Genomic DNA, 72,089 nt, shown 5'->3' on the forward strand with positions numbered 1-72,089 from the left:
GCAGATCAGAATGAATAGGCAAGTGCTCATACCTTCTGAACTACGCCATTGATGTCGAAGTTTTTAATTAGTATAAAAAGATAATGATTGCTGTAAATCAGCTTTAAGGTGTATCCTCTTCTAACAAATCGACTGATAAATTCCTTCATGATTTGTTGTTCATTATCTTATAATAAATGCATTATCTTATAATAAATGAAGCCCACAATGTTACATTTTTATCGCCAGTAAAAGGTGCTATCTAACAAAATCTGAATTTGTGCCAAGGTGAACTTCCACTTCCGATCCTGCTATAAATATAATTCAATCTGAACAGCAGTTTCGCATGTTGTTTCGGTTAATCCTTTCCGAAGAATTTTGCGCACAAGACGAGAAAATCGAATGAAAATTATAGGTGATATGGAAGCAGAAGTGAATCTGTGCACCACATTTAGATTTTGTTACATAGCACCTTTTGCTGGTGACTCCTTCAATTATTGCAATCGTTGTCTTTTTATCAGCATATAAATTTCAGGTCAAATTATACAGATTGTCTAATCAATTCTAGTTACAGATTTAATAGTGGAACAGTACGTTTTTCTTCTCCGTCGCTTACAATACGAATAAGAAACGTCCTCCACTTTGATAGGTTTGTAATTAGATTCCAAATTTGGGGGTTAAAATCCTGCCTCTAACAATGAATTCTTAAAGAAAGATAAAAATGCTTAACATGCTTTAACTTCTTTCGAAAAAAAAAAAAGTGAAGCGGGAAAAATTAAGTAGATTTACATAAAAGAATTAAAATAATAAAATCCATTCCTAATTGAGAGCAATACATACAAAATCGGCGATCATCTGTTTTTTGCTTGTTGTTGTCTGTTTTTTTTAGGGCTGTCCTTCCTTAAGGAGATTCAAGAATAACTTAAAAAGTTGTGTATGAAGTGTAAATTAAAATTAAGGTGACATTTAACATTTAATTTTTTAAGGTGACATGTACTGTATTTATTTAGCCTGACGAGTTACTCCCTTGGTTTGAATTGTAAATTATTTAAAAATAGCGTGTAAGAGGGTCTTAGACTAGAAATGTTTAGCTTAAATGTAGTTCTGTTTATAAGTATGCATAAGGGTGTAAGTATATGTCTTATTTTAGCTGGTTTTATAGTGCAGTGAATAGTTCCGATCAGTGATTTTTTTTTTAATTTTAGTTGGTTATTTTACGACGCTTTATCAACATCTTAGGTTATTTAGCGTCTGAATGAGATGAAGGTGATAATGCCGGTGAAATGAGTCCGGGGTCCAACACCGAAAGTTACCCAGCATTTATTCATATTGGGTATCAGTGATAATTTATAGTGTAAATGAAATGTGTTCTATAGTGTCATTGAAATGTGTTATAGAGTATCAGTGAAATATGTCCTAAAGTGTCAGTGAAATGCGTCATAGTGCCACTACAGTGAGTGAGATGAGAGTAAAGTGAAAGACTATTATCAGCACCAATGTGAAACTTATGTAGGGCCTTTACATATGTAGATTGTATTGTAAAATTAGGTTCACTTATTAATTAGATTATTTTATGTATTATTATTAATTGTAATTATTGTGTTAAATTGTATTGTCTATTCTTATCGTATTGTGTATATAATTGTATTGTGTATTGTAATTTTATTGTGTATTGTTTATATTGTGTATACCACTGCCACCGGGTGCTTGCCCACTTGCAGTGTAAATAATTACATACATACAACAGAGCATCATTTAGGAAGGGTAGGGAAGGGAAATCCCCCCAGAGTTTAATAGTAAATAAATAATAATTGAGTAGTACTGCAAAAGAAAAAATAAGAGAAAATTTCAATTTAGGCTATTTCAGGGGTAATTTCTTGTGATTTCTTTCAGTACCATTGTAACTAATTATAATTAATAAAAATTGAAATATTGGAAGAACTGATCCCCGGTCTGATCATTATGGAACTTGTGATGGCCAAAGCAGATGTAGCGCAGAGTTTTTTTCTCGGATATTCCCGTTTCTTTATTTCATTCCATCAACACACACTCCTTCCATCTACAATTGTTAAAAATTGGCTGAGATGCAGTCTTGAAGTAGTACGGGTCTCCGATGCTTGAAGTTTAAGGTCCTGGGGTTTGTTAGATGTTCATCTGTGGATAGCAGATGGCTCTGTCGTGGCTGAGGTGGGATAGTCCACCTGTCGGCATTGGATTCACAAATGCTACTCGAGAAACCTGTTGCACTAGAACAATCATCGTATATAGAGCTCACCATCGGCTACTGTGACCATCAGTGCAATTAACGCAATATTGAATCAGTCATTTCCATAAGCGCTCAGCAATCAGTTCTCCATAAAAAATACCTTATTTCAGGAATGGCGCCTTTTCAAAAGTGCTGTGAATATTGTGAAGCTTGTGTACATCTAATAAATGCCTGGAATAATGAATGTCCTTCCTCAGCAGAAAGATGCGTTCAAGTGAGACGAATACGATAGCGTCCTTAAGTGATTTAGAATAAAAAAAATGGAATAAAACCCTTTTAGAAATGACTGATTCAGATGTGGTAATTTTTTTCAGTGTCGATGTAAGACTATGAAAGATTGATTGAATCAGTATTAAAAACAAAATTTTGCGTTAAAATGTAATCCTGCGCCGTGCCGTTGTGGTCTTAAGGCACTAGGACTCGCTTACGAAATGCACACGGATTTTTCGCATGAAATTTCGGCCAGTGTATTAGACCGGTATCCATCCAGCATCGTGATGCACTTGGAGAGCTACGATAGGTAGCGAAATCCGGTTACGAAAGCCAGATATAACGGCTAAGGGGATCATTGTGCTAACCACACGATTCTGGTTAGATGATCGTCCACCTCTGCTTCGGCATGTGGACGTGAGGCCAGCAGCCGGCTGATCGGTCTGAGTCCTTAAAACGCCGTAGCTCCACGGATTATTATTATTATTATTATTATTATTATTATTATTATTATTATTATTATTATTATTATTATTATTATTATTATTATTATTATTATAGATTTTGAGCCACGTGCTGACCATGTATCATATGAATATCCTTAATCAAAGTAACGGAAATGAAATTTTTCAGGACAGCAGGATATACTCTTTTAGACCGAAAAAGGAATGAAGAAATTTTAGAACAATTAGAAGCAGAGTCAGTAGAAGAAAAAATCAACAGATACAAATTAAATTGGCTAGATCATGTAAGAAGAATTGAAAATTCAAGAATCCCAAAAATTATGATGCAGTATAAACCTAGAGGACATCGTCGACCAGGAAGACCTTTTAGAAGACTGCTAGATGGGGCCCAAACAGGTATACAGAGGCCTAATCCGTGAAGGATGATGATATTATTATTATTATTATTATTATTATTATTATTATTATTAGTATTATCATTATGGAGAATTAATTCAAGTAAGCGATGATATTGTCAAATGAAAACTATTTCGAAGGATTTCCATAATTTTCTATCCTGATAGTATACTAATGCAACATAAGGTAAATACTATTTAATTATTTACTTACTATATATTTACTTATATACTACTACTGCTATTGCTGCTGCTGCTGCTACTACTACTACTACTACTACTACTACTACTACTACTACTACTACTACTACTACTGCTGCTGCTGCTGCAGTGAAGAAATGTCTTTATTAAGAATCTTATAGAATTTAACTGTAATTATTTTAATGTCTAAGAAAATATATTTTGGGTGGTATGTATATTTATCTTTTAAATATTAATTTGTATGTAAATAAATCTTCACAGATGCACATTTCAACACTAATATTGTTATTATAATATTAACAACAGCATCGGTTTATCTTTTTCACATTCAGTTTTTAATAAGGACTTCCACGGGTGAGCAGATTTGAAGAATAATCCTAATTTGAAACGCTCGACACTGCACCACGGAGCTTAGTACGTGGGGAGGGGCACAAAGCGAGGGAAGTGGGGTGCAGTGCGTGGTATTGACCATTGCAATACTCCACCTCTCCCTCAATTTCCGCAGCGCATTGGCGGGTCAAGTCTAAATTATTAGCCGCATGTTTTCTTTCCGATCTCTCAAATCTAGGCAATCTGTTTATGACCAAATCTAGGCAATCTGTTTATGACTATTATTATTATTATTATTATTATTATTATTACTATTATTATTAAAGGTTTAAGATTTCATGAACATTTTTAAAATAGAAATTCTAAATCTCTCTCTCCGGTCTGCAGATGTATAAAATATGCTAATTTTCATGGATTGATCTTGGATCCATTTAATGTGTAGCATATACTTTTTGGAGTCTTATGTCAGTTGTATTAATATCTTAATAAAATTAATTTATTTTGTTTAGATATGTATTATAATATTATTCTCGTTATCATTTATACCATTTATATTATTTTCATTTATAAGATTCCAAGCTTTCATTTTCAATTGTCTTTATTGTTAATTGTCTGTATTTTAATAATAATAATAATAATAATAATAATAATTATTATTATTATTATTATTATTATTATCATGTACTTTTATTGTAATTTCTATCATTGTTACTGTTTTGAAATTATATTTTCATTGCTGAACTGTTATTGGCCTCTGGCTGTTGTACAGCACATTAAATATTAGTAATAAATAAAAAAAAATGTTATCATTATTATTATTATTATTATTATTATTATTATTATTATTATTATTATTATTACAATTCTTCACAACTATTTTTTGTCATATTTTGTCGTCCAACTTACATTTCATATTACATTCAACTGGTGGCATGTAGCAGCAAATGCCCATTTGTCTATTTTAGACAATTACTATAATAATAATAATAATAATAATAATAATAATAATAATAATAATAATAAAAGAATAAGAAGAAAGTAATGTCAATATACCCTGAATTTGTTGTTACATCATCCTGTAGATTCTGCGAGTCTTTCTTAGGAATAGAAGTTTTATACAGTGGAAAAACTGCAAGCATATCTAATTAATATTAATATTTCAGTATAAACAACATTTTAGTATAATATTCATCGTGATTGTGAAAGCCCTCCTAATTTGGTGTAAGAACAATTTTGATTTTAACATCCGTTGATGCTTTCACTCATCATGTATGATATTACGTTTTCATAATACGAGTATATAGTCCTGGAAACCATTCTCTACCTAGTATACAGAGTGAATTCATTTTAGGAGGGTATTCTTTGAGATAATTCAAACAAAAAAGTTTAATATAATTTTGCTCGTTTTTGCTTCCTTTTCGAGATAAAAAGTGTTTCATATGAAATATTTCATAGCGTGTTTTGGGAAAGTCGTTGATTCAATTCTGAATATGCTTAATCAATTTAAGAGAGCAGTTTATTATGACTATTACAATTTTACTACGTCATACTACTTTTGATCAATAAAACGGTACGAAATGATGTTTCAACCAATCATGGCTGTTTATCTCTTACAATTTAATCACTTCCCTAGCATTCGTTTATTTTTATTACTTCCCTAGCATGTGTTTGTTTTTATCACTTCCCTAGCATTTGTTTCTTCGTTTACCAACATTTCAAACTGCAAATTCTTTACGGTACTATAAAACATGCTTTGCGATCGTCATTTGTTTCCCGCATTGAAAGTCAACTGCAAATGGCGGCTCCGTTCAAACCAACGAGTTAGAAGAGAGATTAATCTCTCTTCGTTGGTTCAGAAGTTTCGGTGAAGCTATCATTAATGAAATATAATTTTGGTAAGTCAATTAATACCTATTTTATTGCATTAGAGTAGGCCTACTTTATTTCTTCTAATCATTATATACTTTCTTTTGTTTTTATCACCTCCATACCATTTGTTTCTTTGTTTGCCAATATTTCAAACTGCAAATTCTTCACGGTACTATAAAACATGCTTTGCGATCGTCATTTGTTTACCGCATAGATAGTAAACTGAAAATGGTGGCTCCGTTCAAACGTATTGGTAAAGCTAACATTAGTGAAATATAATTAATTTTATTAGAGTACTTTATTTCTTCTAATCTTTATATAGGCTACTTTCTTCTAATCGTGTAATAGTCAAATCAAACTCGAGTTTTGATTTTCTCTAGATAAATCAAAACCTCTAGTGAGATTCTGATGATAATAAATTATTGAACGAATTTTAGTTTTATCCTTTATATGTGCAGAAATTTTTTCCGAACAAATGTAACTTTTCGTTCTGACAAGAAATTTTTTAATGTTACGGTCTTTTCTTGCTATAGGCTTATATGCCCAGCTTAGACGTGCTTACAAAAACACATGTAGACCTATTCATTCGTGAAAAGTTAAATAGTTCTTATCATTTTCATAAATTCTAGACTTTTCATGTAAATTAACAAAATTTAATTAAACATTTAATATTAAACATTTTGATACATGAATTACCTATATGCATGGATTTTTTTTTTTAGGAATTAAGGGTGCTATTCATAGATATTTTGCTAGCCCGCGCTACGAGCGTGCTAAACTAGCCCCGGCTATCGACTGGTTACTTGTACAGGATTCATATCATATCTCATCGCTAACACTGGTTTATGAATACAAAAAACGTTAGTTCGTTAATCATCCACCGGAAGCCCGCTCTAAAAATGTCTATGAATACGGCCCTAAGCGACTTACTAGTGTAGGGACTGGATTATTATTGCTCAGAATATGGACCGATGGGGGGCTTATGTGAGTGCGGCAACGAACCTCCGGGTTCTCTAAAAACCATTTGCAAGTAAATAGGCCTACTACTGTTTTTATTTCTTCCAGAACAAGTCCGAAGAGTGTGAATATCTACTACGATGCATTCTGAAGAACATAAAAAGCTACAAAAATACTATCGTTATACTTTTCCAAATTGAACACTGTCCTGTTACTGTTTTCAACAGGCTTGTGCCAACATTAGTGGTTCTTTAGTCCGTTATTTAACGATGCTGTATCAGCTACTAGGTTAGTATCGATGGAATTGATGATAGTGAGAAGATATTTGGCGAGATAAGGCCGAGGATTCGCCATATCATCTTACAGTTGGAGAAAACCTCGGAAAGCCAACCAGGCAGTCAGCCCAAGCGGGAATCGAACCCACGCCCGAGAGAATCTCCGGATTAACAGCCAAACTTTTATTAATATTAGGGGTCTACTAATAATAATGATAATAATGACAACAATAGCAATAGTAGTCAACAAAATGAAATACTGCGAGTTATATGATTCAGTTAAATATTTTCAACTCCACAGAAAACAGAGCCTGAATTTGAAATCATTCCTTCTGCTTTAAGAGCTCCGAATGTGGAGCGGACATCTGCCCTGTTCCGGCGATACCACTTGTTTAGATTGCTACCTTTGTGGCTTTGTGCGATCTGAAATTCGCCCCACAAACGCAAAGCCATGCAGCTTGTCTGCATCCTTTATTGTTTTATAGAAATCCTGGTTAATACGGTACCGGTAGCTGGAATGCTGTAACACTCTATGTTCTGTGCAGTATAAATCACGAACCAATGTGATGCGCAATGAGGTAAAATAATTCGTATATTAAATAATTTAATAATGACTTTATTTACTGCACTGCTGTATAATATGTTTGTATAATCACTCATACTTACATCTAGCATTAAATCCTGGATTATTTTAATTCAAATATGGCTGTGAACAATAAGAATCCTTCGCTGGGCTTCCTTAAAAAATGAAGTAAAGAGAGTCTCACATAAGAGATTTGTGTCACATAACCAGGGAGCGAAACTTGTTGCCCGATAGGAGAGAGGCAAGTAGTTTCAGGTTAATTGTGTTCTATAGTCCCTCTACTGCATACATGGGCACAATTTTCGGTTACGTGAGGCACTCGATTTGAAATAGTTTGTTTACTAGGAGAGGAGACTGCAGGGTAGATGGGAAATATAAACTGCTGTGACCTGCGTCATCTTATCGTAATCGCTAAGGCGGTCAGTGGCGAATTAACGTGAGAGACTCGAAAACTTTTATTCAATGTGGCAAATTAATTCGGCAGCTTTAATCATAAACCTCTTTACTATTTCTCCATCATTGAATTGATTTAAATCACAGGCGAGAAATTGCGTAACTAGCCAATAATATTCCATCACGTTGTCTACGTTTATTTTCTTGAATATTCTGGCGTTTCTCAAGATTACTTAATAGATTTGCACGTTCTCGATCTAAAATAATTTCAGAAAATCATATTTCGTTTTCTACGCACATTTGATATTGTTTTTTTTTATTTCTTTTGGAAATAATATGTACAAACAACATTTAATTCCTTCTACCTTTTAATGCAGCGCGTTTAAGGTATAATGTCGTATTTAGTATACGTACTATGCAAATGTTAAGATCATAAATTTTCTTCGGAATAGTACGGAAAATAACATTTAATTTGTCTTACCTTCTAATTCAGCATGTTCTTTATGACATAAGGAGTATTGTTGTTGTATATTAAATTTATTAATGCCTAATAGGATTTTCGAGCATAACATACATCGTATGTTCTCCCCTTCTAAACAGCAAAAAAATTCTTCCTCTCATTTCTCATGAAATAATCGTTTTCTAACGCGTACACACTGCTTTGATAATGCCATTATGCCACCACTGATATTGCTTATGAAACTGATATAGAATCTGCCCACGCCTATGAGCTACGTGAGGGAGGAACGGGGACTGTGAAGATGATGTCACCCAGAGCGATAAGCTCTGTGAAGGTCAGTGAGGCACAAATTCTCAAGTGAGGCACGATGCCCATCTCTGCTCTACTGTATACAATAGAAGGCGGAGTGGGTCGTGCTCTGTTGAACTACTGTCACAGTCTAGTATATACAGTCACGAAGCTCAATACGTAGTAAATATTATCCATTGATAGTTGCTAACCACTAGGATCGCTATTATCGCCTCATTACAAACAATGCGAAATAGTACCGGCACAGTCTATTGTTCCTAGCAACTTCACAACTCATGCTTCGTGACTGTATATACTAGAATATGCTACTGTGCCTTAGTTGTTCGCAATTTATTTGTTTTGTGTTGCAGTCGACGAGTAATTTTTAATTGGTTATTTTACGACACATTATCAACTGCGACGAGTAACTTACATTATGGGCTAGAGACCACAGAATTCCTTATTAATTAAAAAAAAAAATCTTGTTTCATCGCTAATTAGTTGTAAGTTAATCTCAATAATTTCGTATAATTTGGAAAGAGAGTTTTAAGTGAAAAGACAACCCTATATTACGCATTAGGCGTCCAAATAATGATAAAGTTTTCATACATCAATTTATTCAACAGATTCACAAGGAACCCAGATACATTTCAACACAGTAGGTTTAAATTCAGTGTAATGCTTCAATCACGTCAACTTTAACATTGAAAGTGATGGATTATTGTTTCAAAACTATTTCTTTCAAAGTAAGAAATGCTACACTTTTTATATCGTTGAAGTAACCTATTGTTTTAACACTTTCTGTGAGTGCATTAACATTATTAGCCTAACATTTATCTGTACGATATTTACTGGATTTAGTAAGTCATTTAAATTTACAAACAATGAATATGAATCATGTAACTCGTATTTTTCAATTTTCTGAATCACTAGTTTACTGACATGCTTAAATAATTTTTATATTTCAATCTTTAAGTTCGAACTGAAATGGTTAATTAATTTGCCTACCGACTCCCCTACATTATTATTAGAAATTACTACATTCATTCTAGGCTTCAGGTAATTATGCGAAAATCTGTGGTCTCTACCTATGCGTCTCCATCGCTGACCATGACACTCATGCGCAAATAAACAAACCTGTACAGGTACACTATAGGTTTAATAGTTAAGGAACAACAAACCTGTTTCATCGGGCAACAAGTTTCGCTCGGAATACTCGTATCGGCTCTCGTAACTACACTAATGGTCGTATTGGCTCCCTGATTTGAAACATTGTTCTTACCTGAACGGTCGTATCGGCTCCCGGGTGTGAGAGGTATTTATTTCCCTGAACGCCTCTTGTGCTGTGTGTTATGAAGCTGACTTCCCCCCTGAAATATGGACTAATTTTGGTAATACAGGAGACCGGATTACAAACTGCTGCGAATCGTTTCATGCGAAATTCAACCAGGAATTTAGTGCTGTCCATTCTAATATATCCTATATTATTTCATGGAACTATTGAACGAAATTCAAGAAGACACATACATAAAGCTTCGAAGCAATAACGGTAGAAGAAAATCAAAGAAACGGAACACATTAATTTGTCAATTTGAGCATAGAAACTTAATCATAAACAGAAGCAAGAAAAATCTTTTGAATTTAATATTTTCTAATGTTAATAGAAAAAAAGAGTTGAAATAAGTTTGGAGGGGAGCAGTGCCCCCCCCCCATTGCAAGAATTGTAAACAATGTAGGCCTATCTGTAGCGATCATAGAGCTACAGTCTGTACAGAAAATTATCCTCGACTTCAAGAAAAAGAAGATTGCTTGAGTAATGACTGATAATGTAATGGAATATGGACAGCATAAAACCACAGTCTAGTATATACAGTCACGAAGCTTGAGTTTATGAGATTACTAGGAACAATAGATTGTGCAGGTACTATTTCGCATTGTCTGTAATGAGGCGATAGTAGCGATCCTAGTGGTTAGCAACTATCTATGGATGCATATTTACTACGTATTGAGCTTCGTGACTGTATATACTAGATTGTGATACAAATGAGATATTTAATGTTTCTCTCAGTAAGCTACACTTCATTTCTGTGTTTATTCTTTATTTAGTAGTTTGTATTCTTTTTATTATTTCTGAATATTTGCCTCAAGTTTTACAATAAAATTGGTACCAGTAATGAAAGTTATGTGGTGAATATCTATTGTGCAATTTATTTACAGTTATACTTGATATTTTGAAATAAAAAATCAATGATAAAAAGAACATTGCAATCACTAAAATATGTATATAGCACATTTTCTCAGAGTCCATGTATAATTTATTACTGCCATATAGAGTAACTAGGGGAAAAGGAACTGGCCACCCTACACCATTATCTCCAGGTCTAGTTGTCTCATATGACAAGTTTGTATAGGTAATGTCCATACTTCAGCAGAAATATTGTACATGCGCAAAGATTGTTATAATGTGTCGTAAAATATTTTATCAAATTGTTTCCCCACCCCTGAATTTTGTCAAATCGTATCTACCAACTGAATACAGCAAATCCAGTTCACTGTACTGAAGTTGGTAATAAAACAAGTGACGTCTGACAATTTTGGGCGACATGCGTGTCGCTGTCTGACAGGTGTGAAGTTTTGATAATATACTTTACGCTACATTTTATTACAGAATTCGTTTTACATCATGACTACTAACGATATTTTTCTTAGATTACGCTATTTGGATGCCTATCCGAAAACCTTGGAAGATTTTAGAATCAAAACTTTTGGAGGAGCAGCAGGTAAACAATAAGAAAGATTGCCAACACAACACCAAACTAACCGGCACCTGATACTAGGGCCGGCCAAACATTTTGTAAACATAAAGATACCTATTAAAATGTAGTCCTAATATTATTGAACTTCATTATATTGAATTGATAATATATTACAGTCTCCTAACCTATAATGTTGATTACTATTCGAAAAACAATATTTTTACGCAGTAAAATTTATGACAACAGCATTGCGTTAATGTGCATGGTTTATTATTTTATATAATATAGCAAATAATGATCTACTATTATAGAATTGAACATACGTACACTATAGTTACGGATTTTGTGATATTATCTTCATTAAATCGGTAGTAAAACATTTATTGTACTCAAATTCTACAACTAGGCCTACTGTTTGTTTCCAAATCTTGGTCACTACTTATGATTTATTGAACACTATTAAGAGAGAAGCAACGTTATTTGAAAGAGCATAAAAATTGATCTAGGCCTACCATTTTAGATATAGCTAGAGAAGCTTTTTTGACTGCTTGTTTTGTCGAGTTTATTACAATACATTACAATCCCTGTTATTAATACTGGAGAAACTACTGAAATTATTTGTTAATACTTAAGTCATAGCAAAATTAGACATTTTTAAGATATTTACTATACTAGTATCTAAACTTAACAAAATACCAATTCTCCAGAAAAGCTACACTGAAGAAGGCACAATTTTCTATTGTTTCACTGCCTTCTGTGAGATGTGAGGTATAGTGATAAACACGTGATTTTAATTTGCAGCCACAGATACTGTCAGTATAAAAATCGTTTGATACTTAGGCTATCTCTAGGCTATATTATAATGCACTGTTGTAGTCCCTCTCCCTCCCCCACACTTGTTACAAGTATAACACTTGAGACGTCCGGACGGAATACTAGGGAATTGAGCCATTTCCCAAGTAATTGTCCGGGACCTCCTGCATGTTATGTTGATAATTAGTAACAAATGGGGGAGGGAGAGCTACAACTATGCATTAGAATAGAAGGTAAGTATCAAACGATTTTTGTGTTGAAAGTATTTGTGGCTACAAACTAAAACCACATCTTTATCTCTATATACATCTCATAGAAGCCAGTGAAGCAAAAGAAAATTGTGGCATCTTTAGTGTAGCGCATTTCAGGAGAATTATCATTAAAATAACTTAATTTCTTTCTTTTACAGTTACAATAGTGAGCTGCTGTGTCATAGCATTACTCGTGTTTTTTGAAGTTCAAGACTACTGGACACCCACAATCTCGGAAGAAATATTTGTTGACACATCGAGAGGACCAAAGCTCAGAATAAATGTAGATTTTATAATACCTTCAATTTCTTGTGAATGTGAGTTTCTGTTGTATTCACAACACAGCCAACTTTTCCTTGCTGTTTAAAATATTATGGCTATAGGCTAGTTCCTTTTAGCATTGCTGCTTAAAATGTTATGGCTATAGTAGGCCTCAGTTTCTGTCTGATGCTTTTCCAATTCACTGCGGGCTAAAACAAGGCGATGCACTATCACCACAGTCTAGTATATACAGTCACGAAGCTCAATACGTAGTAAATATGCATCCATAGATAGTTGCTAACCACTAGGATCGCTACTATCGCCTCATTACAGACTGCGAAATAGTACCTGCACAGTCTATTGTTCCTAGTACCCTCACAACTCAAGCTTCGTGACTGTATATACTAGACTATGCTATCACCTTTACTTTTTAACTTTGTTCTAGAATATGTCATTAGGAAAGTCCAGGAAAACAGAGAGAGTTTGAAATTGAACGGGTTACATCAGCTGCTTGTTTGAATGCAGATGACGTGAATATGTTAGGAGAAAATTCACAAATGATTAGAAAAAATACAGGAATTTTAATTGAAACAAGTAAGGAGATAGGTTTGGAAGTGAACCCCGAAAAACAAAGTACGTATGTGATTATGTCTCGTGACCAGAACATAGCAAGGAATGGAAATATAAAAATTGGAAGGGCGAACAAATTCAAGTACCTTGGTGCAACAGTAACAAATATAAATAACACTCGAGAGGAAATTAAACGCAGAATAAAATATTGAAAATGTCTGTTATTATTCCGTTGGAAGCTTTTCTCATCTAGTCTGCTCTCGAAAAAGCTGAAAGTTGGAATTTATAAAACGGTTAAGCTTATATTACCATTTGTTCTGTATAGTTGTGAAACTTGGATTCTCACTTTGAGAGAAGAACAGAAGTTAAGAATGTTCGAGAATAAGGTGTTTAGGAAAATATTTGGAGCTAAGAGGAATGAAGTTACAGGAGAATGGAGAAAGTTACACAATGCAGAACTGCACGCATTGCATTCTTCACCTAACATAATTAGAAACATTAAATCCAGACGTTTGAGATGGGCATGGCATGTATCACATATAGGTGAATCCAGAAATGCATGAAGAGTGTTAGTTGGAAGACTTGAGGGGAAAAGACCTTTGAGAGGCCGAGACTTAGATGGGAGGATAATATTAAAATGGATTTGAGGAAGGTGGAATATGATGGTAGGCAGTGGATTAATCTTGCTCAGGATAGGGAAAGTCGTTTGTAAGTAAGTAAGTAAGAGTGTACATACTGAATGTGAACAAAATTCATGCAGTGGTTTAGGATAAATCATTGTACACAAACAGATGTCATGTCAAAAACCACTTTGTCGGTATGAGAGACACTAAAAACAATTTTTACTTTAAATATCTCGAAATTGATTTTTGCAACATCATGTCACTTTATATTTGTATTTCGTCTGTTGAGAAAGTAAAAATGTATTTCACATTGTTTTAAAACAATGGCAGAATCGTTATAAGTGCTCATATATTAATTACAAAACTACGAATCATATTCTTGTGTTACAGTTTTGGTGTTGGATGCAATGGACAGTTCAGGAGAACAACACTTACAAATAGAACATAATATTTATAAACGCAGACTAGATTTGGATGGAAAACCAATTGAAGATCCTCAGAAAGAAGGTAATTGTCATGATTAGCCAAGGCCCCACATTCATTATGTGGGGGAACTTTTAAGTCCTCAAAGTATTAAAATATATTAAAAAATGTAATTTATCTTAAATATACTATGCTACCATTTCGAAGTGGTATAAAATGCTGACAATGAAGAATACCACTTTGAAATGGCTGATGGTGAATTTGAAATATATTACTACGGTATATTTTTCATCATCATCATCATCATCAACATCCTTGCATGTATTGGGCCTAGTGGCCCATTACAATCTCTTGCCAATGCTTGAATAGTCTGGTCGAGGATCTCTTGCCCACAGGATGGTAATTTAAAATTTGGCGTTGAATTCTAGAACGAGGCATTCTGATGACATGTGATCTCCAGTTTTGTCTGTATTTCTGTAGGTATTCCGTAATCGGTTCAATCTGCAGTTCTTTCATAATGTCAAAATTTCTAATGTGATGCATTCTCGTGTATCCCACTGTATGATGCATAAATCTCATTTCTGCCGCTGTTCGGTATATTTTTAACATATATTAAACACTTTAAAATTTTAAAGTTGTATCACATTTTATATTGAAAGTGTTATAAACTTTGCTTACAGCTAATAGATATTAAATCTAATAATTTACACCATATATGTATTGTAGCTTTTTAAATTGTTTTTTGAATGAAAAGTTTTTTACCTGTTTTAATAAATTATAATTTCCCAATTTCAGATATTGGCGCTGGAGGAACAGAATTAACGAAAGTAAGTAGCTTATTTATTAGCATTTGAGAAACTTGTAGGATGGAGATTTTGTGACTTGAGAAATACGCACCCTTGCTAGGCTAGTGCACACTGAGTGCAAAACTGTTTTGTATCTGTTTTGCCCTTATCTTCTGCAATGCAAGACAGCACAAGGGCAAAATAGTTTTGTCCCAACATTTGCGCATACCGGCGATAGTATTAAGATATTTCTTTTGCAAAATAGTCTTTGTAGAAGTAGGTGCAGTTTGTATTCGGTCTCAAAGGAGAAAGAAAAAGGACAGTATTGAGTACATCCCATTTTCAGTTCAAAATTACTGAAAAGAAAATTCTACAAATTGTATGAAGATCTACAATTTCTTTCATACTTTGTATTGAATTTATGTATTAAGTTTCTATGGCTTGGTGTCACTTGTCTAACTATAACATACAAAAACATAAAGTTTAGCCTATTGTCAAGCCTATTTGTCAGGCTGAAAGATTATTAATATATTAATGATGTTGAGTTCACTTTCTTGGCCCTTGTATTCAAAGAAATATTCGAGTTGACATACACATTGTTTAATGTATTACAGAAAAAGTCATTGGACATTAGCTTTTGCGTAATTATGATTAAAATACGGGCAGGATACAAACTAACAAATGGAATGATGACATATTCAAAAGAATTATTGAAGCAAGTTTGTTAAAAGTAGGAACTCCTATCAATGAAGAAGAATACTATCAACACTTAAAACTACTGTTTTATGAAATACTAGATAATGTGATTCTGGATATTAAGTACTTTAATGATGATAAGAAACTCACGTTTTTAAAGCTTGCTGATACATCAAAATTTTCCTCATATTTAAATATATTTCCCAGTAATTGCTTTGGATAATTTAAAATTATGCTTTTCGAAGTATTTTCCTGAAACACTAAGACTAAACAGTGAACTTGATTTGATATTTAAAGACGAAACATATAGAAATATGAACATTGAAACTTTAGTGAAATCTCCCACAAAAAGCAGTACGGATGAGGTGTTTGCAGAATTTTACAAAGTACTAAGCTTAATTCTTATAATTCTATCTACTAGTTGTTCTGCAGAAGGAAGTTGTTCCTGTTTAAAGAAGATTAAAAATAAACTTAGGAATAGTTTATGCATTAGCAGGATGACATTGCTAACTTTAACTGCCATCCACAAGGAACTCCTTAGTGAATTAATGAAAACTCTTCCTTCTACAAAGACTCATAGATCCCTTTGCTAAAGTGGAAAACAGAAAAATTGGTATGATTCACAAACAATTTATTGCAATATGTTTCGAGAACCATGAGAGTTTTGTGGAACAAATTAACGACGATAATCGAAGCTTTTACCTCAGGATCCAAAAGAAAGTAAGTCTAAAATCTCCATTTTATGATATAATGAGATGAATGTTCCACTTTGCATACAGCTTTATGACTTACATTCTTTGAATATCGAAATATATAGCAACTACGTATCCATCCTGCAATTCGGGAGTACCAACATCGAAACAAGCATAACATACTATATATTAATCAACCATAACCTGAAAATCCTAATTTTGGTGTTTAGCCTCTACTTCCTTTTGTCCAAAAGCTCGACTATAATTACGTTATAGCAAGAGTAACATGTTAAGTAGATTTTATTGCGTTTATTTCTGTTGATGAAAAGTATTTCGAATTTTTTTTATGTAGTAAGAAAGTAATGTATATTATCGGTTGTTCTGTATTGTGAAACTTGGACTCTCACTTTGAGAGGGGAACAGAGGTTAAGGGTGTTTGAGAATAAGATGCTTTTTACTGTATTGTATTGCATTTATTTATTCCCCGTAAAATCTATTACAGATTATAGGTTCGTCATTAGGTACAAACACACACGCAAAATAAGATTTCTAGTATGAGTTTAATTTTAACACCCTTAAGTTTTTCAAAGAATAGTAAAACTACCAAAAGACACAATAAATAACAAGATACATAAGACATTAAAATAAATAGACTAACATAGATTAGGTAAAAACAAGATAGGCCTACATAATGAGATTACATTAAACAAGTTTATCATCTGAAGTGATTTTTTAGGAGAGCGATTGAATCTTTAAGAACCAAGAAACTTCATCTTAGTTATTCTGTACATTTATTATTAATATTGTTTGGAGAAAAAATTATGCGCAACAGTAATGAAGGTTGGTATTCTACTTTATAGCTTTAATGTAAGAAAACAGTCATTTTGAACGACATGGACTGAAACAAAATAGTTTTTACCCTGGTTTTGAAACCTTCATAATTTAAATGCTTAATATCTTCGGGTATCTTTTTATATAATAAGATACCTGTATGTAAGCACTGTTAAGACTTTTGGTAATAGTATGAGAATTTATATGCAAGTTGTTGGCAGCTTTAGTGTTATGGTTATGAATTTCAGAAAATATTTGGAGCTAAGAGTGATGAAGTTATAGAAGAATGCAGAAAGTTACACAACGCAGAACTGCACGCATTGTATTCTTCACCTGACATAATTAGGAACATTAAATCCAGACGTTTCAGATGAGCAGGGCATGTAGCATGTATGGGAGAAACCAGAAATGCATATAGAGTGTTAGTTGAGAGACTGGAGGGAAAAAGACCTTTGGGAAGGTCGAGACGTAGATGGATTTGAGGAGGTGCGATATGATGGTAGAGACTGGATTAATCTTGCTCAGGATAGGGACCAATGGCGGGCTTATGTGAGGGCGGCAATGAACCTCCAGATTCTCTAAAAGTCTATAAGTAAGTAAGTAAAGTAATGTTGTTTTTAGAAATAATACTCAATAGTAATGTATTATCTTTTTAGGAGATGAATGCAACTGAAGAAAAGAAATGCGGAAGTTGTTATGGTGCAGAAACTCCAGATTATCCGTAAGTGCATGTACTAAGCATTAAAGTTCATGAGACTAAGTATTTTGCAAAAGTAACCAAAATTCAATTCCTGGCAAGTTGTATGATATTTTTGGTGAACTTGGAGGATATGGAACAGGTTTTGTCAAACTACATTAGTTTGCTTTGCTGTTCTCATTCCAGCAATAGCATAATTATTTTGTTGCTTCTGAGTTGCCTACAATTAAAAATATTGTCAGCACAGAATTATAAATTATCACAGGACTTCATTTTATATTAACTTTTCTGTCTACAGACAAAAAAATAATGAAAGATCAATAGGTTGTATTAAACATAATGCAAATTAAAATTGCATTACCTGTATTAATCACTGTACGTCTTGAATATACATCTTGATTAAACACTTTTATCAGTAAAGATTTGGTACCTAGATTTATTATATAAACAACTTTCCTCTATTAATTGATACTTCAAACTATGTTGGTAATTTACCTTAGTTATGACTAGGGACCGGATTTTTATGTAATTACATATTATATTCCTTTCAACCTAACTGTATATGAATAACAAATCTTTGCGAATCTTGCCATTAATATATTACAGTTTGATACTACATATTTTTACATATTTACCACATTACATATTATGGCTTGGTATTACATAAATCTACATATTTAGAGGTTTTAATCATTTTTACTTCTCTAAAAGGAGAAAAAGAAAACTTCTGCTGGGGAAGTTTACAATTTGAAATAGATTTTGAAAAGCCTTTTTACCTACCCAAGAAAGGATATATTTCGGGACGAAACATAACGTCCTTAGTTCCAGGAAGTAACAGAGCCACTCTCCCCATACCGCCCACTGTAAATATGAGTGAACAAAAGGCAACCTTTCTCATACATCTACCTTGTATTGTAAAAATCACTCAGAAAGTAGTGTAGCCTTCATGCGGTGGAGTGGGATGAGAATGACATGATTCGTCTTGTACCATAATTGTTCTGCACACATCTTAACAAGCCGTTCCCATGCAATTTGTAACCTTACCCACTTTCTTCCTAATCCTTCCAGGGAAAACCCGTGTCAAGTCTGACATGAGCAGCAATAAAGTAGCCGACTTTTGAAAAGAAGCTGGAATAAAGGAACAAACTGGAAAGATGTTGAAAGATTAAAATAAATACCTTTTCAGGTTATTGCTTGACCTCTTTACCTTAAATTTAGTAGACCTATACGGAAATGGGATTTTCCGAGCAATTAGAACCTTGAGGTTGGAATAATCCTACCCTTCTGAATGAGACAGGAATGTCACTTTTCAAACAACAGTTTGTAAATGCCTATAGTTTGAGATTTCAGTAGGTACTTTGTTTCTTACACGGAGCAGCTGAAATGCATGTGTCCCACATCTCCTCTTATTTTCTCCTAATTCAGTAAAGCGAAACAGTGCTTGCAGTTCTGTTGTGTCATTCATTTCACTGAGTTCTCTAGTTTCAGTACTTACAGTATAAAGTGCAAGTGAGTTTATCTGCTGCTTTTAACTAGCTAAAATGGCCCCTGTATCTTCAACCCTAACGACAAAAATAAAAACATTGATTGTGATGGACGAAGCTTTCACTACAGATGGAAAAATAGTAATGTGTCAAGTGTGCGGTAAAAAAGTCGGGTGCTCTATGAAATCACAAATGGAAAGTCTTACCTATCTTATACCAGCCAGATATTGATATTAAATATTTTCATGATTTTACATATTTTGGTACATATTCAGCTTATTTTTCTTACATAAATATGTACATATTTCACATCTTGATATTACATAAAAATCCGGTCCCTAGTTATGACTGACTAGTTTTAGCTTGATGTTGACCATCTTCAGACATCAAGTTGAAGCTAGTTATTAACTAGGCCTAAGGTAAATTATCGTCATAGTTTCAATTAACACAGGAAAGTTGTTGGCCATCAGCATAGCTCAGGCAGTAGCACATTTGCCTGTTGATCCAGAGTTGCGGTTGGGCATGGGTTCGATTCCCACTGTGGCTGATTAACTAGTTGGGTTTTTTCCCGAGTTTTTCCCCCCACCGTAAGGCAAATATCAGGTATTCTCTGACGAATCCTTAGTCTCATCTCGCCAAATACCATCTCGTTATCTTCAATTCTATCAATGCTAAATAACCCAGTAGTTGATACAGCGTCGTTAAATAACCTAGTAAATAAAACAGAGAGAGAAAGTTGTTTATATAACAAATTTACAAAATCTTCAATGTACGTCTGTCTTCTTGCATTTTTACTGAAATATCTAATTTCTGTAACAGTTCAGATTTCTAAATTTCCTTTTCCTCATTTGGTCTGCATGCTGCATTGAAAAGTAAATGTGTGTTAAAGGTTTGCTTGTATGTTCATAATAATTCTTACCTTTTAGATGTTGTGATACATGTGAAGCAGTAAAAGAAGCCTACAGGAGAAAGAAATGGGCTTTTCCTGATCTCGATACAATTGTTCAGTGTCAGTCTGAACACTACTCAGAGAAGTTGAAGAATGCGTTTTCAGAAGCTTGTCAAATATATGGCTATATGGAAGTAAACAGGGTAAATATTAATTGCATAGTAAAAGTTATTCATGATTTGTTATTATGAACTTTGGCCTATATATTAGATTTCCAAGTACGTGGTACAGTCATGAAGTTCTAAGACATGACGCCTGGAGGGTAGGCTCCCACAAGAATCTGAATGTATCACAAGATGCCGCATAACACAGCGTACATTTAAACAGAACCACATCCTCCCTCAAAATAGTCTCCGTTGGCCATTATGCATGTTTGCCAACGTTGGTATAGCTGCTGGAAGCACCGTTGAAAGATGTTGGCAGGAAGGTCCCGCATGGCTTCTCTTGTGGCTGTCATGACCTCTTCGGAAGAATGAAATCTACGCCCACGTAGGGTTGCTTTCACGAGAGGAAAGAGAAAAAAATCGCATGGTGCGAGATCAGGTGAGTACGGAGGATGTGGAAGAACTGTCACCTGTTGTCTTGCAAGTTCTTCTTGGACAAGGACAGAGCAATGTGCAGGGGCGTTGTCATGTAGCAACAGCCAATTCTTTGTACGCCATAGCTCAGGTCGCTTACGGCGAATTGAATCTCGTAAACGGCCAAGGATCTCTTTGTAGCGGATTTTGTTCACAGTTGCACCTTCTGGGATGAATTCCATGTGAACAATTCCATTTGAATCGAAAAACAGTTCAAGCATTACCTAGCCTTTTGACCTGTCTTGTCGCGGCTTTTTCTGTCGTGGTGATAACGGCGTTTTCCAGGTAGCGGATTGTCGTTTCAGTTCCGGATCGTAAAGGAAACACCAACTTTCGTCTCCAGTTATTATCCGGTTGAGAAACGTCGGATCATCGTCAGCACTACTGATGAGGTCACCACAAATCGTCATGCTATCATCACGTTGGACTTGCGACAGGATTCATGGCACACTGTGCTGGGTAACACGAGACATGTTCAGGTCATCAGACAGAATTTTGTAGCAAGTACCATGGCTGACCCCTACTGTTGCTGCGATATCGTCTACCGATTAGGAGCGGTTAGCACACACCAACGTTGCAACTTCTTGGATCTTGCGTCCAGTTCGTATTGTTTGTGGCCGACCAGTACGCACATCATCTTCCAAACTGTCTCTTCCTTGCAAAAAACGTCGGTGCCACCTAAACACAACACTGCGACTCACTGCGTCCTCACCATAAACTTGCTGCATCATTTGAAACGTTTCGGCAGCAGTTTTGCTTAATTTCTGGCAGAACTTGATGTTTGCCCGTTGCTCAAACTGTGACATCTCGGGTTCTGACGTGCGCATTGAAATCACCATCACAACAAAGACCGTAGTTCTGCTTACAATGCATGCACTCAACTGTCTCTTGTTGGGTCGAGAGACTAACTGACAAGGTATCATACCATGGTGCCACCTATGCGCTATAGTGCACCACAACGCCACTATGCGTTCAGTATTAGAACTTAATGACTGTACCACGTATTGTAGATTGTAAACCTCTCATTCTAGTGTGTTTAGCGTATCATCGGTAAAATATATTTGATACAAATTCTTTCAAATAGCATTTGCATTTAGAGTTGAAATATGTTTGAAAATGTGTGGAGTTTTATATGACACTCTTTATTTTCATTCATAATATCGTATTTTCTCATGTAATTTGCACTCATTTTTACCCATTTTGGCCACTGTAAAAGTTGGGTGGATAAAATACGTGGAAGTTCTGTTAATTTATTTCAGTTTTGTAATAACAAACGTTTTCATAATCTTAATTTAGCGATAATTAAATCTACTGTAATCATAATGATTGTATGTGAATCATAAGCAGTGAAAAATATAGTGGGACTGCGTTGGTGTTAATGCAGCTTATGTGGGTACCTCTTTGTTACTTGTTAGCTTAAACAACAAGTTTAAGCCCCCTCCCCACGACAAGATGAGTACCCACGAGAGGGTACATGTTCAAACATTTTTAACAAGAGCCAGAACAGGTCATATTGTCACTCAATTGTACCTACAGCGATTTCACATTTCTGATAATCCTACTTGTCTGTGGTGTAATAATCGTGATGAACGGAAAGCAAAAATCATACTGTATTTAATGTTGGTGCATAAAATACATGGAGTAAAAACAAAATCCAAAGTAATCGTTAAAAAATTCGGGTGTGCAAAATACACGAGCAAATATGGTATGACAGTGTATTTCAGATTTTCGGTATCAAAGATTCTATGATAATTTTACAGTAAGAAATCAAACTATTTTTTTCTCTTACTAGTAACGTTTCAGCAAAGATTTATTTTAATTTGTAGGTTGGTGGAAGTTTTCACATTGCTCCTGGTCAAAGTTTCTCCATAAATCATGTTCATGGTAAGTTTCTCTTATAATTTGCATGTGTGTGATTATTATACAGAATTTACTGTGATTTAAATTTCTACAGTGTTCTGAAGTATATTTTCCATTTATAAGTGAAATAATGCCATAGAATTTTGCTTTGTAATTGTAAGTAGTAGCAGTCTTGTGAGTACAGATTTGTTACGTGACGTATGTAAATCTGAGGAAGTAAAAGTCTATGGACTCCCTGAAGGAAAACCCCAGAAAAAACCTCAACCAGCTAACTTGTCCCAACCAGGATTCGAACCTGGACCCACTCATTTCACGGACAGGCAGGCTAACCATTACTCCGCAGTGGTGGAAACAATAGTCACTTGTTGTTTAATTACTGCACTAATTCTGAGGACAGTATTATTATGAAACAATCAGTTTACTAGAGTAGATTTTTTATTACCGCAGTAGTTTTATGAAACAGACAGAGCAGCAATATTTACTGCGGTAAAGTTTTATGAAACAGGCTACAGATCTGTTAATGAGTTGTTTCTTTTTAAATTTAATATTCAGCTTTTTCTTGGTGTTCTTTCTACATTCATTATTTTTTAACAACATTCTAAACCATTTTAATCTGTTCTAAATTTTCTTGCAAGCTTTCTATACAAAAACTTTCTCATATTGTTTAATATTTTTCTCAGTTTATTCTTGTTTTTTCTAATATATGTCACATGAATTTAATTTTTCCTGAATCTATTTATATCTCACTTTGTGTAGTCCATGTCCAAGTTTCAGAAATGTTTGTTGGGACAAGTTTGTAGTATATTTGTTAATTGCATTTTAAATGTCTGACCATGTAGAAATTTTAACTTTTCATTACCAGTAATCTATTACTTATTTCAATATGAATTTTTTCATTGTGAATGTATATATGAATTTTCTATAACGTAGTATGCTTAAAACTTGAAGCACTATTTATTTCTTAATTTTCTAGTGCATGATGTCCAACCATTTTCCTCAACAAATTTCAATACCTCACATCGTATCAGACATCTCTCATTTGGAAAAAATATTCCTGGAAAAACAAATCCCATAGATGGAACAGAAGTTATCACACATGAAGGTAAGCTATTACTGCGTTTATTTAATAATACTTATACGTATAGGTAGTCATCAATATGATGAGGATTTTCATTGTGATATGGTTGTGGGTAGCTTGGGATATTTCAAATGTAATGTAAGGAATGGATTCAATGTTTTGGAACTCTCTACTTATTCCACTATCAGCAGCATAAACCTAATTAAAGTGCATCAAGTGTAATGCACTTACTACTTCGTTGTAAAGTGAGGACAGTAAATTTTATCGAATTCGTCTTACCATGATAATTCTCTGAAATGTGACTCTATTTATATACAAACAAGTGAACATAGCCTCTCACCTCTATTATTTAATATCAATATTGATAAAATAATTAAATTATGGAAAAAGCAGACAAAAAATATTGGAAGTACAATATCAACTTCCAAAATTGTTTCTATACAATTATATGCAGATGATCTTATTTTGGCCGAATCAGAAGATGATTTACAGAAGGCAGCATGCAGATTAAATGAAATTATGAAAAATTTTGATATGAAAATTTTTTAACATCTAAAACAAGATCCAGTACATCAGTTATTCATAGATTTCAAAAAGGCATATGACTCGGTTAAGAGAGAAGTTTTATATAATATTCTTACTGAATTGGTGTGCCCAAGAAACAAGTTCGATTAATTAATATGTGTCTCAGTGAAATGTACAGCAGAATCCATATAGGACAGTTTCTGGCTGATGCTTTTTCAATTCACTGTGGACTAAAGCACTGTTGAGAAGAGTGGATATTTGACCTTACTTAAAAAAAAATAACTACAATGGTAGATAAAGTTTTACTCAATTTGTATCAGTACTGCCATCAGAAACCAAGGAAAATGGTTTTTTCTCGCTAAAGTTCAACTGTTTCTTTGTTTGTATCACCTGCAATATACTGAACTAGTACAGAAGTTTTTGTATTTGCACAACCATACTTCTGTGCTATTATAGAATCAGAAAACATTGCTCTGAATAAATTTCCTGCATGGTCAGAAACAGATACAGTGAAATCCCGTTTTAATGTTCCCATTGTTTTTAAATAATCTGTTAAGTACCAGCCACATTATCATAAGAATAAGGTAATTAATTCTCGCTTTTAAGAAAACCCGATTTAAGGAAAATCCCGCTTTTAAGGAATACTTTTCAAGTGGATTTTGTGATAATGAAGTCCAAAATAGTACCAGCATATTCAATAATACATCTCAATCGATAATAATGCAGTGGCACAGCGGCTTTATTCTTTATCATTCTTTATGGTCTTCCTTAGCGTTGCTTTCACAGAGTGGTTGCTTTGCTTGCTTTGTTCTGGAGAGTTGTGTGGATCCTGTTTCCAAGTTTTTTGTTAGTTTATGGTGTTTATGCATAATTATAATGGCGACTAAATGGAAGAAATTAATTAATTATCGGACTGAAAGTGAAAATAATAAGGGATGTTGAGGGGTTAATTCTCAAATAACACTATCACACATGGCAGAAAAGCATGGTTTGGCAATTATTTCATTAAGGGGAATAATGAAAAAGAAAAAAGGAATTTCCACTGCCTAGTTTCAGTGTGGTTCGGGTTCAACCGAACGGAAAACATTTGTGCCTCACCATTTGAAGAGTTAGAAAATATTATAACGAACTTCATTGTAAGTAATAATAATTGTAGGTTTAATTAAATGATTACCTAATGTTTGGTATATAATACATATGTTAGTACTAGTTACTTTAGCCTTTCTTTCCCATTTTATGTTGACTCCTATTTAAGGAGAAGAAAAGTAATCCCTCAGAGATTCTTTAATAAGATGTTCTACTGTAATGAGATGTACTATGCTCTAAAAGAAATTATGTAAATAACATTTCAGCATTCGTGACCTCCCCCACCAAAAATCACATGTTGGGATTATCATATCAGGTTATAGTTTTCTGTCTGCTATGAGTAATGAAAAATACTGCTCATATTGTGTAGTATGAGTTCATATTGCGAGTGTTCTAACCAATAATGCAGTTGTTTCTGCATAAACACATAATTTTGAAATGTCTAAAATGGAATCCCAGACATCGGAATATGTTGTTGTTGTTTTCTAATGCCAGGCGTTTGACAATAAAGTCATTTGACCTCTTGCACTCCAATATTTTTCAAAGATATTATCATGACCAACCAATGAAGCACAGATTTTGAGGTGTTCCGAATCCATTTCTTGGTTTGAGTTGCACAATGGGCAGTTAGGGGACTGATATATTCCAATTCTATGCAGGTGTTTAGCCAAACAATCATGGTCTGTTGCCAATCTAAATGCAGCTACAGACGATTTTCGTGGTAAATCGGGAATTAACTGTGGATTTTGATGCAGAGTTCCATTTTTTCCCTTGGGATCGAGTTATCAAATTTTGTTTGTTGAAGTCTAAGTATGTAGATTTAATAAATCTTTTCACAGAATAATACATAGATTTAGTAACAGGTCTGTAAGTAGCAGTGCTGCCCTTCTTTGCTAAAGCATTCGCATTCTCGTTTCCCAGGATTCCACAATGGGATGGTATCCATTGGAATACAATTCTTTTATTGAGTGATATTAATTGAGAGAGCATTTTAGTTATTTCTGCTGTTTGAGATGAAGGGGTGTGTTTAGAGACGATTGATAGAATAGCTGCTTTGGAGTCTGACAATATAACTGCATTCCTAAATTTATTGATGTGGCATAGAAGATTCCTGAGACATTCACTTATTGCAATGATTTCACTATCAAAACTTGTTCCATATCCAAGTGATCTATAAAGTGAGAAGAGACAGCACGTAACACCTGCACCGGCACCTTGTTCTCTGGAGATCAAGGATCCGTCGGTGTATAAATGAAGCCAGTTTTGTGGAGGGTACCTAATATTAATTGTCTCTAAAGACGATTGTTTCAATATTTCAGTGTTTACTTCTGATTTCAGTATTTCTTCTGTTAAATTTAGATTATATTCTATATTTAATAGAGTTAAAGGGTTTGGTTTAATTTGTAAGTTTTCTTTTAAATTCGGGATATTGATTTTCTGTTTTAATTCTTGAACAATGGATATGAAACTTTTTTTAGTTTTCAAACTACAGAGAGGACTGTATTGGAATATGAAGAGGACAATACTGGTGTCTTTTAACATGTTCACACAGACTACTAAAGAAATGACTTGCATCACTTCTGCTTTCAATGGCTCAAATATATTTGGACTATATATATATATATATATATATATATATATATATATATATTTAAATATTGAGATTCTTATGTTACATTACATTGTAATTTCTATTCCTGATTATACTCGTTATTAAGGTGGAAGGCCAGAGAGAGAGAGAGAGAGAGAGAGAGAGATATTTATGATTTTACTAACAGCATGGTTTAAAATTCTTCGAATCTGGAATATTGAAGATGGCTCAATTCCAACGACGATTCTGGTCGAGGTACAGGCGCAATGCATTTTGGGAATTAGCCACATAAGGATCCTCCTCTAATTATAGTGATAGCTCATCTTCCACAGTCTTCATAATTGTATCTATTATATTGTTCCTCAGTGTGTCCTCATCTTTTTCGTCTCTGTTGTGTCATGGTTTTCTTTCTCTGTCAGGTCCTAATTCTTCTGTTTTTCTTTCAGTGGTGCCTTGGTCTTTCACTTATTTATTTTATTTATTTATTTATTTATTTAATAATAACATATACATAAAAACGTTACATTAAAATACCCCGAAAGAGCAAAGCTCGTGTTCGGGGACAGTTCCGTTACATAGATACACATACTTTGTAGACAAAATACTTAAGAAAAAAGCTCACATAAAGATTGTAATAAAATTAGTAAATAATAATACTAATAATAACTGAGTGAAAAAAGAGACGATGTTTAGATTGATGGATTAATATTAAATTATTATTAGTAGTATAATTAGTGCAGGTCATGTTGACATAGTAACCAAGATAAAATAGAAAAATACACTTAGGATAGAAATAAACTTGTTTTACAATACATGGTACATAATATATATACAGGGAAGTCTGTCATATAAATTTTTTAATTCTGGATCTGAAAATTTCATTGCTTAAAGTAGTCAATTCTGGATGAAATTTTATTATCGAATTATATAGCCGTGGACCATAATTTGTACTGTGTAGTAAAGCAGCAGATGTGAAATATTTAGGTTCAACTAATTTAAGAATTTCATTTCGTCTCGTATTATGAGCATGTGGCTGAGCTACAAATTTCGTTCTATTTTTATGATAGAATTTCATTAAAGAGTATTCATAAATTTGGTCAATTCTAAAAACATTCAATTCAGAATGGATCAAATTTGTTGGATAATCCAGTCGCCTTTTCAAACAAATTTTGATTATACGTTTTTGCAACATAATTAGAGGAAAAAGAGCAGTTTTTGTAATGCCTCCCCATCCAATTATACCATATTGGATAACAGATTCAACTAGAGCCAAATAAACCAAACGTAATACGTGAGTAGGCAAGTAATGGCGAAGGTTTACAAATTTGTAAATTGTTTTACGTATTCTGTTACATAAAAAGGTGATTTGTCTATCCCATTTCAAGTGCTGATCAACAATAATTCCCAGGTATTTCACATCTACAGATTCTTTCAGGCAAGGGCATTTACAGGTTGTAGAGAGTTTACAAAATGAGTTGTGGATTATTAATTTTAAATGAGAAAGTGATTTCAATTTGTTCAATCCAGAGACTGTTAAAGAAAATGGCACCAAAGTAGTTTTAGTTATATTTAGAGATAGCAAATTTGCATCAAGCCAGTTTTTGATAAAATTTATACCTACATTGGCATGTTTATAAGTGTCCTCCCAAGTTAAACCACTGAAAATCACCACCGTATCATCAGCGTAAGAATAACAGGAGCCATTATGTACTTTCAAATCAATGTTTAATAAATCATTAATATATATTAAAAATAGAATAGGACCTAAAATTGTTCCCTGAGGGACACCTATATCAATATTTACATTTTCACTGATATTATCATCAATTTTGGTTACCTGAGTTCTTTTGTTTAAGTATGATTGAAATAACTTATGCGCAATACCCCTGACTCCTATATCAAATAATTTGTCCAGAAGTAAACGATGGTTCACCGTGTCAAAAGCTTTCCTTAAATCTAAGAAAATCCCTAAACATTTAGAACCGTTATCCAACTCCTGCATAATTTTACCAGTGACTTCAATAATTGCGTCATCCGTAGATAATTTATTTCTGAAGCCATACTGATGTTTGGAGAGAATTTCATTTTTCTCTAAGTAATTTACTAATCTGTTTTTTAAACATTTTTCTAATATCTTTGAGAAGCTAGAGAGCAAGGATATAGGTCTATAGTTATTCAGACTTTTTCTTTCCCCTGACTTATGGACCGGTACAACTACAGCATTTTTCAGAGATTCTGGGAAAACTCCTTGGGTGAGACATAGATTGAATACATAAACAAGCGGTTTTAATATATGTTTAATGATAATCTTTAATGTGTTATTTGTAATTTTGTCGATTCCCGGTGAGACATTATTTTTTAAGGATTTAACAATATTATAAATTTCTTCTTCGGTTACTGGTGATAAAAACATGGAGGAAGATGCGTGCTTATTATGGCCACTGCAATAATTTTTCGTGTTAAATGCCGATTTGTTGATGTTCGATGCAATGCTATGTCCTACTTTTGAGAAATATTTATTAAATTCATTAGCTATGTCTTTTTTGTTTTTAAATATTTCTCCCTCTTCATTTAAAATCTCTGATATGATACTATTTTGGTTCACATTTACGTCTGTGGCTTCATTAATAGTTTGCCAAAATTTCCTTACTTCCAAACTTACTATCGTGTTCTCGTTTCTCTCTCTCTCTCTGATGTGTCCTGGTATTTATAAGTTATAAACATGATTCACTTCTCAAAATGGAAAATGTAACTATTCGAGATTGATTTCTTATTCACGTGAGATTTTTACTCAAAAGGACTCCAAGACCAAGCTCTTTAATTTGCCAGTATAACTTTATCTCTGAGGTTCTAGCTGATACATATATCTAGTATTATCAGGAGTACATCTCACTTGATATGTGTCAGAGGGAGAACAACTGGACAGTGATGCAATAATAGACCAACTGACAATTTGAAAAAAATGAGATATTTGCACAAATCTGTTGATGGCAGGCTAATTTAACTCGAGGAAGAAATCAAGAATGCGATACCTGAATTTTGCTGCTATGTATAAACAAAAATTCGTTTATTGCATAAAATTCATTTATTTATTTTGCTTTGAAATATTAATTCAACTGCTGGTCTCTTATCAAAAATCGGTTAGCCTTTTTTGGTATTATTTGTGCTATTTTTAGTAATACAGTGAAACCTGTTCAAATTGGAACCTGAATAATCCGGAATCCTGTCTATTTCGGAACAATTTATTGGTCCTGGCGAAATTCATATGTATTATGTGTAATTTTTTCTGAATAAAACGGAAACTGTCCAACGCGGAAACGGAAACTTTCTGCTACTGTTCAAAATGGAAATACTATTTTGGACACACTACTTTAATGTAAACTATATTTTGAAACAGTATGTGTTTTCAAGGAATGTACGACATACTAGTTCACTAAGATAAAAACAAGTTTTCTTTGCAAAATTTTTGAGAGTGTGAGGGTGTGTTGGCCTGGTGGTCATACATTTTATTACCCTATGGACTAGAAAGACGAGTCCCTTCAAAGGTGTTCAGTGCTTCACTCCTGTATACTGTCGTAGCTGGGTAGAACGCAAGTGTATTAGTGAGTTCGTGACAAAAAAAAAAAGTTGCGTAAAAATGTTGCACTATCATTAACTGATGAAGTTATTGAGAAAAATGAGAAACAAAGCGTATGGAAAATAATATTGAAATTTAGAAATGGAAAACTCAGGTGTAACTTAACACTTTCGAAAATAAAGGCCGTATCATGAGTGAGTGGCTTGCGGTCAATAATGATGACATAAAAGGAAACAAAACAACTGGTTGCATAGAAGTAAGTGAACTGTTGTGGGAGTGGATTCTTCTTGCCCTTTCAAAGATCATAGCAATTTCTGGACCTATTCTGCAAAGCAAGTCCTTCAACTGGCAAAGAAATTATATAATCCAGAATTCAAGGCTTCTAGGCTCCTAGTCCAATTAAATAATGTGCAGTGATATACAGTACAGTATTATAGTTAGTGTTAGATATTAAATTTAGTGTAATTAATAAACTTTATAGTGTTTAATGAGTGAATTACGATACAATTTATACAGGAAATGAGATTTTCATCAAGATTTTTCACCAGTTAAATAAGCGACAGGAAGCTGATTTAATGTTAGTAGTGTTAAACGGAATATTTTGTAATTCCTACAATTTGCAGCATGCCATTTTGTTTTTCATTTATACAAATGATAAAATATTCCATTTTAACTTCACACCTGAATAACACGGAAACTTGTCCACAACGGAAAAAAAATTAGGACCATGTCACTTCCGTCTTCAACAGGTTTCACTGTACTATGAATGTTATAATACTTCTTGTATAAAATGTTTTATAAAAAAACATTTATTTCAATGGCCAATATCTCGAAACAGGTTTTTGGCACTTGGTCTCCTATTGCGTAACTCCGTCCAATTGTTTGTATACATCTGAAGTCTGGTTAGTGTAATATGTTACTAGTCGGCGAAGTATGCAATGGAAAGGGAGAGGAACTGGCCACACTACCCCATTATCATCTGGCTTAGTTGCCTCATGAGTGATGCCTTACTGATGTCACTTATGAGGTTCAAAACTGTCTTTGGATAGTTGATTAAACAACTCGGGCAATGGCCATAAATAGTAAGAAAGATCATTGTTGCATATCTAACCTATTAGTTATTCTATACTGTAGAAACATTTCCTTTGTACATTATCACTTGATGGAAGTTTAACAGAAAAGAGGGGGGGGGGAGTGGGAGAGGATCTGTTGTTGACTTACTCTTTCACATCTAATAAATTCACCTTATCTCAGTGTAGATTTTTGTAGAGGGTGTAAACTGGGTTTCTGTTTTTCTTTCTTTAAGACTAGCAGCATTCACAAAGGTAACAATATATTTGCTACAAATTTACTGTTTACAATCATTTAACATATATAACCAATTTTAAATTGGACAAGGAAGTAAATGGTTAGAGATGTAACTGATACTATAGCACTATTTACTAATGATTTAATTCATATTATGTGCAGGCATGTCTTACATATTTATATTTCTTTTTAATCAGTCTTCTATAGATTGTTCTTACACGAATATTTTATGTATAATTTTTCCCCTAACATGATTGGTTGCACAAGATCTTATAAATTTCATCACCGAAACTGTATTGAAATAATAATCACTTTCAGCATCTGATTCCAGTTCCGATAGCCATAAACGTTCCGAAAGTTCCTCCACCTTGAAGCATCATTTTTCCAACACTATTCGCTAATTCTCTTCCTCGAAGTCCATACCTGAAGCAAAACAAATTAATTTAATCTTTGTGAAAATATTAACAAATATTTTAAAATCACATACAATGCTCAGAATTTTAAACCTCCTCCTGAATTGAATAGTGATGAATACTTTATAGGCTAATAGTATTTTATACACAGAGGGAAAGCCCCATTTTAATAAGTTGCGTATAAACCACGGTGTGCTCAAATCTTGCCTATAATGTTTGTTCATTGACAATATGGTGCTTTGTATGGTCTAATATCAGATTTTGACAAAGATTCAATATCAAACTATACTTCGTTCCATAATGTCTGACAGGAGATGTAAAATATCAGCAATAAAAGAAAGTCTATTAGATCAAATTTCATGAATGAGTGAAACGTATTACAGTATGAAGTATCTTCATATTTTTTTTGGATGAATAACTAGCGTTCATTATCACAAATAATTGCCTGGTAAAGTTAAATATCTCTTTATAGTACATATAAATTTACATATACATCATTGATATTTTAAGGAAATGTATGAAATATAATCGTGTTGTAGAAATGAATTTTATAAAGTGACTAAATAGAGAAATAACAGTCTGTCACATTTTCTGAAAAAGTTATAGCACATTACCTATAATGAAGTTACAAACCTACATTGCATATATTAAATTTACAATTACGGTACCTGAGGGCGGAGAAACCTCCAAAAAGAGCACCAGATGCCATGCCAACACAGAATCCTATTGTAAATCCCATTTTCATACGATCCCAACAGCTTGGGCCACTCTGGTATGATCCAACAGGGACAGGCATTGTAAAATTATCTGAAAGAAAAGAACATACCGGTATTATAGGCTAGCCTATTGTGGGAATTATACAATGATGGACGTGATGCTTTTTTTACCTTTATTTATGTAATGAAAGATGAGTAGAATAGAGAAAAATTATCTCCGGCACTGGGATTTGAACCCGGGTTTTCAGCTCTACATGCTGATGCTCTATCCACTGAGCCACACAGGATTCCCATTCCGATATCGGATTGAATCCTCTCAGTTTAAGTTCCACCTCTTGGGTTCCCTCTAGTTGCCTACCCTCATGCACTGCGTCATAGATATATGACAGTGGCACAATGTCCATACATGTGCAGAGATGCACTCATTATGAGTGACTAAGTGGCCAGGATCAAACTATAATTTGATAGCTGTTTTCTCTCTCAGGAGGTAACCTGTTCAAAGATTGCATACTGTATATTATATTGTCTATTCTCTCCACAAACTAATTTGTGACCGTGACTAAAATATCCTTATTTCTCATATGCATGTACGAGTATGATTGTTATTCAACAATTTGAGAGAGCATCCCTAATTTCTTAAAGTTTTAAGTTCACGAAAATAGTACTCATTATCGAAATAAGTTCATGCTATTATTGATTCTTCACATTGAACTTGAGTTTGACAAAATTTAGCCTGAATAATTTCAAGGGAAAAATTGTTCCGGGGCCGGGTATCGATTCCGGGACCTCTGGTTGAACGTAACAGCGCTCTACCAACTGATCTACCTGGGAACTCCACCCGACACTGTCTCAACTTTTCCCTTTATATCCACACAACTCGCGTGGGCTGACAAAACGTAAAGCAGACATGAATAATTTCAAGGGAAAAATTGTTCCAGGGCCAGGTAGGGAGCTTTACCTGAAAGACTAGATTTGCATAATATATACGTCACTGCGTACGTTAACAGAAAACCACAATTCCAAGTCACACAGAGATTGTGTGCACTCGATGTGGGTCTCTGGCGTTTCGTCAGCCCACGCGAGTTGTGTGGATATAAAGGGAAAAGTTGAGACGGTGTCGGGTGGAGTTCCCCGGTAGCTCAGTTGGTGAGCGCTGGTACATTCAACCAGAGGTCCCGGGATCGATACCCAGCCCCGGAAAAACTTTTCCCTTGAAATTATTCATATCTGCTTTACAGGGAGCTTTACCTGAAAGACTAGATTTGCAAAATTTAGCCTGTTGCACCAATGCCCTACTACTCGCTTTATTCAATATAGGCCTATTGGTAAGAATTTCATATTGAGATTCTATATTCAACCACATACAGTAGAACCTCTATTATCCGTGGTAATGAAGGGGGTGGACTGAATGGTTAATCGAAAGAATTTGATAATCCACACTATAAAGATTTTCATAAATTAAACCCATAAAACCTAGGCCTACAATTTCGTAATTTCGTCAGTCGTCTTGTGTTTAACATGTTAGGTATTGGATCAATAGTTCATTTAAGTTTGGTTGTTAACAACGGGTTTTAAAGGCAAAGGGAACTTCTTATGATGGTTGTCTGTGAAAAGATAGGAATAGTAGAGGTTGTTAGAAGAAAACGTGTTGTGCTAAGAAGAAACACGTGGCTCATGTCGCATCATAATACGAGATTTGTGTCACAGCTGTGCGCGATTTAATAAAAAGACGAGGATAAAGTTTATAAAGGAAGCAAATCTACAACACAACATTTACAATTTAGTTCTATCATTGTCATTTACACTGCCACGAAAATTAATATATTTTCTGTGGTGCACAGAGTTCAATTTGTACAGCCTTCATTGACATTATAGGCCTAATACGAGTTTTGACTCCTTTTATAGAGAGATCGCACATACTTGTTTGTGAAATAACTGCGCGCCCAAACCATTAGCACAAACGTAGGTGCTGAATGACAGCTGATAATAGAACGTGTACTTACAGAATTTGCAGCCTATTTTATATAGCCTAGGTTGACAACGGCACAATGGAATAGTAAAGTAATCATACTATGAAAAACGAGCAAAACTATTAGAATGACAATATTTTAATGAAAACTGCGCATCGACTCACATTATAATCTGTACTTATAAAAGTCTGTACATATAACTATCGTATCATTATTTGCTTATGTACATTTCATTCGTAAAGTAGATGTGCCGGTAATAGCTCAATACGCAACTTTTCTTATAAATATATATTATTTATACTGACCTAATATTGGGTTGTATATTAATATTTTATCGTAACTTAATTATTCCTCTTGTTCTCGGTTCAGACGATGCACATTATGAGCAAAAACATACACTAATAAAATTTTATAGCCGCCATCTTTGTAAATGTGTTTTCAACGTTTATCGTCAGATAGCGCAATCTATGTGAGACCTCTGGAAATATCCCGATAATTTATTCTTTATTATTTTGAAGGATAATTAGTTGATGTTAGACACGTTGCATAGAAATATGATAAGTATTATACCTTTAATTGTATAAGGCATGAGTTCATTATCTGGTCAGTACCTTAAATTGCTACAAAAATTACATTTTTAACCTTATCTAACTTAACAATGCATTCTGTACAGTTGCAAACGAGCTAGATACTAATTCGTTGACAGTTGCCTAGTCACTCCAGTGTTGCCAACTGGACGGAAATTCCGTTTGACGGAATTTCAATGTAGCGAACGGGGAAAAGGGGAAAGAATGGCTTTGACAGGTGACGGATTTTCTGGCGGAAATTACGGTTTACATCGTCTTTTGATTTTCTTAGCTGCTGTCATTTTTTAATGTTTAATTTTAGGAAGAGTGTAGACCAACCCTGCACATCAACTGCAGATGTGGATAAATTATTATTATTTTAATCAAGATTGGGAAGGAAGTTACGTTAATATTTGCTTTTATTTGTATATAGATATATTGAGTGGGTCTTATTTTTTTTTTAATTTTGACGGTTTTACGCATATTCCCTACGTATCGAGCTTGGTGACTCTATGTAGTAGAATGTGCTTCAAGGTTGCGCGCTGCGCGGGCATGTACTTATATGTTACCGGTCGTTGCCAACCATTGCTGAAACATGCTAAACGTAAGGTGAATGTAAGGTCCCGCTGTAAATCAAGGGAGATGTGCTTAGATTCAAATACTCCTTAAACATCACTTTCATTGTTTATTTACTTTTCAGCTACTTTGCTCTATACTTTTCTGTTCAGTTGTTTTGATCATTAAAATACGAAGTGCTTACAAAATAATAATAATAATAATAATAATAATAATAATAATAATAATAATAATAATAATAATAATAATGCTACATCCATATTATTATTACAACTTATAAATGAATCACGGTAAGAATAAAAATCTCATATGTAGCTGGTTTTGTACCTAGATTTTGATACAATTATTATGGCTGGGAAAGTAGTTCCGAGGTTGGCAAAGCCACTGTCACAGAAGAATGCTGTCTAGTGTTGCCAACTAGACAGAAATTCCGTCAGCAATGTAGCGGACGGGAAGAGAATGGGTTTGACCTGGTTTGACGGGGTGACGGATTTTCTGGCGGAAATTACGATTCACATTGTCTTTTGACGTTTTCAGCTGCTGTCAATGTTAATTATTTAATTTTTGGGAGAGCGTAGACAAACTCAGCATATCAACTGCAGAAATAGCAGCAGATGATGTGGATGAATTATTATTACTATTTTAATCAAGATTGGTATGGAAGTTTCATTAATATTTGCTATATTTCTATATACAGTAGATACATTGAGTGGGGTCTTTTTTTTTATTTTGACGGATTTCCAGGTGTTAGACTGATGGGGATACAATTTATGTGTTGGCAACACTGATGCTGTGAACTGAGAACTGTGCAATTTAGTGTCATGATGATACACGTGTGGGGTGTGCTTGTGTACATTTAAATACGTTTGACGTGTGTGTGTGTGTGTGTGTGCGCGCGCGCGCGCGCGCGCTGTGCATTAAATTAGTTGTTTAGAAATGCCGGCTGAAAAGTTTACCCTACAACAGCGAATATTTATGTACGAAACTTACGTCAAAACAAATTCATGCAGACAAGTGTGTAGGCAATTTGTAGAGAAATTCCCCGATATTCGACCACCAAATAGAGGTACAGTTCGAAACCTTGTTATTAGATTAAGAGAAACGGGATCGCTGAACTCTAAAATTCGTAGGCCAAAACGGAGGGTTCTAACAGAAGCAAAACTGGATGATGTTAGTGCATCACTTGAACGTTCTCCTAATAAATCTTTACGTCTTGTTGCACAAGAAGTAGGCATCTCAAAAACTTCAGCCCTTACTGCTGCTAAACTTTTATTAAAGTTGAAATCTTACAGAGGTACTGTAGTGCAAGAATTACGGCCACATGACAACGAAAGGCGAGTGAATTTCGAGAATGTCTGAACGCTAATGGGCACCACTTTCGGCAACTAGGGGGAATCCCAACTACTTAGGTACTGTAACACAGGTTAGTGAAATAAAATTATGGTTGTGTGCATGCCATTAATTAATGAAAGTTATATGAGTGCAATACGCCGGAGATTATGGATCTAAAATGCCGCGTGGTATCTCGCGCTCTATATGCTTGCTCCCGCCCCCCATTCTTCGGATCAAGCGTGACGCGACCTCACCGTATAATATAATGTCGATTTTTTTCGCATTCATTATGCTGAATTAGATTAATCCGGAAAACACGTAGGCTGCATATTAAATATAAATTTCATTGAAAAATATATTTCGTTATTTGTTCCAAGAAGGACTTCAGGCTTGAAATGAATTTTAACAAGAATGTGAAGCACACAACTGTGCATAAAATACATACCAACATATTTTCTTTGCAACAACAAACAGTCTAACAAAGTTCAAAACAGCCTCACTATATTGCTCTAACACTAATAGATAGATTTTCGCCTGCTAAATGCACTGCTTACATAGTACCGGTATACAGAAACTGGCGCATTCACAAATCACGACTGAGTCTCGAAACTTCATTGGATGAATAAATGACGTTTTAAGTGCGTTTTATTTAATGATTTTTATATTAATACTTCGTGATTTGTCGAATCATCAATATTGTGCTGTACTTAATGAGCTTGCAGGAATGCTCCAGCCAATAGCTAAAATTGCCTCTTTCTGGCCAGGGTATAATTCGCTTAGCCAGTATTTTGTGTCCTCTCTTTATCCTGTGTACTCATTTTTAATTAATTAACTTATTGAATTTAATTTTAATTTGTTTATGAACATGATGTTACAATGTTAATAATTTAGTTTTTCTTTTGCAGTTTCATTAGTTATTTTGTAATTTAACATATTTAGAAAAAATACTTTTTTTTACGGGTGAACATTAAGGACCTCTTTAAGGTCATAGGCACTGAAATACCCTCTCAGTTAACCGTTAAAAATATAATATATGTTGTATTTTGTTGTATTCTAGGTGCTACAATGTTTCAGTATTATATTAAGATAGTGCCCACTACATATGTTCGGAAAGATGGTGCAGTTTGGCTGACAAATCAGTTTTCAGTAACAAGACACCAAAAGGTATGTTAATTCATCATGTCATAAGTAGAGTTACTGTAATATTTGGTTAAACGAGCATTGAGCGGATTCCGCCGATTTTGGAATAGATACCGACGCACTTAGGTTAGGTTAGGTTAGGTTAGGTTAGTTTAGTTTAGGCTTTTATTATCCCGTCAAGATGAAGGTGAAAGTGATTGAGTATGATTTTTTGGCAGTTCAAGTACGTCGGTGTCTATTCCAAAATCGGCGGAATCCGCTCAACGCGTTGGGAACACTGGCAGTTAATACGGTGTTGGCCATCTTTAGTCTTGGTGACAACTTTCACTCTCGCAGGCATACTTTCAATCAGGTGGTGAAAGGTTTCCTGGGGAATGGCAGCCCATTCCTACCTGAGCACCGAAATGAGAAGAGATATTGGTGTGGGTTGGTGTGGTCTTGTAGCATGAAGTCGGCATTCCAATTCCGATAGAACATCTCTGAGATGTTTTGGAATGCTGACTGAGGTTTTTCATGGTTTCCCTCAGTCACAAAGGCAAATGACAGATTGTAAATTTATATGCCATGATTCATCGCTATCTTAATCACCATTATCATAATCATTGAAAATTGAAGTCAAAGTAAATGAATACAAGCCATTGTAGCAATAGAAATAGATTTCCAACAATATTTCACGGCCTACTGATATACCTGAAGATGCTACACATGCGATATGACCTAGATGTTAAGTCATGTATAAATAAAGTGATAAAAAATACACCACCATTTACTGCAGAAATTCTGTATAGAATTGGTTTGAAATGTCTTTTAAAGAAGGGAACTAGTGAAAGTATTATTGTATGTTGCTACATTTCAGAATGTGTAAAAAATAAAAAAATGTGGAAAGGTGTAAGAATTGTGGGTAATTTCATAGATATGGTGTACTAAATTTCAGCTGTTATGGATAAATGTGTAAACAGGTATAAACAGGTGATTTTGTTTGTGACGACATGTCACAACTGATGTTATAATACATAGGTCATTCGAAAATTAGTGGCAACATTACTAATATTTAGCTCCCCTTGAGGTGACTATTGTGAGCTGGTAGTATAAGATGGAGTGGTGCCTGATATGTGTTATTTGTTAGTGATAACAAGATAATAATCTCATACTCTACGTGCAGTGATTGTAACAATAAGACTGTTATCTGCAATGCCCAAATGGAAAACAAATGTAAACAAGAGAAGGACCTATTCAAAGTTATTTATTGTTGTTTATTATTATGAAGGTGTATAAATCACTCATTCTATTTCAATTAGAATGCACCGAATTGTGTATAATACATAATTATCATAATGTTAGTGTTTTGCAAGTGAGAACTCAAAATAATGCGTCAAACTTTTCATCACATCTACATATATGTAAAAACCAATATTATCCGTGCATAACAGAACATCTGAGTATTTAAAACAGTTAAAATTTTATTTTTCTAACAGTTTTTTAACACGTGACATACTGACTGTACTGGAACTTTTACTTCATTGAAGTTTATTCATAGACATAATTAAATTTTCGCGAAACATTAACGTGCACTTTATTTTTCTCTCTCAGGTTGTATCCATTTCCAGTGGAGAATCTGGGATGCCTGGCATATTCTTCAGTTATGAGCTTGCTCCAATGATGGTGAAGTATACAGAAAGGGAGAAGTAAGTTTTCATGAGTTTTTCTTATTATATAAGGAGACAATTTTTATCAGTATTAGAATCAGAAATACAGTGTGTTCAACAGCATAGATTGTATCACTATCAATTCATAACCTTCCTTCTTTGACTAATAATAGTATGCACACAATTTCATAATGAGTACTAACCTGTGTTGTAGGTAGTGACCTGAAAATTTCGCATTTGTGGGGTAGAAAGTATTTTTCTTCATCTGTAAGGTGATTTAGAATGATTGTCTAGCAGACTTGAAAGTGCGAAAAAATGCGAATTTCGTACCAAATTGCAAAATCACGAGAAAAATTCTATCTAAAAGCGATTTATCAGAAACATGCTATTTTTCAAGCAAAAAGTGTAGTATACACACAGATTAAAGGCACTTTTTAAATACTCAAAACATGTCAGTCAATTATCTCTTTAGCAATTATTGTCTGCTCGATTTGATAATTTAAAAAATGAAGGTCCAATAAAATTGATATACATATTGTAATATCGACTGTCGAGTACTATATTTGATATGAGGTTAAGGGTTTTGAGAATAAAGTGCTTAGGAAAATATTTGGGGCTAAGTTACAGGAGAATGTAGGAAGTTGCACAACGTAGAACTGCATGCATTGTATTCTTCACCTGACATAATTAGGAACATTAAATCCAGACATTTGAGATTGGCAAAGCATGTAGCACGTATGGGTGAATCCAGAAATGCATATAGTATGTTAGTTATGAGGTCGGAGGGGAAAAAGACCTTTGGGGAGGCCGAGACGTAGATGGGAGGATAATATGTTGTTGTTTTCTAATGCCATGCGTTTGACAATAAAGTCATTTGACCTCTTGCACTCCAATATTTTTCAAAGATATTATCATGACCAGCCAATGAAGCACAGATTTTGAGGTGTTCCGAATCCATTTCTTGGTTTGAGTTGCACAATGGACAGAGAAAAATGGCAAGTTGTAGCCGATTTAAGTGAACATCATATTTTAATGTTTTGGTGGCTACTTCATTCACACACAACCCCTAGAATGTCTGGAGGACCACACCTGCTGTTGGTCGACGGGTCCATCGGACCTAGCTAGGAGGATAATATTAAAATTGATTTGAGGGAGGTGGGATATGATGGTAGGGACTGGATTAATCTTGCTCAGGAAAGGAACTGACGACAGTCTAATATAAGGGTGGCAGTTAACCTCCGGGTTCTCTAAAAGTCATAAATAAGTAAGTATTAATAGTGATTATGATTAGTATTGGAGTATAAAGGTAAGTGTTCACTGATCTGCACTGCACATCCTGCAAAAGCCGCTTGAATCACAATTTCATATTCTTTGCATTATTTTAAATAGACATGCGTTCCCTGATCCACACCGCAAGAATCACCTCTTAAAAATGCAGATGGATTCCTTGTCAGAGCAACTCTTTCAGTGTGTGCTGATGACGTCATAGCCGAATTCTGGTTAGTGAATGATACCATAAGAATCGTGCATCTGCATTTTCTTGAAGTACAGGATTTCCCACTGGCAAGCTGACAGGTGCAATGGATGATTGCATGCTTACTACATTTGTTCAAAATTATGAAGAATTCTTTAATCTAAAACACCCAAATTACAGCAGTCGTCAACATAGGGACAATAATGGAAAGAGTTTGGAGCAATAATGAAGAGACCCTCCAAATTCGAGGCTCCAATTGAGAGAAAGTACATTGTTGATTAGATACAGAACTGATAATAACTAGTCCTACAAGACATGTTTCTTTTTTAACTTCGTTATTTAACAATGCTGTATCGAGTACTAGGTTATTTAGCTTCGATGGAATTCGTGATAGCGAGATGGTATTTGACGAGATGAGGCCTAGGATTCGCCATACTGTATATGATCTGACATTTGTCTTACGATTGGGAAGAACCTTGGAAGAAACCCAACCAAGTAAACAGCCGTAGCAGGTATTGAACGGAATCAACTCCAGATCAGTATGTAAACGCGCTACCGCCTTTAGTGGCTCACAAGATGGTTCAGATTTTTCACAGATTATTGCTGTCAACAATTTTATTATGTATGAACAATGAATTATAACTCTACTAGTTATATAATAAATTATTGTTATATAATAATATCGCTCGCATATGATGCAAGTGATGTTGATGTTGATCAGTGAACGCACTCCAAATAAATACGACGAATCATACGGTGCTGATGAGTGAATGCTTACCTTAAAAGAATACAGTTTAGATATACTTAGTTACTGAAAAATGTTGTATGCATTGATAACTGTGACATACTTCGTGAGATACAAAGCAGGCTTGTTTATGATGTCTCTCATCTTGGCTAAATGTGATTTTCTGCGAACTCAGGTATGGCACCTTGATAATGTACCATGTATAATATGTATAATACCAAATATGGTATTTGTTTTTCAGATCTTTCGGACATTGTGCTACAAACGTCTGTGCTATCATCGGAGGTATTTTTACTGTTGCTGGTATTATAGATTCTTTGTTGTACCATTCAGTTAAAGTGATACAGAAAAAAATTGAATTAGGCAAAGTAAATTAATGTAACTATACATTTTAGGTCTTATTTGGAAAACAAGCTGCAGTTATTTTCATATTTGAGTCAAATGAAAGATATATGTGTTTCTGAACTTGAATTTTTTTTCTCTGCAAACAAAGAAATTCTGTTTAAGCCATAGCCATTATCTACCATGTGTATCATTTGTGTAGTAATGGAGAGGAATGTTCGTTTTGAAATACACTTAATTAATTCTTGTAGTTTCTTATGCACATCCTCTGAGAACTATATGACAGCTGTTGCAGGAGCAATATCATCAATGGTCTGAGATCGGTTTTTAAGCATTACTTGTTCAATTATCTGAATCTTGTTTTCTGTCCTCACTGTTCTTGTTTGAGTGTATGCGGATCATAATCCACCAGAAGCTCCTGCAAAATGTTTTTGCTTCTAAGACACTTGTGATCAGTGGCTACTTCACCAGGTATATGTTGAAAAATATTATTGTTTCCTGTTAAATCTTTGCCTAACTTTTGGAATAATTTGATATCTAGAAGATGTTGTGATGTTGACATACACATACATAAGCTAATGTTAGTCATACAGCTGTTTGCATAAGCGAATTCTTGTTGACTAACATTATGAAGGAGGCAGTGCCTATACTACTTGTGTTCTCACATGGCTGCCAGTCAATAAAATTATTGATTCTTATACAACTAAATTGGATATTTACATGTCAGAATCTAATATAAAAAATCTATAGAGGACTAGACTTCAATGAACTGACTTTCAAGGTGGTTTCATTGAAATATTACCATAATTATGTCTTAAAAATGAATTGTGAGTACATTCAAAGATATGCAGACGTGGTTGAGGTTATGATATTTACTTTTATAAATCTTCACGATTTTTTTTATAAAGTTGTTTTACAGGCTTTACAGTGATTCAGCATTAATAGATTTACTGGTTCTATTGTTTAGTATTATTATATAAATGATCATCATCATCTTTATCATCATCATCATCATCATCCAATTCAAGCACTAGACCTAGTGGTCTGTTGCGGTCTCAATGTTCTCATGCCATCATTTTTAATATAAATGATCAATTTAGGTTTATTAACAGATTTAATAACAAAAATCTGTTTGTCTTTAAATTTTTTGACCATTTTGAGAATTTCAGTTGAAATTATTGTATAAATAATTTAAATGTACTTTCATAACATTGTACAGAAACAGTTATTTTATTATAAATCAGCCCGAAATATTAATTTACACGAAACTTTCATTGAATGTGTACTATAATATACAAACAAGATTATAAGAGTATATTGTATTCTTAATATGTATGACAAGCAGTAAGTAATACGAGAATATGATTGTAATAAAGAGTGCTGCTTTCTTCTTCATGTGTAGAATTATTCAAAAGTCAAGAAAGATTTGAAAGAAGTCCTCTTTGTTGAGAAGTTTATAAAAGAATGAGGTTTATTAATTCTGGTATAAACCAATTTCAGGATATTCAGATATGGTAGTTATTTCTCTCCTCCATCATCCGTAGCCTCTCTTCTTGGAAATTAATACTATTTAGAAGAAAACCTTGTGGAATATTTTCAAATTTTTTCAAAGCTTCCACAGTGACGACAAATTGTACTGTTCACACTTCAGTAGAGTTCTGAATCTTCTCATTGCACTGAAACAATCTGTTACAATCATAATAACACTGAATAAGGCCAACTCGCAATGGTATAGGCAAAACCATAATTTTCTGGTATTAATTAAAAAAAAACTCAAGAATAACTGTTTGTTTCATATGCTACAGTAACAATAGTTAAATAATTATTAAATACAAAGGTTGGAACTTTAATAGTGACAACTATTTATTTATTATTAATGCAAAAGTGATACCTGTGTGAAACTTCTACAGTTCTTCATTATAGTAAACAACATTGTCAACAACTTGTTGCCAACAATGTGGAAGTCGTAGTATCCCTGTAGCAGCACCTGTTCTGTTGATGTTTCTAATGGAGCGATCTACTGCCTGCATAATCTCGGGAACAGTCTAGAATCGAATGCCATGAAGTGGTTCTTTCATCTTTGGGATCAAATTATAATCACAGGGGCTTAAGTCCAGTGAATATTGTGGATGGAAAAGCACTTCTCAATTCTAGCGACAGTACAGATCAGTTATAGGGTATGCCATATGTGCCTGAGCATTATTCTGCAAAATGATGGGAGGGTTCTGCAAAAAGTGTTGCCACTTTTTTCGCTGTGCTGGTCTCAGGTTATGTTCCAACGTTCATGACATTGTCTTGCTGTGCGACTACGGGCACATTGAATTTTCAACCAACTTCACTGTTCCTGTTTTGTGAACATGGCGAAAACACAACAGTTTAGGTCAGTAACTCACACAAGACTATCTTCTCACCACAGCACATGCACTTTGAGTCAGAAGGGAAAGTCCATTTACCTGTGAGGTAGGTTAGACATAGACTAACATATGAGATTAATTCCTTTTTGTTTCGCTTCCACAGCAGTGTTGCCACTATTAAAGTTCCAACCTATGTAATTATTATTCAATAATTGTAATTGAAACGGAAGTTTATGTGAAAATAGAATAATCTTACCTGACTTTTGAATAATCCTGTATGTGTAACAGTTACGTTTAATTTCATGGAGGCTGTGTAAATTTAGATTTGTTCACTTAATTGCGGTATTATAAATTCTGTATAAAAGCAGAGAAAGTAATGCGAAACGAGATTATTTTCATAATAATATTCACTATTTCCATTTCACTTTTACGTCTATATTATTAACCCTGCTGAAAATCATTGTCATGCTAATGATAATTAAAGTTTGATGAAACAAATGAATACAATACTCACAATACTATTCCAAAAATATTTATTTAAAAAGTATTACAAAAAAAAATACAGAGAAAGCATAAAGAACAAACAAAATAGAATGTACAGGCATGATCACCAAATTATCAGAACAGTTACGACTGGTTAAGTCAGTAATTATTATTATCATAAAATTTAAACATAATTTTCACATTTTCATATTACTGAAGAAAGAACTGAACCTGTATAAATTTATGTTCGATTGTGTCATATTTATATGTAAAAGGTACTTGGAAATAGTGAAATATTTGTGATGGTTGAAAGTGTTTTATTTATGAAAATGTGTATTTACAAATAATTCTATTAGATGTGCAATGTTTAGTGGTAAAAATTTGCAGTGTATGAGCATTTATTTCTAATAGGTTTTATATTAATAAAATAATTTACACATGCAAATACTATAGCACATTAAATATTGTTACTTGGGTTATACTGTATCAGTGTTATGCTTTATTTTCATGCATCATAATTTATGTTTGGACACAATTGTAATTTTGTTGAACATAACTCTGTCCATTTATATTCATTATTAGGTGTATATTTACAGAATATTTGCAAAATGCCGTTGAAGAACAACATTGCAGAATAGAGAACATATTACTGATTAATTTAAGTATAGGAACCAGCACTTCATTATCACTTTGTACAGGGGTATCGTGATTAGTATCTATTAGTCATATGAAACACATTGAAGAATACGTGAAAAGTGTCAATAACAAATGCTACTGTTGTATGTTGGGACATACAGGGCATCGGGATGACTGTAACTGTCACCGACATTAAAATAAATTTTACAAATGCTTTAATTCTACCATTTATAAACTGATATTCTATTTTCACATTGTACAATTGATGAGTTTTTGTAGTGCTGACTTGAGAACAACAAAACATTTAGTAGAATCTATCAGTAATGTAATAAAACTCAAGAATATTTTAAAGGAATATAAAATCAGTATTTAAAACAACGAGTATAACGGTCATTATGTGATTGCTATGATCAGTGTTCCTTCTATCTTGGAAAGCAAATGGTTTAAGACAATATGAATATGATCACATTCCACACCTGATATGTGATAATATGTTCATATTTGGCTTTTGGATAGCAGACATTTCTTATGGAACGACTTTTGTTTTTAGTGTAATATATTGTTAAGTAGATATAAAAATAATACAAGCTAATAGCAGGAAAACAGAAATTATAACAACCTCGAAAAAGCAAGCTAAGAAGTTAAGCCCGGTTCAGACAGTGCGTGTTTCTGTGATGGCTGTGCGGATGGGTAGCCTGCATGGTCACTCACCGGAAGTAATGCGCTCTGGTGGCTCTGCGGATGGCTAGCTTGCTGGATTTCGAGGGTAGGTTCCTTGCTATTTTTCGTGATGGTTTGCAGGCTGGAAACCAAAGATGATCATATAACATCACCACTGAAACCATGTCGCCATGTTCGTTGTTTTCCAACTAAACCTGTTTTTTCTACATTCTCTAGTTTCTAAGAAACCACAATTAAATATCGGACTTTAGCTGTTTTGCACTTATGGCTTAATTACTTTATTACGACATTTACTTACTGTTAATGTAGGACTTCAGTTGTTTTAACTCACGGTTTAGTTTCTTTTAACCATGAGTGTTGGCAACAGATGAAGCAGCAGATGATTTTCCAATTTGAACTGTGAAAAGAGCCAGCTCCATGTGAACAACTACCATCACCGTAGGCAACACGGGAGCCAGCCAGTCAGCACGCAGGCTACCCATCTGCGCAACCACCTTGGAATCCATCACAGAAACACGCACCGTCTGAACCAGGCTTTAGGCTATTGGCACATAGAATTATATTTATATATGGAACTTGTTGGTAGTAAGTGCTCAAACTGACATCTTGTGGTTGCATCAGTGAACTAGTAAAGAGATCACACTTATTTTATTCTGCTCATTCTGTTTACCAATTACGTATTATTTTATCTATTGGCTAGTTTTCAGCACGTCTGTACTTTAACACAAGGTTTCCTTCTGTTGTGATGGTTCCCATAAAGTAATGCTCAGGCCAACAGGTGCCTGTTGTGTTTTAGTAACTCCCAAGTAATCACTTCTAACATCACAGAAACTATTTATGAAAGCATAGTGGACCCTGGAGTATTTATAGTGATATGTAGACAGGAGCATTATTAAGACTACGTTAACCTGCAGAAATACAATACTTTAAATATCTTGAGCCCCTCTGTTACATCTTGTCCTTCGACGTCATTTTGCAAATACTCTGTATATCCCAGGTGTAAGATATGTTATTGAATTAAAGAAGACTGTTTCACATTTTTCCCAGTAATATGTTGATAACCTTTAATACTGGTATTTTTCCTCTTTGAAAATCCACAATTTTTACATAAACAGTATCACATCAAATTACTCATACTCATAGTTCACTATTATACTGGAAATTATTTTTCTCTCACAGGTTGTTAAATGACAGTTTTATGAACGTGTACAAGGTGAAGCTTAAGTAATGTCATTAATTTCAGAGGTTATTCTTTGAGGTATTTCAAACAAAAAAGTTTAATGCAATCTGCTCATTTTTGCTTCCTTTCCTTGATAATTGTTTTATATGAAACATTTCATAGCATGTTTTTCAATGTTAAATTTGTTCAGATGAAGTTTCTGCATATTTAATAATCAAAACTAAAATTCTTTCAATCATTTATTATCATAATACATTGCTCTCTTAAAATTGACTGAGCATATTGGGAATTCGAGCAATGGCGTTCCCAAAACACGATCTGAAATGTTTCATATAAAACAATTTTTGTCTCGAAAAGAAAGCAAAAGCGAGCAAAATTATATTAAACTTTTTTGTTTGAAATATCTCAAAGAATAACATCATGAAATTAATTAATTACTTACAGTTCACCCTATATATGAAATCATTCATAATTCATTTAACCCATAGTTCCAGAGTTGGAACATACACTTATTTGCTGACAGTGGGCAGAGGGACAAGTGGTAATCTCATTGCATCAAACGCCATCTAGTATGCAACTAAGGTATTACTAGGATGTGAGTGAGAAGAAATTTAATCCAGAGTCTCTAATTTAGGCTTGGAGATCTTAAACATGCTGGAAAACTCTCACGTGGAACACACAGCTTAAGTTTTGCATCCTGAAAAATCTATCGACCCCAGCTGGGTTTGAGTTTTGCAACCCTTGGGTTAGAGGAAAGCATTTTACCTCTAGATCAATGGGGGCTACATATAAGAAATGAAATTACTTAAAATCCAGTGCATCTCAGCCATCTAGATCAGGAAATTGGTTGGTCTCTTATCTCATTCTTCTGCTGTTAGGAGAGGATGCATGCATACGACAGTGACAATGACAGTGTTCATTTGGATGTAATTGAGTGCAGGGCGTTTGTTCTGTCAGTTATTGCCCGGCAATAGTAAACAGGTATTCATTAGGGAACATACATGCTGTACATATAAGAATAGGAAACTATGTGGTGCAACCAAGCAAAAATTCAAACGTAAATATCCTGAGAGGCCAGTACCATCTACATATACAATAGTGAGGTTATTTGATAGCCTCAATGAAATAGTTCTTTAAATGACAAAAGGAAGACAAAAGTGCCATATTCTTATGGAAGAAAAAAAAATTCTGTGAAATTGGAGTAACCTTGGAGCATAGTCCTTGCAAGTCTCAGAGACATTTAGCACAGAAAACTGTAATTCGTGAAGAATCTGCAGGAGTGACAACAAAATTACTGAAACTAAAACTATACAGAATTCCAGTATTTCATGAATTACAACCCCAAAATTGCAGTTGTAGGCTTAACTTTTATAATCGGATAATAATAATAATGAATAAATTGATCTCTAATTGATTTTTTTTTTTCTCCTGGTGAGACTTGACTTCATCTGCATGGCCTCGCAGCATCACAGAATAGCAGATATTGGTCACCAGAGAAATCAGGTATTGTGCATGAGGCTCCATTGTACCATACAAGATTAGGGGTCTAGTGTGCTACTAGTGGTCATAGTTTTTTTTTAATTGGTTACTTTACGACACTTTATTAACAGCTATGGTTACCTAGTGTCAGATTGAAATGAAGGTGGCGAAAGTGCCAAAATTACTCTGCATTTGCTCTTAATGGGTTGAGGGAAAATCCCGGAAAAACCTCAACCAGATAACTTATCCCAACCAAGATGTGAACCTGGGCCTGCTCCTTTCATGGTCAGGCATACTAACTGTTTACAATTCATTTTAATATATCAATATGCCTGGTAAATTATTAATAAGTATTTAATTAATTTCAATCTTAAGGCATATAAACTTGCAAATGTTTATTTGCTATTTAATAACAATATATGAACGTTTTTGCCGTTTAGGACATCTTCAGATATAACAAAACACATTATCTGGACCTATAATAGTATATTATGCAAATAACACATACTCGTATGTATCACATATATATATATATATATATATATATATATATATATATATATATATATTGTTCTCTATTTTCCTTGTTATTTGCATAATATACTATTATAGGTCCAGATAATATGTTTTGTTATATCTGAAGATGCCCTAAACGGCGAAAACGTTCATATATTGTTATTAAATAGCAAATAAACATTTGCAAGTTTATATGCCTTAAGATTGAAATTCATTAAATACTTAATAATACTAACTGTTACTCCACAGTCGTGGATCTCATAGCTATTTTTCTATGAAGAAACCGTCAACAGTGCAAGATATATCAGCTATATTTTGGAACCTATATGTGACGAATTAATATATGCACAACATTTCCCTGTGTATTTTCAACAAGATAACATCACAGCCCACACTGCAAACAAATCCATGACTGAACTATGCCAAATATTTGGAAACAGAATTGTAAGCAGGAATTTATGGCCAGCTCGTTCCTCATGCCATGCGATTTTTATCTCTGGGGAACATTAAAACAAAAAGTGTATCCCCATACGCTAGATGAACTGAAAGGAAATACACACAGACCAGTTAGGTCGACTATAATAGAAGAACTGATGTGCTGTTTAGTCAACTGTCACAAGACAGATTTGAACCTCATGACACAATATGAATGACAATTTCGTAAGAAGGTGTGAAATATGTCAGAGAAACTGGACATCACACACATTCAAAATTTTCTGCCCAAAGGCAGGTCTTTCCCTGCAAACCCAGCATTCTCCAATATTTCCTATTTTCTGTCTTCATCTTTGTCTCCGCATATAATCTATATATCTTAATGTCATTTATCATCTGATATCTTCTTCTGCTCTGAACTCTTCTCCCATTCACCATTCCTTGGAATGCATCCTTCAGTAGAAAGTTCCTTCTCAGCCACTGACCCAACCAATTCATTTTAAATTCCACCTCAATATGGCTTTGTTCATTTGTTGTACACTTTGGGGAAAGTAAATCCAGTCATTTGCTTTTGCAATAATTTTATTCAGAACATGCCGATAATCAAAGGTTTACTAAACTGTTCTTCAGCATACACCAAAATCTACACCCACTCCAGTCTGAAAACCAGTTTTTTTTTTTTCTACTTCTGGTACAAATATTTCACTTATAAAATCAATTGAGTCTCTTTCAGAAGATATAAGTTCTTTGTACCTCCTAGGATTAATAAATCGTCACTCCCTATATTTTTTATGTCACATGTTCATAAACATTTTTACTAAAGCATTTGTGTACCTGATTTTATTGTGACGTCTTTTAGTTTGTACCTGTATTTAGCTTATGATATTATTTGTGTTCTGTTATTTAAAGAAATGTAAATAAGGCGCAAATAGCCATTGCAGCTGACGCACCCTTTATAACTCCCAATTAACAATTCATAAACATAGCTATTACATATAAAGTAAGGTTTTTAAGTTTGATCTGCAGCTACCTTAAAAAAGAACCACTATTAACTTAGTAAATTGTTCTTTATTCACATACTTTTAAGTAATTACTGACATCTTAAGTACTTATAAATACTGGTAAGTAAAATAAATATTTGTTAAGGTAAAAGTTTATTAACCATTTTATTCACTTCACCCATTGTTCTTGTCGAGTGTATTTTAAATTTAATCTGAATATAATGTTCATATTTTATTGTTTTACAGAATCTTTGACACCTTTCTGCACCTCTTATTAAAGTTCTAGCCGTAAATTACTCTGTTCAATATTTTAAAATATTATAAAAAGTAACAGAGGATTTGAGGATTACGTGTAATCTCTATAGCCTATACAGGACTTAAGGGTGTTGGAATTAGGGTATTTTATTAGTGTATATCGAATATTACTCGTACATTTTGCGTACATGGAGGTTTTCCTTGTACATCGTACAAAAAGTAAGAAATCTCGTATATGTCCGAGAATTCTCTTACTATACCTTCAATGTTATGTGACCACTGAGCACTGATGTCGCCATTGTCATTGTATACCGGACAAGACATTGTGGGCGATTATAGATCAAAGCATTTGTGAAGGGGAATGACCAGTCTGCTATAAATGAGCACTGATCAATTTACAACAGACACATAGTACGTAATATTATGCTAATGCCACAGAACGACAAATGTAATGCAGACTCCCTATTAAATACACAATTCGCTAATACCAGTAATTTGTAAACAACGACAAACTGAAATGTACCACAATTTTATTCAAAGTTCAACCAACTCTCTGTAGTGTTACCAAGGTGCCAATTGAAACGTAAGGTATGCAAAAGTTTAATTCTGTCACATGATAACAACCAGTCTCCGGCAAAGAGAGATGTCGAAAAATTATATTCTATTTCTTAAAAAGTTATTTTCAGTAAGTGATTACTCAAAACTCTAAAATCTATGCACAGCCGTGCGTGTTTCTTGTTATTATACAAAAATAAATAAAGTAATTTTGTTTTAAATACACTGAAATATGAAATTTAAATATTTTTTTTTTTCCTGGAGGGCGAGCATATTTCCGATTATGCTTAATTAAGGTAATCGAAAGTAACTTATATGCAAGAGGCCAGATTAATTTTATGAAGATTACATGACAGATGTAGGGGGGTAAAAGTGTTGGCTGCTAAAAAGCAAACAACCATACAGAAATATATTTTTTTCTTCAAATTCTGGTTAGTGCAGTTTATATAGCGCTGGCCTTCTATGCCCGAGGTTGCGGGTTCGATCCCGGGCGAGAATGTGACAGGCTCATGTCAGTAGATTTACTGGAATGTAAAAGAACTGTGGAACAAATTCCGGCACACCGGCGACGCTGATATAACCTCGGCATTTGCGAGCGTCGTTAAATAAAACATAACATTTAACATTTCTTCAAGTTAATTACGTGGCTGTAATCAAACGGCACTCCTTGTTACAGGGCAGCCTAGATCATGGGAGGGCAGCTATCTCTCTGGATTTTCTCTCAGGCCGAGGTTGGTCACCCTGGTGACACTTCATACGAACCACAGCCACCTTGACAGTCCCGTTTCGAATACTTTGTTTAATTACACGATAAGATTGCAAGTCAGAAAGAGAAAACGTTGGCAAATGCAATCATGGAAGACGTGCTGGACGAGGTTGTGTCATCTGACGATTTGAAGGTATAGGATAAGTAAAACTTTTGTGAAAAGAAAAATGTGTAGGAATATGTTATTGTCAGTTATTCTAATGTTATTAATACGGCCACTTAATGTGAATGGTTTCAAGCGGGTTATGAGCAGTGAAATTTCCAGAAGTGTGATGTCATATGATGAAATTAAATGGTGATTGGGTGATGTAACCTAAACTTTGTAGGCCTACGTATGATCTGAGAAATGCAATTGAAGGGCTTGGGGCACGATATTAATCCACATTTTGAACATAATTTCGCTATGAACATTTTACAATAATCAGAGTAATTCTCTGGAACAAAATTTATCACATTACTCTTAAGCTTCAATTTAAATATCAGGTTTATTAAGTACTCAGCTGTTATGGTTTTAAAGTTTATCCTTTTCTTGTAGAACTGAAGTATGGCTTGTCACTATGTTGACTCAAGTTCTTCAATTTTTGTAATATTTAGTATTTTCACGATTTGGGAAGATTTCAGTATACGGATTCCTCACTGACAATTTATATCTTAAAATACTAAAATGAGCGATTTTTTTAACATACGGGATTTATTTAAAAAGTAGGTTGAGAATTTAGTGATCTTCAGCATTCATTATGATATCACACCCTCAGGATAAAAGGTTTATTTAAAATGTGCATTGCAAATAAAGAACATGTGAACTTATTAATAAAATTACCGTAAACTTTTAATAGAAAAACAGAGAAAACTTAATATCTGCTGCTTCTGTGTTATTTTACAAGGTGTCAAGTGCGTTTTATTAGTGAGTACTGTAGGGGAACTGGTAGCAATGGAATATTTTGGCCATTTTAATAAATTAGAGAAAAATTCTATAGTAGCCTACAGTTGAATCTCTTGTATTCGGCACCAAATAACAGGCAATTCCAAATTCAACGGCGGTTTTTAATAAGAAAAAGAAATGTGTAAATATAAGGGAGAGTCAGTTGGCCAAAATAATTTGCAAATTGAAGTACCAACCTGCATTTTATTTAACGAGACACCTGCATTATCACTGCTTAGTGGCAGTATTAGCGATGTGCGCACAAGCGAAACAAAGTAGCAGCAGTTGCAAGATGGCGGCACCTGTGCATGAGTGTGCTAATTGTTTGGTGAAATTAGCACTGAGGTAGTTCCGGTGATTTCGGAAGTGAAAATCGTTGAATTTATAAAACTATAAAAACCTAAAAAAAACTGAACCTAACTTCCGTTGTATTAACCAACGTTTCTTACCGAATTAGTATTTAGAGTATTATTACATATTAGCATTACTTTTGACGAGTTTTTTTCTTATGTTGGCGACATTGATTATATACAGTGGTGTGCAAAAACGGCATACCTGCAGTAGTGGGAAATGATCTAAAGAATACCCAAATAACCTATGAAATTTTGGTAAAACTAGCACAGAGGTAGCCCCAGTCAAATTGATGTTTGAAAAAAAATATGATATTAATAATAAATATAATTATTGCAGAAATATGAACGAGTTTATCATGAGCAACTAAATAAAAGGCAGGTGACTCAGAAGGCACAGTTTGAATATGCTTGGTGCTTGGTTCGAAGTAAATATTCAGCAGACATTAGGAAAGGCATAATCCTTCTCGAGGAACTATATCAGAATGGCAGTGCAGAGGGAAGACGAGACTACCTATATTATTTGGCAATAGGAAATGCCAGAATAAAGGTATGTGTATTTATGTGTCCCTAAAATAAATAAATGTGTAGCTTAATTAATTTTTTCTGCATTTTCAAAGGGATGATCCTATTCTTTCATCCCTTTTTCTAACATCAAGGAGCGAGACTGGAATAGGGGAGAGACAGTAATGTCATCTGTGAACTATTTCAATCATCTCTACTAGATGTCACTTCCCCACCCAACATCCTCTGGCTCCCACTCTGTCCTGTAGTGTCTTTGATGAAGGGAGTCATTGCTAGCACCTTCCTTTGGTAGTACTTTTGTACAGAATTAGGCCTACCTTTGAAAATAACCTTTTTGTCAATTCCATTTATTTATTTATTTATCTATATAATGTATCTAACATTATTACAGGAATACACAAAAGCATTGCAGTTTGTCAGAGCATTCCTGCAGATTGAACCAGGAAATCAGCAAGTTCAAAACTTGGAAACTCTAATAAAGAAGAGGATGAAGAAAGGTTTGTATTAGAAGTTGATAAGATATTGTAATATCTGTAGGATATGAAACCAGTTTCAATATTGTTAAAATGTACGAGTATTAAACAAGCATTCAGGATCTTGTAGAAGTTTCATTGGTCATTTACCAATATTATGATCACGTGGGTTAAGAGTGGGGAATGTCAGAGATAAAAAAGGAAAAGATGTTTTTGAAGTTAGGCCTACAGTTTCTTGTGTTGCATATCGAAGTTTTCCAATCTTTCGCTGGCTGGCTGTATTGGCTTTGGCATACAAGAGATAGAGAGATAGAAAACTGAATTTTAAATTTACAGTGCAATTTGTTGTATCTTGAAGTTACAAAAAGTTGCAAAATTATGGCACACAGTATTGAAGAAAACATTAATTTTCTGTTATCATACTTGAAGTTTATCAATAACAAAGGAAAGAAAAATGAACTTTTTTGTTCGGAATTTGATATGCATTTACCTGCTATATTGCATAACTAGATTTGAGGAAGTTAATGTGTCAGGTTTACAGAATCAACATTTGGAAACTTATCTAAAAAAATATATATAATTAAAAATTAAAAATGAAAGACTTGTATGCTTATTTATTCTTCGGTATTTTAAGATTGTTTACATCAGATTTGAAGATGGAATCTTAGTGAAATCTTGCATCTGTAGTAATTTAAGTAAATTGCAACATTCAACATAAAGAAATCCAAATTGCCCTCTATGCAACAGAGACGAAGAAATGACTGAAGATCATCTCATAACCTGTGAAGTTCTACCTGATGGATCCACCACAGAGAAATATTGGAGAGCAAGAACACTAATGGCTTCGTTGCCAAAGCCCGGCATTAGATAACAACATAAAGAAATCTGAAGGACTACTGGAGCAGCTGAAATTACCTGCACCGAAAACTATCCTTACTTTATACCCATAAGAATGGCTCCATATCTGCACCGATGGCTCATTGCTTAATAAAAATAAGGTGTTGGAGATGGAATACATGCAAACTCTTTAACTTGCGTGTTTCTGCAGAACTCAACACATTTCGATGGGGAATTGCTAGCTTTAGACGACAGCAGTTAAGAATTTTTCGAAATAGAGTGCACCACTTTTAAATATACAATGAATATGAGTTTTAAAATAAACTTTCGAAGCTGAGTCCTAACCTTGTTTCGAAGAATTGAAACTCTGATACAACATGCAACAAAAGGGTGAAAAAGTACAAAAACAAGTGTGTTTTAGGTTTTGAATTTAAAGATTATTTGAAAAGATAAAGATTTGCTTTTTATTTCAGAAATAATTATATTCATTCTCGCCATCAGTTACTGGTTGCTCTACTCTTTTTTGTCTCTGGTAGTAGGTATGTTAGAAATTATGGGAGATTTTGGAGATCTTCGTAAATTTACTGTATTTACTTCATTGTATTGTGTGTGGCAGAAGTGATAGTTTCTCTGATCACATTGCCACATGACTCTCTGCTACTGTACCAAGACCAAATTTCACCAAATTGCTAATTTCCCTGGGACATTGGTGCTCTTGACTACACTCGCATTAGATTACAGTCTGGTAAGATTTACTGTTAAATATTGGGGCCTCTTTCATAAACACACTAACAGTATTAATATTATTATAGGCCTACTTATAAAAATAATCTTATTATTTGACTAAATTGTTTCATAAACATTCTACATATCTCTTAGAAACACATACTTACTAATATTAATTCATTAGTCAGCTGATTCTGTATGAAACTAAGTCACAAATGGTCGTGCATAGTTTAGTTAAATTACATTGAGTTTACGAATATATTGTTAATAACAAGTATTAAGAAACGATTTGAGGTTAAGTCTGACAAGCATACTGAATTAAGTAGACAGTATTGGTTCTGTACAGGTTTTTATAATATTCTGCCACTAAAGAAGAAAGATGTTTGTTGCTTTGAAGATTTTCCACGAGCATTGGTCATTTTCACAGTAATAATATAACCAAATAGCAACAATTGTTGTTATTCTTTTCTAGCAGTAATACCTATTGTATTCCACTACAGTTTAACTTAACCGAGAGACTATAATGGGGGGGGGGGGTTGTGTATGCGTCCATGCCTTTCTCTCTCCCTTCTTATTTCCCTTTTCTCCTTATTCATTTTATGATCGAATCTTGTCTGATCTGCAATAATGGAGACGTTCTCTCCACTAAAATTTTAATTGCTGTGAATATCTCATAAATTGTAGGGATCGTATTTTTATAAATTGTGGGGGCTGTATTTTTTGATGAAATAAAATGGGTGATATTGTTAAACCTGCTACTATGACGACGACGATGACAATGGTGACTTGCCAGCTATTGAATGCCAGTGAGTGTTATGTCTGTATTTGTTCTGTTTACAATATTATTCACTTCTACTCCAAAATATCTCGGAACTCGCTTTGAATATCTTACGACATTATGGAATCAACCTCAGGCCTTGCCCACGCCTCGTCATCATACCTCTTTCTGTTCATTCTCTTTCACTGTGTCGGTTTGTCATCTATGGAACTCCTTACCTCGTCATGTCAGGGATTGCCGAACTGTTAATCATTTTAAATTAAAAATTAAGAATTACATAGTTTTTCATGGAATTTGATTTGTGAGCATTAGCCGATTTTTATAGAATACAAAGATTTATTTTCAGACAATGACTTTACTTTCTATATGTGTAAGGTACAAGTCCTTATATTACATAATTTAATACTGTATTAACGTTTTCGTCGGTCATGCCAACATCATCAGATACAACTTTTTTATGCTGCAATATCATGCCTAAATAAGACATGTGCCTCTATGATCAAAAATACAGTATACATTGATAAATATAAAACTTATTAAAATCAACATGGTTTGGGGACATCAATATTTCTTTTCTTGTGTAAATGTACCCTTATTGTCAATTAGTTAAAAACACAAACGTGTGATTACAATGCATATATATGTATAAAATTGCAGGTCTTCACTATATATAAATCTGAAAAATTCATGTAAAATACTATGTGAAGAGATGCGTACACTCTTTAATCTATATTTATCTAATTTGCTTGTGTCCATATTCTTATTATCCAGTTATTACACGCCTTTTCTGTGTCCAAAAGATGTATATACACCATAATGTATGTGTTGAGATTGTACCTTGAAACCTTAATTCAACAAAGTTGTTATAGATGACATTTACAACAGATGATAATGTTTCTGTATTAGGTTGTCTTTTGATGTTAATTGACGACATGAACTTGAACGTACACTATGACCAACGATAATTTTCAATCTAGGATAGAAGTGATAAAGTTAAGTAATTAAACTAAATAGGCTAGAATCAAAATTTATTGTCGAAATACGCGTTTGTTAAAGATAATAGATCATAACATTGTGACTGAAATCATATTAAGAAAAATTTGAAATTGAATGGGTATATTATTAGATCAATTTAAGTATATAGCCTATATTGTTAGGTTGCAGCGGCGGCTGATTGACTGAGGCAGGTGAGGCCGGGCCTCAGTCACTTGGCTTAACTGAAATCAAATTTTGTGTTTTTATATAATGCATTAGTTATTTGAATGAAGCATATATCGCTGTAGAAGAAAACTTTGATGTATATAGACCTGTTTTGCAGTAAAATTTGTTCCTGAGGCCAGAATCGTTCGTGCCGGGTCTGGCTTAATGCATTTCATGTCCTTTCGCGGGCTTTGAGTTCACGCTTAAAACGTTGTAGCTGAGGCACAATTCGGCTGGCCTGGTCAGGTTTCACTCCTTCCATCCATGGGCCGGCCTCAAGGGTAGAGTGGGGTGGGAATAGCAGTGGTGACTTGTCTTCCTAACTAGGCCATAAATAACAAAATTCCAGCTCTTTGGCAGGCAGAAACCCACTCGAGATTCTCTCCCCTTATGTCTCAGTTTATGACATAAGCGAGGGTGTTCTACTATTGTACTTCGTAGTACAGTAGTGAATCTGGGCCAATGTTGTTATATATTTTGGGAAAATATAAACAGAAACAAATGAGAGAAATAATGCTGGTGCAGTTAATTCATTGTTAGAATATCCTTTTTCGAGAAGAAATAACACTAAAAGAAAGGAAGTTTTAAATAAAGAGAGAGACTACTGAGATACCTACGACATTGCTGATAATTTTTCTGACACATAATCTTAAAACGCGAGTTTCTATTGCATCCTGGTATGGGCAACATAAATGGTTATGTGGTAATGTGATGCAAAATAAACTTCTCTTGGCCTTGTTTGTTGCTGTCAAAGGAAAAAAATAAAAAGAAAAGAAAGAAAGGGGAATTTCAACACACAATATGGGATACTTCACCACACTGAAACAATCACTGAAACCCAGAGTATAACAGCTTATTTGGTGAGTGAAATTATTATTTTTCATTGATAGTAATAAGAATAGACTAATAATAGTAATAATAATAAAAATAACAATAATAATAATAATAATACAGTAATAATAACAATAATAATTAATATCATAAACAAACATTTCCTATCGGAGGCACTTAAACTAGTTGCATCTGGCCTTACCGAGGATTTTGATCACCGGCCGCTATTGTTAGGTTGACGGCTTAACTTTAAATGAAGAGATATTAAAGGTTTTGTAGAATAAATTCAATTTTTTATGACATGTTCCGTGTATAGAAACTTATATGGTTAATTTGAGGAAGATGTCCAAATTGTATAGTTGTTGTGGAGTGTTATTGTGAGGTAAATATCAGCATTCTAATTTTGGCTGAAATAAAATGAAATGCGATATGATTGATATTATCATTGATTATAGTTCATGTTAACACTTTGTTTGTTAAAAACATAAAATTACTTAGTCACACGTTAAAAAGTGTTAAAAAAAAAAAAAGGCCCATTTCGACATGATGTTACGTCTTCATCAGTGTCTCTTGAACTACCTTTTTTTAAAATCTTAACTCTTTTTAATGTGTGACTAAGTAATTTTATATTTTTAATTAATATTAATACATTAATAATTTTTATTTGCCAGTAATTAAATACAGTATAACTCCATTACTATGCTCAAGGAGCTGTGGCCTTAGAGTGTTGTAAGCAGGTCAGTGCTGTAGATGGGGAAAACAATTTAGGTATCATTTCATGGGAAACATATTTTATTGTGTATTAGTTAAAATGCAAATAAGACTAATTTCTTATGAAAAATATCTTTGATTGCTTGTCGTGTGTTTGTACTGGTAACATTTTCTATATGATTGAAGTAACTACAGAGCTTGATACACAGCTAGAAGCAATACTAATACAATATTTTTCACTTATAGACAGAGATTTCTACTTTGCATTATCAAACTCAGCACACTCCATAGAATTCAATGGATGGCTAAATTTTACAGGAAGACAGTGACAGGGAGACTTTTGAGTGTTGTTAAAATTCTTTCATACAAAGGAAAGTACCGGTAAATAAAACTTACTCCAGTGCTGACTGGAGGGTTTTTCCAGGAGAGGGTGAAATTTCTTTCTTGACCCTCAGTACAGTCACAGCAACATATTTCTTCATCATGCTTTTAAAACACTGTTGGTAGAGCAGCTGGCTATGGACTGGAAGGTCCGGGGTTCGATCCCAGTTGGTGACAGGATTTTTTTTCTCGTTGCCAAACTTTCAGAATGTCCCCGAGGTTCACTCAGCCTCCTATAAAATTGAGTACCGGGTCTTTCCTGGGGGTAAAAGGCGGTCAGAGCGTGGTGCCAACCACACCACCTCATTCTAGTGCCGAGGTCATGGAAAGCATGGGGCTCTACCTCCATGCCCCCCAAGTGTCTTCATGGCATGTTACGGGGATACCCTTACCCCTTACCTTACCTTACCTTAATTAGTCAATAAAATGTATCAAGGATTTTAATCTACAGTGTATGATATAAATTGAGATAATTATTGGATGACATGGTTATTCCGTCTGTTTGTATAAATTGTCATTTAGGCCTATCATAAAGTAGGATGAGGATATGAATTGTAAATCATTTAATTATGTGTTATGTTTAATCAATATTTCATTATATGTAAGCTTGTTAATGTGCATGAAAATGATTTTTATATTTAAGTATGACTATTAATATTAATATTTTTGTCATTGTTTCATTGTGTATTTCACTTCTGGTAGTGTGGAAGAGAAGGCCTCATGACATTAACTCTACCAGAATAAATAAATAAATACATAATGGAAATAATTACAGTGTAATTATATTTATATATATTTTTTTGTCTATTTCAGAGGGCCTTCTAGGCATGGCAATGGCAGGTGGTGTGGTTTTGGCTGTTGGTGGTTTGGTTGGACTGGGATTAGCCTTGTCGAAAAAATGATGACGTACTTCAGCAGTGAGCTTTCGTCACTGATATTGGGATTCTTTCTTGATGACAAGTAGTATTTGTGTTTCATAAGTTCTTTTATTGTCAAGTTCCACGAAGACTATGTGGTGGGTGCCCCAGCCTTACATATCATCTGTAGCTGGGACTACCTCATCTCAACTGATGTTGTTGGTTACAAGTGATGAGTGTTTAGGTGTATTGTGAACTGTAAGGTAATTGAATTGTGTGCTTGTTGATTTTTGCTTTGATCTTTATAGTGCAGCCGCATACATCAGTTATTGTACCATATGTTCTTTCTGTGATAGATTTCTAGTGATTCCTGTTATGTCTTAAAACTGTATGATTATTGCTTTTGTAAGATTTGACTTACATCTTAAATTATTGAAAAAAAAAAAAAATAGTTGCATATTCAAATTTTTTCACCAATAATGCTTATTTAATTCATATTTTGAAATGCCACAGAAAATATTTATTCAGACGCTTTAAACTATTTTTAATGTTGAAAAACATAATCCAGATTTTAAAATTTCCCGTGATTTGTGCAATAGATGTAAAGATATAGAGACATTCCAGAAAGACATTTGAAGTAGTTACATAAAAGTGTATATATATTTTATATAAGTTGCATTGAAGTATATTTTTCTGGTCTAACCACTGGATACACAATATTTTGTATTCCTGTGGTTCATCTTGCCTGTAATTTTACTGTATATAAGGATCGGCACTGTTTAATATGAAATATAAATATGTTATTTGTTACTTGTTGCAAAAGGAGTTATGTCGGCATCAGATTTTGGGAACACATTTCTTAAAACTGGAGAAATATTTATTGATATCAAAACTCCACTCTTCCTTCCTTGAAACTCGTAAAAAGAAAGAGTTTTCTGGGGAGCATTTACACATCTCAGCTTTGCATTACATATATACCCTAGATCATATTATATAACAGATAGCCCATCCCTATGTTAAAATCGGTAGCACTTAGAAGAGAACAACCGCCAGGATTGCCACCTGTCCGCCGTAAACGAACACGAAATGGCAGTACAGTCGCTAATGCAATTCAAATGCGATTTATGACGTGACTCCTTATGTAACAACTAGATGGCAGCATAGTAAACCTGACAAAAGTTGTTACCGTCAAAGCCTATAAGGCTGAGCAATCTGGGTATATATGATCTAGGTATATACTCTCATCAGAAAATACTGAGCATGACTAACTTGTCATTGCACATTTATATTAATTTCATCAATCTATATACAGCCAGTAAAGTAGTCAATTATTAGTCGGAGCTAATGCAACATTTGCAACACAAAACATAGTTGGTTCCCATTAAAAAAAAAAAAAAAAAAAAGTTGGCTCTGATATCTTGAAAATTATTTTATGTACAAAAAATACATTACATGTATCAGATGTTCCTTCGATGTAATTTAACTTGTAATTGTCGGTTTGTGTATCTTTGAAATATTTCACACTTTACCAGAGGTGAAAGATATTATTTCAATGTACCGAAGTACATATGATATTTCCATGCAGATATTCTGCGTCATCATACGATGACAAACTAGTCACTCATAACGAGTGCACCTGAGCACATGTGTGGACTTCGGTCCTATGTTCATAGACATCTATGACGTAGTGCAAAGGGCAGCCACTAGAGGGGACCCAAGAGTTGGAACTCAATCAGAGACGATTCTGTTCGGCGTCGGGGTTGTATCCGGTGTGGCTTAGTGGATAAAGCATCAGCACGTAGAGCTGAAAACCCGGGTTCAAATCCCGGCGCCGGAGAGAATTTTTCTCCGTTCCATTACTCTTCCATCGTGAGAGGTGAAAGAGTTAAGTAGGCCACTCTGTATAGTTTATAGTTTACATAAATTTTTTACTGCGATAACAAAAATTAGCTTTCACACCAAAGTTAATCTGAATGCATTTGGAACTGATTTAGTTTGTTCAGTGATGTCACATTTCAGTGAAATTGAGTATTTTTCATTTTTTTTTAATTTGTTGTTTATTTTTGTATTTTAGAGGTGATGTGCTTAATTTATTAACATCTCCACAGTTTCAGAACTACAATATTGTCCTGAAAATTGAACCTGTAACTTACTTAGTTCAAAAACGTTGATGTTAGGTCCCAGTTCACGGAATGGGCAAAATTCTTCTTTTAAACATTGTAGCCTTTTAGGACTAGTCACAAAACTGTAGATTTAAAATTAGATTTTAGGCAATTTAGGAAAATGTTAAGTCAGTTGATCATCGTGGTCTAAGGCATCCTGTCTAGGACTCGCATTATGGAATGCGTGCTGGTTTGAGTCCACATGGGGGAAGAAATTTTCTCATGAAATTTCGGTCAGTGTTTGGGACCGGTGCCCACCCAGCATCGTAATGCACTTAGAGAGCTACAATAGGTTGCGAAAGCCAACTATAATGGCTAGGGGGATCATATTACTAATCACACAATACCTTCATTCTGGTTGGATGATCGTCCACCTCTGCTTCGACATGTGGACGTGAGGCCAACAGCAGGCTGGTCGATCTAGGCCCTTCATGGGCTGTAACACCACGTATTATCTGAAGAAATCAATTTGATATGATTGGAGATCATGTTCGTGTGAAGGAAGAGAGCCTAATATGTTCTTGATTTTGATTTATTTATAAGAAAATATACGATTATAGTAGTTACATGCACCAAAATTACCGATAAATTTTTTAATGAGTTTTATAGTTAAATCGACCATATACATAATGATCGATTCTCCTGTTTTGTTTTGTTTATGTATCCAAGATATTTGTTTATGTAGCGTAGTAGCTAGATTTATATGTCGAATAAAGCCAACTTTGGTTCTATAAATTGCAACACTGTTTACAATAACTAGGCTATAGGCCTAATTTCTGATTCGACTTGAATTATGTTATCCGATAGTAAACATTGTATGATATGTACAAATTCTTCGGGATGGCAGTTTTTTTGAGGGCTCTTTTGACCTGCTTGTGTCCGACTGAATTGAACTTCTCTAGAAATGCAATGCAGCCATCTCTTTTACAACTTTTTGCTCATTGAAGGCATTGATTGTTATGTGCTCCTGGTAATGGTTTAAAACCACGTTGATATTGACTCAACAGAATGAAATTTCGTAATTTGGAATCCTGGACAAAATTTATAATTTCTCCTTATAGCGGGAAAGATTGTGATGGGTCACCATTCTCTTATATCACTAGATTGTCCTCCTTTATGGATTACAGGATTGATATTGTTTTTGCTCTCTTTGGAGGCTTGGGAACATAACTAAATTTTAGCAGTGTATTTGCAGTGGCAGACCGTGGGTTTGAAACTAGAGGAGGTCAAGACTTGATTGATGAGAGGTTGATTTTTATATATTAAAAAAATGTAGGGCCTGTCACGTACCGTACCTTGTTACTATTACATTCTTGTATAGCAGATTCACTTGACGATTCTCTTCCTTCGGAAACTGATTAATTAGGTCACAATTGAGACTCGTTCAGACATGGCTTCTTGTAAATAATTCTCTTATTCTAGCACAAAATATTTCAATATCCGGTAACTTCATCACTTTATTCTTGGTTTAATTTTTACTTAAGGAAAAAAAAAATCTTTCTTTGTTCTTAATTTCTACAATTAACTGTCTAGCCTTTATTAATCAGTTAATCATTTAGTACTTTGATTTTTATTGTATTTGTAAATTTAATATTAATTGTAATTATAATTGTATTCTTAATATTGTAGTTTTAATCTCCTGGTAGAAGAGAAGAGAAGGCCTGATGGCCTTATCTCTACCAGGTTAATTATATTATATACTACACTATACTAACATTTGCTATTAGAAGAAACTAGAGATGAATCTGTATTTCTGAAATATCAATATTTAATGTACTGTATAAATAAATATATTTCGTAACATAAAAGAAAAAATAACAGGAAAACTACAAACAACAGAAAAAAATCTGCCAACATAAAACAAAACTCTAACGCAGAAAAATAGAACTAACAATACGAGTATTACATGATGCGACTTTCTAAAGTCAAGAAGAAAGACAGAGAGAAAGAAATAGAGCTTGCCAATACAGCTGAAAGTAGCCGAGACTAGTGGTACACTTGTCAACGTTGAGTAGGATTACTCCAAATTCGACTCTTCTCGCGTTTTTTAGTTAGGTTTAAACTGCTAACCAGCTATCTTATTGGTTGAACTGCTGTTGTCATGGTTACCAGGGAGGAGAGTCATATAGTTGTCTCCACTGTCCTGCTCTAGCATAGACACTGCAGGCTGCTCGATGTCGATTGCTCAATTTACAGCACTATCCATTTTCTTTTGATACAAATTATTTGTACTATCTGTAGTGAGCGGGCATCACCAACTGGGTGTGATCAGCTTGACATAACTTACATTGTAGTGGTATTGAGTAGTGAAATTAATATAAAAGGACAAATGTCTGTCATTTGCTATAACTTATCTATGATCTTTCTTCAGCTGGAATTAATACTGTCATATTTTATTCTGTTAAAATATTAGGGGAGGCACACAGCCTTCCTTGCCTCCCCTGAAAATTCATCACTGTCTTGCAAGCAATGTGAGAAATTTTGTGAATTTTAAATGTCTCAAAACCCGGACTGCAATCTTATCTTTTCAGGGTCATGAGATGAATCAACTTTAATGTTGAATAGAGCTCTGTGAATATCTTTGTCTGTGATTGTGATATCGTCAGGTAAGCCTATATTTGAAATTACATCGGAAAAAGAACTGTTTTTTTTTTCTTTGCAGAAAATATTTTCCAAATGCTTTGTTACAGAAATTTTGCAAGTCGAATATTTGTCAGATCTTTTCAGAATTTTGCGAGTAATTTTTTGCCGCTGATTATAAAAATTGTATTATGCTACTTCATATTTATATTTCTCTCCATTTCCATCCCTATTCCTTAATTTTTTTTTTTTGTGGATTTGCAGATGTTTTGAATCGATATTAAACTGTAATTGCCTCATATGTATTATTGAATCTCCATTTACAATCTTCTAGAAATGCAATTTTGAATTACTGCAGAAGAGACCTTACAACATCTTGATTTCTCAACAGGATAGTTCACTGAGTGTGAGTAAACTTAGAAAAACTTTACATGACCAACAATATAATGGAGAAGTTTTCCCCTTAAAGGTGAAGATGTTGGTTTTTTTCAGAATCATCTAAGTCCATGGATCTCCACCAAGAATAGCCTTTCATCATCACAGTGGACTAATGTTATTAAGGCTATTACTGGTAAAAATAACGAAGAAAACATTAAAAAAACGGAACTTTTATTTTTAACTCTACAAAATAAAATAATGTTTCAGTTTTATAAATCGTGCTTATTTTGGCCCTATGACAATTTAAAGCCCCTCAGGACGAATTTAAAGAGACCAGTGTGTGCGTGGAGCTGCAAACTTTAAACTGACACTCAGCTGTCATTCTGACAGACTTCTTTACATTCTAATTAATTTTAATTTTCAATCAGTTCATATTTCGTGCTGTGTCTAAGAAAAATGTGTGTGGTAGACCTGTATAGGAAGGAAGAATATCGATAGTATATATAACATGCATGTTGTCCTGTGATACTTGTTTTCTCGATTTTTCAATTTTTAACATTTTGTAACATTCAGAATGCTCTAATGAATGCATTTCTTCTCCTATCTCTGTGAAATTTTGCATAGAAGTCCACAAAAGCATGTGAAGTAAACTGACACGTTTTATTCTGCTATTGAAAGTATTCAAAGCACCACGTGTTGATGTTATAAGTTCTAAAAAATTGAAAAATAAACAAATAAAAGGATAAATATTTTTTTCTCAAAAAGTAATTGGAAAAATATGAAAACATGTGTCATATTTTACAGAAATCTATTAGGATTAAATTAAATATACATTTAAAGAAAAATTATGTAAACTTTGAAAATTGGGACAATTAATTATAATTCAGTATTAAAAAAAATATATAAGTAAACTAATTGGAATATCAAAGTGAAAATTTATGTATTGCATGTCCGCATTGTAAGAAATATGTAGTAAAAGTTTCAGATTAATTGGTGTAAAAATGAGGAGTTAGAAAACTTCACAGATCCATAGCCTTAAAATGAACTGTAATGTTACAGCAGTCAAGAGTGTCCCTGGTAGGAGTGGAATAAACCACAGCTGAGCTTGCAGCGAAACTGAAACCCTCCCTCATGTACTCGGCTAACGCTAAAAGGGTGGGAACAAGTGGTTAATTTCGAAAGTACAGCAGCTTTGAATATGCTCACCACTAGTCACTGGGCTGTAACAAACGAGAATCGAAATGTTGCTAGTAAAATTCTTAACTATATTCTTTAAGAATTGTCGGCCTGGGTAGCGCAGCTCGTGTAGCACTGTCTTCTGTGCTCGAGGTTACGGATTCGATTCAGGTCCAGGTCGATGGCATTCAAGTGTGCTTAAATGCGGCAGGCTCATGTCAGTAGATTTACTGGCATGTAAAAGAACTCCTGCAGGACAAAATTCCGGTACACTGGCGACGCTGATATAACCTCGGCAATTGCGAGCGTTGTTAAATAAACCATAATTTAAAAATTGTCTTTAAGAATTAATTTCACTAGTCAAATGCAAGATTTACGGAGTAATAAATGCGGATTTTTAATGAACTGAAAGAAAATGCTCGTTTTCTAAAATATGACATGTTATCACAGTAAAATGAAGGTGAAATATGATGTGGTTCAGGGAATATCGTTGAAATCTAATTTAAGACACGAAAATATGCCGAAGGGATAATGGACCTAACATTTACTTGTCCGTAATTAATTTCCTCACCAAACCCTACCTAACCTTGTCACTGACAGTGAGCCTTCTTGTTACTAATGTGTCTCATCAAACTCTACCTAATCTATCGCTAACAGTGAGTCTAATTGGCACTAATATTATCTCTCCTAATCGAACTTTACCTAACCTTGCCGCAAACAGTGGCGCAATCTCTCAACAGTGGTAAGAATGATGGAGTGGGGGGGAGGGGGAGAGAACCATATCTCTGCTATAACGACACCATAGGTAAACGTCATGCCATATGTGCGTGGCTAGCGTTAGCCACTCATGTGAACGACTTCGTGTACGTAGTTCGAATACGTTATCATCGTAATGGCACGGTTGAAAGCTGCTGTTCCTAATTCTCCACTTTAGCGATATAGTTAAGGAAAATGGCGGTGAGCGGAAAACATAAAACGTTCTGTGTGCTTGATTGTCGTACAAAAAACTATCATAAGCTTTCAACGGCATTATTTTTTAGAGGAGGGTCTCGCGACAGGAACATGCGCATGCGCGGACCTCTCATGCAGTGTTCCTTAGTTCGATTTATTTTCGCGTACAAGTTTCAGGAAGTTTCCTTAGAGGAGACGAGACCTGCCTGTGGCCTTATCATATGCCGTGGCTGTATCACCAATGAGTATGTAGGGAGAAGATGAGTTTTAGTCTGACATTAACTTTCATGTCGGTAGATTCGTCTAATATGAACCACCATGAAACAAACAACAAACTCTCTTCTAATGACTCATTCTTTCCCCTCACCCAAGCTCAAATGCCAGGTCTTGCCTCCTCATCTCACCTCACCACTTTTAAAGACGTTGGCTGACCTGCGCGTGCGCAATGCGCATCAGAGCAGCTGTCATCCCTGAGTGATCAAGGCTATCACAGAGATTCACTTGACCTTGAGTGACCGAGGCCATGAAAGAAAAAGAAGATGAAGATTGACTCGAACATAACCGTTACAGTAAGTCAGATCTTTAGGCTGACGATAAATAAACTAAGTGAAGCGAAGTGCCTGCAACATGAAAGAGTTTGAGAGGAGATTAAATACTCGCTACTAGGATGCTACATTAGGCGTGGAGCACAAATTGAACGTTTGAGATGTCTGATAAAAACTTGGTGAGTTTACCATGCATTTACTTGTCTTAGTAGATCAACCCAAATAATAGTCGATTTCTTCCACAGATGAGAACTTTACTTTAAAAACCGTGTATTAACGTAAACTATATAATACGTGCTAATATTACTGTATTAGTTTTATAACTTTAACCAATGAAATGATCTATCCTTAGCAAAGTATGGTGTAGGCCTATGTCTATCCATGAGAAATTATGAATTGTAAATTATCCATGAGGAGCTTATACAAATGACAGGAGAACCATTTAAATAATAATGACATACCGTTTAGGAGATTTTAGGGTTAAACTCTCTCCTCAAGAGTAGCGAGGGGGGGGAGAGGGAGGGGGAGAGGCAGAAATAGAGAGGAAAAAATTATATTAAGTAATTTTTATCACCAACTTTTCTTCTTAATCCTGGAGCCCTTGATCACATGATTATTTATGTAGGCTAACCATCTTCGGCGACAGACTGGCCATTATGTTCCAGAAGTTTCCTAAATAGTTGAGAGGAAGACAGGCCGTAGTTCCATTGGGGAAATAGAGACATTTATGAAAGCCAGAAGTTCCTTGAGAATTATATATGTATGTGATGTAGACCTACAGTACTCTAATATTAAAATCGTCATTGTTTAATAATAATTCGGCTAAACTAGCGCCGAGTTACGTTCTCGTACTTCGTTTATACATCTTCAAGTGTTTTTAGAGCTCCCTCCTCAGTCATATTAACATAACTTCGGTGACATTATGAAAGTTTCACGCCAGTGTACACTCACACTATGCCTTGCATATACGAATCTGTGACAGGTTAGGTTAGTTTAGGCTTTTATTATGCCTTGCATGTACGCTGGCAAAGACTAGTGACTTTTTTTTTTTGTTTTCTATGTTGGCAGTTCAAGTGCGTTGGTGTCTATTCCAAAATCGGCGGAAGTCGCTCAACGCTCGTTTCACCGGCGGGACATACGTAACATTCATCACGTAATGTAATGGCGGATTATCACTTCCGAAATCACGAGAAGTAACTCAACGGTAGTTTCACCATGATGATGATAATAATAATAATAATTATTATTATCATTATTCACCATGATGATGATGATAATAATAATAATAATAATAATAATAATAATAATAATTATTATTATTATTATTATTATTATTATTATTATACTTACTTGCTTACTTACTGGCTTTTAAGGAACCCGGAGGTTCATTGCCGCCCTCACATAAGCCCGCCATTGGTCCCTATCCTGAGCAAAATTAATCCATTCTCTATCATCATATCCCACTTCCCTCAAATCCATTTTAATATTATCTTCCCACCTACGTCTCGGCCTCCCTAAAGGTCTTTTTCCCTCCGGCCTCCCAACTAACACTCTATATGCATTTCTGGATTCGCCCATACGTGCTACATGCCCTGCCCATCTCAAACGTCTGGATTTAATGTTCCTAATTATGTCAGGTGAAGAATACAATGCGTGCAGTTCTGTGTTATGTAACTTTCTCCATTCTCCTGTAACTTCATCCCTCTTAGCCCCAAATATTTTCCTAAGCACCTTATTCTCAAACACCCTTAACCTATGTTCCTCTCTCAGAGTGAGAGTCCAAGTTTCACAACCATGCAGAACAACCGGTAATATAACTGTTTTATAAATTCTAATGTTTTTATTTTTACTATTTGTTTCTACCTCATTCAGTTTTTCCTTCAAGTATTCTCTCTTTTTATTCCTAAGCGTACGATTTGCTTCCCGTCTTATCTATCTCTATACTAATAAGAAATCTGTAGCCGAAATTTTTCTGGTAATTTTCGATTTTCCAAAAATAATTGGTCCTAACATATATAATTAACTACCCTGAAACCGAAAATCGCTTTTTTTGAAATTTTTGTTTGTATGTCTGTCTGTCTGTCTGTATGTTTGTTACCTTTTCACGCGATAATGGCTGAACGGATTTGGATGAAAATTGGAATATAAATTAAGTTAGTTGTAACTTAGATTTTAGGCTATATGGCATTCAAAATACATGATTTAAAAGTGGGGTTATAAGGGGGCCTGAATTAAATAAATCGAAATATCTCGCTTATTATTGATTTTTGTGAAAAATGTTACATAACAAAAGTTTCTTTAAAAATAATTTGCGATAAGCTTTATTCCTTGAAAAATTTTGATA

The 72,089-nt window shown here is 34.2% G+C and overlaps 3 protein-coding genes across 3 annotated transcripts; 2 read left to right on the forward strand and 1 right to left on the reverse strand.

The window, feature by feature from the left end:
- The first annotated feature begins 11,246 nt into the window (after positions 1–11,246).
- Positions 11,247–48,226, forward strand: LOC138710883 (endoplasmic reticulum-Golgi intermediate compartment protein 3). The gene is made up of 11 exons (XM_069842066.1): positions 11,247–11,450; positions 12,649–12,807; positions 14,335–14,451; positions 15,163–15,194; positions 18,028–18,092; positions 20,479–20,644; positions 22,906–22,963; positions 23,913–24,041; positions 38,735–38,841; positions 40,408–40,502; positions 42,924–48,226. Exons 1-11 carry the CDS (start codon positions 11,354–11,356, stop codon positions 43,057–43,059), a joined length of 1,161 nt encoding a protein of 386 aa, XP_069698167.1. The 5' UTR covers positions 11,247–11,353; the 3' UTR covers positions 43,060–48,226.
- LOC138710884 (reactive oxygen species modulator 1) lies at positions 32,113–35,908 on the reverse strand. The gene is made up of 3 exons (XM_069842067.1): positions 35,774–35,908; positions 33,186–33,324; positions 32,113–32,527 (listed from the first exon to the last, which is right to left on the reverse strand). The coding sequence occupies exons 1-3, from the start codon at positions 35,790–35,792 to the stop codon at positions 32,419–32,421; spliced, it is 267 nt and encodes an 88-aa protein (XP_069698168.1). The 5' UTR covers positions 35,793–35,908; the 3' UTR covers positions 32,113–32,418.
- Positions 48,227–53,337: 5,111 nt separating the features above from the next.
- Positions 53,338–62,763, forward strand: Fis1 (fission 1 protein). The gene is made up of 4 exons (XM_069842068.1): positions 53,338–53,495; positions 54,975–55,184; positions 55,551–55,656; positions 61,910–62,763. Exons 1-4 carry the CDS (start codon positions 53,451–53,453, stop codon positions 61,996–61,998), a joined length of 450 nt encoding a protein of 149 aa, XP_069698169.1. The 5' UTR covers positions 53,338–53,450; the 3' UTR covers positions 61,999–62,763.
- The last annotated feature ends 9,326 nt before the right edge of the window (positions 62,764–72,089 follow it).

Source organism: Periplaneta americana, chromosome 12 (genome assembly GCF_040183065.1).
Source record: "Periplaneta americana isolate PAMFEO1 chromosome 12, P.americana_PAMFEO1_priV1, whole genome shotgun sequence".
NCBI lineage: Eukaryota > Metazoa > Arthropoda > Insecta > Blattodea > Blattidae > Periplaneta > Periplaneta americana.

Coding starts and splice junctions, on each gene's coding strand:
- LOC138710883 (XM_069842066.1), top strand. CDS start 11,354: ATGACTACTAACGATATTTTTCTTAGATTACGCTATTTGGATGCCTAT. Junction 15,195..18,027: donor GAGGAACAGAATTAACGAAA/GTAAGTAGCTTA, acceptor TTATCTTTTTAG/GAGATGAATGCAACTGAAGA. Junction 38,842..40,407: donor CAGTAACAAGACACCAAAAG/GTATGTTAATTC, acceptor TTTCTCTCTCAG/GTTGTATCCATTTCCAGTGG.
- Fis1 (XM_069842068.1), top strand. CDS start 53,451: ATGGAAGACGTGCTGGACGAGGTTGTGTCATCTGACGATTTGAAG. Junction 55,185..55,550: donor TAGGAAATGCCAGAATAAAG/GTATGTGTATTT, acceptor ACATTATTACAG/GAATACACAAAAGCATTGCA. Junction 55,657..61,909: donor AAAGAAGAGGATGAAGAAAG/GTTTGTATTAGA, acceptor TGTCTATTTCAG/AGGGCCTTCTAGGCATGGCA.
- LOC138710884 (XM_069842067.1), bottom strand. Junction 32,528..33,185: donor GGAGGTTTCTCCGCCCTCAG/GTACCGTAATTG, acceptor GTTTTGCTTCAG/GTATGGACTTCGAGGAAGAG.